The 71,393-nt window shown below is 32.9% G+C and overlaps 5 protein-coding genes and 3 long non-coding RNA genes across 10 annotated transcripts in view; 6 read left to right on the top strand and 2 right to left on the bottom strand.

Annotated features, from left to right (window-relative positions):
• Positions 1-8,619, bottom strand: part of LOC140174913 (uncharacterized) — a 14,259-nt gene extending 5,640 nt beyond the window's left edge. Inside the window, exons 1-2 of the long non-coding RNA XR_011865058.1 lie at positions 8,116-8,619; positions 5,961-6,349 (exon numbers count right to left, since the gene is read on the bottom strand). This is a non-coding gene — a long non-coding RNA (uncharacterized lncRNA). The remainder of the gene's footprint in view (positions 1-5,960; positions 6,350-8,115) is intronic.
• A 4,651-nt stretch (positions 8,620-13,270) lies between these two features.
• On the top strand, positions 13,271-20,674 carry LOC112708117 (coiled-coil domain-containing protein SCD2). The gene is made up of 17 exons (XM_025760256.3): positions 13,271-13,979; positions 14,271-14,449; positions 15,522-15,603; positions 15,729-15,770; positions 15,854-15,916; positions 16,126-16,175; positions 16,275-16,302; positions 16,453-16,527; positions 16,625-16,735; positions 16,812-16,872; positions 17,074-17,190; positions 17,276-17,394; positions 17,628-17,697; positions 18,614-18,655; positions 19,003-19,043; positions 19,474-19,600; positions 20,158-20,674. Exons 1-17 carry the CDS (start codon positions 13,581-13,583, stop codon positions 20,295-20,297), a joined length of 1,746 nt encoding a protein of 581 aa, XP_025616041.1. The 5' UTR covers positions 13,271-13,580; the 3' UTR covers positions 20,298-20,674.
• A 2,207-nt stretch (positions 20,675-22,881) lies between these two features.
• LOC140174912 (uncharacterized) lies at positions 22,882-25,375 on the top strand. Its single transcript, XR_011865057.1, has 4 exons — positions 22,882-24,105; positions 24,228-24,339; positions 24,462-24,565; positions 24,859-25,375. It is a non-coding gene; the product is annotated as an uncharacterized lncRNA (long non-coding RNA).
• Positions 25,376-26,243: 868 nt separating this feature from the next.
• LOC112708114 (putative pentatricopeptide repeat-containing protein At3g47840) lies at positions 26,244-30,049 on the top strand. Of its 2 annotated transcripts, XM_072201779.1 has the most exons (3): positions 26,244-29,077; positions 29,219-29,293; positions 29,629-30,049. In XM_072201779.1, exon 1 carries the CDS (start codon positions 26,391-26,393, stop codon positions 28,578-28,580), a length of 2,190 nt encoding a protein of 729 aa, XP_072057880.1. In that variant the 5' UTR covers positions 26,244-26,390; the 3' UTR covers positions 28,581-29,077; positions 29,219-29,293; positions 29,629-30,049. The 2 variants fall into 2 exon arrangements, with proteins under 2 accessions (XP_072057880.1, XP_072057879.1); XM_072201778.1 differs by having other exon boundaries at positions 26,244-29,293.
• Positions 30,050-35,105: 5,056 nt separating this feature from the next.
• On the top strand, positions 35,106-41,215 carry LOC112708113 (serine carboxypeptidase-like 45). The gene is made up of 10 exons (XM_025760253.3): positions 35,106-35,936; positions 36,051-36,152; positions 36,240-36,335; positions 37,294-37,386; positions 37,522-37,601; positions 38,279-38,566; positions 38,651-38,775; positions 39,695-39,787; positions 39,887-40,004; positions 40,510-41,215. Exons 1-10 carry the CDS (start codon positions 35,669-35,671, stop codon positions 40,660-40,662), a joined length of 1,416 nt encoding a protein of 471 aa, XP_025616038.1. The 5' UTR covers positions 35,106-35,668; the 3' UTR covers positions 40,663-41,215.
• A 1,455-nt stretch (positions 41,216-42,670) lies between these two features.
• LOC112708112 (dual specificity protein phosphatase PHS1) lies at positions 42,671-47,860 on the top strand. Its single transcript, XM_025760252.3, has 11 exons — positions 42,671-42,988; positions 43,185-43,286; positions 43,414-43,550; positions 44,247-44,448; positions 44,547-44,723; positions 44,831-44,991; positions 45,211-46,222; positions 46,314-46,460; positions 46,552-46,779; positions 46,911-47,068; positions 47,233-47,860. The coding sequence occupies exons 1-11, from the start codon at positions 42,926-42,928 to the stop codon at positions 47,591-47,593; spliced, it is 2,748 nt and encodes a 915-aa protein (XP_025616037.1). The 5' UTR covers positions 42,671-42,925; the 3' UTR covers positions 47,594-47,860.
• A 312-nt stretch (positions 47,861-48,172) lies between these two features.
• On the bottom strand, positions 48,173-55,142 carry LOC112708111 (chaperone protein ClpC, chloroplastic). 2 transcript variants are annotated; one of them, XM_025760250.3, is made up of 10 exons: positions 54,841-55,142; positions 53,174-53,755; positions 52,509-52,624; positions 52,256-52,378; positions 51,976-52,161; positions 51,170-51,385; positions 50,408-50,625; positions 50,129-50,204; positions 49,949-50,038; positions 48,173-49,753 (listed from the first exon to the last, which is right to left on the bottom strand). In XM_025760250.3, the coding sequence occupies exons 2-10, from the start codon at positions 53,736-53,738 to the stop codon at positions 48,572-48,574; spliced, it is 2,772 nt and encodes a 923-aa protein (XP_025616035.1). In that variant the 5' UTR covers positions 53,739-53,755; positions 54,841-55,142; the 3' UTR covers positions 48,173-48,571. The 2 variants fall into 2 exon arrangements, with proteins under 2 accessions (XP_025616035.1, XP_025616036.1); XM_025760251.3 differs by having other exon boundaries at positions 54,743-55,129.
• Positions 55,143-60,702: 5,560 nt separating this feature from the next.
• On the top strand, positions 60,703-63,712 carry LOC112708110 (uncharacterized). Its single transcript, XR_011865056.1, has 2 exons — positions 60,703-61,041; positions 62,601-63,712. It is a non-coding gene; the product is annotated as an uncharacterized lncRNA (long non-coding RNA).
• Positions 63,713-71,393: the final 7,681 nt, after the last annotated feature.

Raw genomic sequence — 71,393 nt, 5'->3', positions numbered from 1 at the left:
CTCTTTCATCATGTGACCTTCAGATGCGTTGTCTTCTTCCTTTATCATGTGGGTTGATTCCGTTTTATTATTGCTTTCTTCAGATAACTCTGAGACACATAGCTGGCACTTGTGGTCTTCTCTGTCTTTTATCAAATAGCAGAGATTCCTCTTTATCCCTTCGGGGAGCTTTTCTAAGAGTCCAGATAAGTTGTAGAATGCTGATTCAAATTCCACTAAGAGTCTCATCTCTCTTTCTTCAATTTCATTCCTTTTACTGGACACAAGCAAAGTATTTCTGCTTTTATAATTGATTCTTGTGTGAGATTCCCTTGTTATCTTTTGAGTTCTTTCGAAGACCCTTGCTAGTGTGCTGGCTAGTCTTCCTTCATGACTGTAGATTGTTAAATCTTGAACTTGATCAATTGGTTGAAAATTTCCTGGGAAGACGGACATGAAGATCACTTGATGTGCTGGAACCAAGCATTCTTCTTCTTCATTAAAAATAGGTTGACTATTCGTAAATTTTAGGGATATATCCCTTGGATTTACGTTGTCAATCATATTTTTAAATCTTTTTACTGCATCAATAAATCCCGTAGGAAACTCACTAATAATTTCCAAATCATTAAAAATTAAGATTGTATCAATTAATCCATACTGGAAAAACTGATAGGTATCAGATGGGGAAGCTTCTGGAAATATAACCAGCTTTGTTAGCTGTTCTTTGGCAATAGGATAATATCTCAAGATCGCCCTCTTTTCTGCAGTCCAATTCAAGACTATGTTAAGGGTTTCTCTGAGATTTGATCTACAAACCCTTTTCTTTTCTTTGATTTCAGCCCTTGTAGGAATGTTTCTTATTATCCCTGTTCTCTGGGTTTGAATTGGAGCTTTATCTGCTCTTTTTAGGGTTTGCTCTGGATGAAGAGCTTCATATTCTCTAAACGATTCCTTTGCCTCTTCCAGTGTTAAAAACCCTCCTTTATGAATTATCCTTGATTGCTGTGTAAATGGTGCTGCTTTTTCCCAGGCATCATATACTCCTTTCATGGGGCCATTATAAATTACATAATATTTTTATCTTGGGTGGATTTTTTGATAATTTCAGCAATTGTTGTATTTTCTAGAATTTTTTCCTCACCTGATTTGTCCACCACGCTTAGCTGGCTGAACTCTGATGGTTTTGGTTGTTGTGTTGATTTCATTGCTTCGATGGCCTTCTTGAGAGATTGGATTTGTGTCCTTATTTGCTGACAATGCTTGCATTTTTCGAGTTCTTTTTCGTATTTTTGAATTTCTTGATTTAATGTGTTGTAGACGAACTCCATTCTCTTGTTAATGTATCTGCAATAACATTTTTGTCACCCTTAATATATTCAATTTTTATTGGATATTGTAACAAAAATAATTGCCATCTTACCAATCGTCCATGATTATAATCAACTTTCAAATTATATCGTATGAAACCTGTTAAATAACTTGAATCTGTCCTTAATGTAAATTCTTTGGGTAGTAAATCAATTTTCCATTTCTTAAGAGATTTAATTGCTGCTAGAGTTTTTCTTTCATGAGTAGTATATCTCTGTTCTGTTGGAGTAAAAGTCCCTGAAATATACTTGCAAAGTAATTCCTTTGGGGGATATTTAGAATCTAGTGATTCTTTTTCTTGTTCCAAACTTTTTATAGCTTTCTTAGCTTTTAGACATCCTGACCAAGTTATGTCTGAAGCATCTGTTTCTACTATTAAGTAGTCATTTTCTTCTGGAATATAAAGTTCTGGAAGTTTTTCACATAATTCTTTAATTCTTTGAATTTGTATGCTATCTTTTTCATCCCATTTCCATACTTTTTTAGTACTTATTTTTGGAAATAAGCTTTTAGTGTATTCTGTTATATTCTTTAAAAATCCCTGATCAGAAATATAATTTATACACCCTAAAAATCTTTGTAATTGTTTTCTATCTTCTATTTTATTAGGAAATAAATTTACCTTTTCTAGAACATTTGGTTGAAGTTTTAGCTTTCCTTGAGTAGATAGAATTAATTCAAGGAACTCTATTTCTTGTTTTGCTATTCTTGCTTTCTTTTTACTAAGAACTAATCCTTTTTCCTTGCATCTTTCTAAAACTATTAATAATTTTTGAAGATGATCTTCTTTATCCTGTTTTGTAAAAATTAGTATATCATCAATGTATACTAAAACAAATTCATTTAACTCTTTTAGATTTTCTTCCATAAATCTTTGATAAATACCTGGGGCTTGCTTTAATCCGAATGGTAATACATTCCATTCATAAAGCAACACACTTGTTGATTCCTTTGTTGGGCAAGTAAAAGCAGTTAATTTCTTTGTTTCTTCGTCTAAACGAAGTTGCCAATATCCTGATTTTGCATCAAGAGATGAAAACCAAGTTGCTCCTTTGATTTTTTCTAAAATAGAATCTTTTTTCGGAAGTTTATGAGCATCACCAATAGTTGCTTCATTTATTTTCTTATAGTTTATTACCATTCTTCGTTTTCCCCTTTTAATTTCATTATTGTTTTCAACGTAAAAAGCTGGAGCCGCATGAGGACTTTTACTTAATCTTATAATTCTTTTTTCCAAAAGGTCTTTACACTCTAATGAGAACTCTTCTCTATCTTTCGCGGAATAAGGAATTTTATTTGGGACATTTATCTCTTTTGTGGGATCTTTTAATTTAATGCTTACTAATTCGTTATTTGTATTTTTAATATCTAAAGGATTTTCAGCACAAATTTCATCCAAGAGTTCTTCTATCTTTATTTCAAGATTATTTTTTGGAATATTTATCTGAAAGTATAGATTTAAATAACATGTTTCTAATATAGAAAATATTTTAAACTTTAAGATCTTATCTATAGTAGTAGTTGGTATTTTTATACGTTTTGATTTTTGATTTATTAAAGAATCGTGTGGAGCTTTTAAAACTATATATGTTAACTCTTGAATGAATGGATGATATAGCTTTAAAAAGTTATTTCCTATGATAAAATCCATTCCAGAATCTTACATATATATAGATGGAACAATGAACCTATAATTTTGAATAAAAATTTCAACCATCTCTGCTTTTTGGTCAATTTTATGTATTGATTTGTCAGCTATTCTAACTTTTAATGGTTTCTTTAATTTTTTCCAATCAAGTTTTATACTTGAACTAGCAAAGCATTGTGTTGCCCCAGAATCTATGAAAGCATTTATAAACTTTTCTGTTATTTTTATAGTAATAAATGTAGCATTATTACTCAGTCTCTGAGTCTGTTTCCGAGACATATTCAAAAATATAGTCTAAGTTATCATCAGATTCTTCTAATGGTTCCATGAAACAAGACTTAGCAATTTCTATTTGTTTAGTAAGATCCTTTTTATCCTTCTTTTTCGGGCATTCATTTGCGTAGTGTCCTTCTTCTTGGCAATACCAACATTTACAATTTTCTTTTTTATTCGGGCAATAGTTATTTCTTTGTCTTTTGTTTTTATTGTTATTTTCTTTTCTAAAATATCTCTTTTTTCTCCAGTTTGGATAGTATTTTCTTCTTCTAAATTGATATTTTCTTTTTCTTTGAAGATTTTTATTAAGACCATATTTTTGAGGTATCTCCTCGTTATCCTGACAGCAAATTCTGATTATATTTGCAAATCTTTTTTGAGTTGCTTCTTGCATACAACGTTCTTTTATTTCCTCTCTTATAGCAGAGGTTGCTCCACCAAAATTATTTTCAATTGTTCCTCTATTTATTTCTCTTATAAATCTTCCCATTATAAATTCATTAGCAGGATATGGAAGTTTTGTTATGTACATACTAAGATAATGATTTTTATCTTTTTCTTTTAATTTGTAATAATGTATTCTATATTCACATATATAGGACTCCACATTACATAAATCATATATCTGAATATTAGCTAAATGGTTTTTTTGCTTCTTGATATTCTTTATTATAGACTTCTTGTCTATGATCTATAATATTTTTTCCAAAAAATTCTTTATATAGAATCATCATTATATATAATATCTTATCATAAGCTGTTGTTTTTGTTTCTAATTCTTCTATTATTTGGTTTTCTATTGATGTCATATAATCTCTTATAGTTCCTTTAGTATGAAACCCTATGTAATTTCAAATGTCCCTTCCAGACAATTCACCAAGTTTTGGATTAGTAAAGGCTTCTAATAAGAAGGAATTCAACCAGTTTTCGAAAATCTCTTTTTCGTTCTTTTTGCAGTCTAAATCGAGCATTCTTTCTCCTTCCATTTCCTGGATTTTAGGAACGTATTTTGATGGTATTTTTGCATATTTTGAATCTTTATTTATAAACCCTTTTTTAAAGGCATAATTATCAAAACCTGTTTCCCATTTAAATTGAGATTGATTATCCTTAGATGTTCCAGCTTCATTCTTTACTTGTATTGGAATAGCTGGTTCTTCGTCACTTGAATAATCTAGAATGTGTTCTTCATTTTCTATATTTTCAGAATTTACTAATTCTTCATCTATTTGAAAACCATGTTCCATAATATTATTTTCTTGAGCCATTTTTAATTGTTTAAAAAGCATTGTAACTTCTTCTAATTTTTCTTCAATATTCATAATTTTAGTGGTGGTTTTACTTTTAAATCTGTTATGTTAATTATGTTTTGAAATTTTTCTTCCTTGGGATTTTCTTTTTCCTTATTTCTTTGAAATTTTATGGATGTTAATATTTCTTCAAGCATATCTACTATAGAATTTAATTGTGGGTTAAAAGTATGATATAGATGTGGGGAATCATTTCCATGGTAACATTTTTTAGAAATTCCGTGTGAAAAATAAGTTTTTTCAGGTTTTTGAAGTCCTTCAATAAAACTTATAGTAAAATAAAGATTTTGAGAAAAATCATTTTGTATTGATTTTAAAAATTCGGTGTCATTACAGTTGACATTAGTTAAAATCATTAATTTTTGATCTATTAATTTTGATAACTTAATTATTTCTTCTCTTAAATCTTCTAATTTACTTTTTTCCATTAGGTAACGCTTTTCTTTGTGAAAGGTTACACTTTTAAGTTAAAAGTGTAACCTTAACCACCACTAATTACTATAGATATAGCCACCAGAGACTTGGCTTAATATTTTTGTTATAAATATAACTGCATCTAGCGATTCTTCTTTCATAAATGGAAACATGTAGATGACCTGACAAGTAATATATATAATGTTGATATTCTATTACTTATGTCTTCCAGAATTAAGTGAAGAGGAGGCAGAAGATGTTATTTTCAAAGAAGTTATTTACTGTCTTCGAATAATGTTTTAGTATTTTTGTTTGTACTAGGCTCTCATCAAATAAACATGTCTAAGTTGAATTCAGAAATTTCGTATGATATGCCTAAAGTACCATCATTGGAGAATTAGTTATCATGTGTTTTATTTTCTCTGTAGTTTCCTTTTATTCAAGACACATTATTTTATTTGAAAAACCATTCAATCACAGTCTAGAATAGAAAGAATAAACTAATTTGAGTTGATTTAGTAGCACTATAAAAAAATCATTCATTTAAGTATATTTGAAAAGTGTAGATAAAAATTAAAAAAATGATGTCTTAAACTAAAGCTAAGTTTTTTAAACTACAGAGACGTTTTAGTGGGAATGTCTATTCTGCCGTTGTCTATTCTCAAAAATTATGCTTTTCTGCACCAAAGACCGGCATTTAGGAATAGGGTACGCTTTTCAAGTGATGCTATCTAGAACTAAAGACTATGCTTTTCAACTTTCATTTTTATCAAAATAGACTACGCTTTGCAGTGCTACTGCATCACCTGTAAAGCGTAGCCACGTTGTGTACCATGGCTACCGCTTATAAGTGTAACCTTAGGCCCTTCAATTTTTTTTTTGTATACCATAACTACTATATATAACTACTAATAATGTAAATGAGTGCAAAAAAATATGGAATAAGGAACAGAAGAACATACCACATCTATGTTCGGAAAATGAGTTGCTCCATGAGTGCTATTCGCATCAATTGGAGAGTGTTGAGCGTCTTGTAATAAAGCTTCAAGTTCTTCTGACCTCATTTCAGGTTCAGATCGCTGCAATATTAATTTGACCATATTCCACAATTCATGAATCTCTTCCTCTTGTTTTTGCTGTTTGGCCTCCATGTCTCTAAGTTTATCCTTCAAAGTTGTCACTTCCTCCTTGTGCTGATTTTTTATTTCAGAAATTTCAGCATGTTTTTTAAATCACTTTTTGTAACAGATCTTCCATACCACCTTACCCGACCTGGTTGTTCTTTCCTTAATAAGGCCTCAAATACTTCCTCTTCTGTTTCATAAGCAGCTTGGTGGTTTTGGAAGTCTTCCTGCTTAGAAGAAACATTTAAAATTGAATTAGTTACCATATCCTAAATTTGAAATGTAATTATTAATGATTCAATGAACTCTTACAATAGCATTCTGTGTTTCCTGATTCAATGTAAAAAATTTCTTGCAACCCGAGTATAACTCTTGACTTGTCCCATCTATTAAATTGTAACTTTTTAGCCTCTTCATTTTGACCTACAGTAACACCCTCACAGTGAGGCACATCTCCAAATGCATCATTAAGTAGCTCTTCGATGTCATCGCGTGCACCTTCTTCATCATCCGTGTCATCATCAACCATCATCGGGATTATCTATTTCCCGTGATTAATCCATGTTCTATATCCCTTAACAAATTCGTCAACTACTAAATGGTCAAATACCACATTTCTTCTATACCACTCAATATTACAACATCTCTTACAATGACATTTAATTTGTTGTCCGTCCAGTTCTCCCTCAGAGTATGCAAAGTCTAAGAAACTAATAACACTATTGATATACTCTTCACTATACCTCGGTAGATCCATCCAATCCTTTGGCATATCACAAAACCTAATCGATAATTATTAAATTTTTTAAGAGGAAAATTTATAAAGGGTCGCAAAGTGAAGATAACAAGAATAGAGGAGGAAGGGTGTTGTGAAATATAAAGGGAATGGATAGCTTTGTAGTTAGGTTGGAAAATAGTTCCTAATCTTAGAAATAATTCTCTAGAAACCCATTGAAGTAAAACAAATAAAGGAAAACAAAAAATTTATAATACAAATATAATAAATTAAATTACATCTTCAAAACTAACAAAACAATTAAGATGGGAGCTACACATGAATTAATAGTATAATCATAAAGCGAAAAGGATAAAAAGTATACATTATACATTGCCATGAAATGATCAACGTTTTGATAAAATCTACTTGAAACACCTTAACCAAAAACTTTGGCCTTCAATTTCGGTCAATGCAAAAAACAAAGTCAACTTTCTAATAATATAAGTCAATTTTCATATAATAATTCTCAATAAAATTCATTGCCAACCATTCATAATAAACTCAAACACAAATTATAATAGTATTTGCGCAATCCTGCCGTTGCTATATAAAATTTTAGGAGTGTTGCACAAATTATATTTTTTATTTTAAAAAACTAATTTTATTATCAGATTTAATTAAGTAAAAGCATTTTGCAAGTGAATAGTAAGTTAAAAATTAAAATTATTACTAGAAACGGGAAAGTAAATGGATGAATGTGTAAAATGAGAATATTGATGAACCTTTTGACTCTCTTGGGATCAGTAATTCGGTCATTGGAAGAAACCTAATTTACAAACCAGATTTTTTAGCACTGCGCATTTTTTATCCAAACCAATTCCCTTGGGTACACATACATGAATGTTTCACTCTAAGCTCAAACAACACTGACACAAAGTGATTGGCCAAGAATCATATAAACAATACTGACACATTTCATCAAACATCTGGTGAACAAAACCATTCTCAACAGTTAGCACAGCACTGCTACCAACTCAAACAACTAAACCAAATAAGCTAATAGAAGCAAAATAGCTGTAAAAATTACAGACAAACAAAAATTGTTATTGCCATATGCAACCATTTAACCACAAATTTAGCACAATCATCATTTAGCAAGAATTAAATTGATATAATCAAACAGAATTGGGACCTAGCAGCAGCAGCAGCAATTAAACCATTCAAGAGATAAGGGAAAAACAACAAAATGGGGCAGAAAAAAAAACAAAAGACAACCTAGAAGATGGTGGAAATTAGGGCAGAACCGGATAGCACAGGGCAGAAGAGCAGCAGGCAGAATCAAAGAAGGCAAAAGGTGGAGTCGTGGTCCTCGTGGTGTAAGTTAAGGGAGTTCAAGGGCCAGGTGAAGATGGAGTTCGCGGCGATGGAGTTCGCGGCTCAGAGGCTGCAAAACAGAGGAGCAGCGGCGAAGATAGCAGACGCTGGTGGTGCTGGATGAGCATCGAGAAGCAGATAGAAGATGATGGTAGAGGCTGGGTGGGTGAGGCGGTGAGCACTGACTTCTTGTGATGTTTCTATAATCAGATGACTGAAAGAAGTAAAAATAAAAATAAACAAATAAGTTCTTCATATATTTCAAGTAATCAATGGAGCAATCTTGCTCTAAAAACAAATAATAAACATCTACAAATAAGGGAAGACAAAGAATGGAGACGATAAAATGCAGTATTGAGGCAAGAGCAATTGTTTTCGCTGCCAGCATAACATAATAAAAGCACCAATACTCATTGAACAGACAAGAAAATATTGAGATAATGGGTCTAAAAAAGGGAAGGAGGAAGAAGGAAATTGAGTATATGTATATATTGACAATTTATTGATATCAATATGATATGATGTGTTCTACGTGTGATATTGTGATATAAAAGAGACAGCACTAATCGCCATGTACAATAACAATAGAGTATTAATCTTAATTAATAAGGAAATAAATCATAGATAGACAGAGATAAGAAAACCAATCCTAAAATACACTTCTTAAAATATTTTCCTCATTCCTACCAGATGCCAGAATAAGAAGATGAAGCATATGCTATAGTCACTTGACAATGCTATCCAAGCCCACATCATGGTACCAAGGAATTCCGAATGAAATAATTACATTACATTTAGCTTGAAAAAACATCTTGAAAGATATCAAAAGAATAACTGAAGAAAAAATAAAAATGGACTGATAAACAACAGTCATGGTAACAACCTGCTCCTATACACTCGAAATTTCTGTAGGTTATGGCAGCCACCAAATTTTGCTCCTGAAAAGGAAACACAATTATATCCATTGGCAGGTCTCCATAGGAACAGTTTGCCAAGTTTTTAAAAATCATAGGGACGCATCAAAGAACTTATTATTGCTTCATCAAAGGACATATGCTCGGGATCTTAGATTTAACAATTTATTCTATCTTATCTTTACTTAATTTGAATTAATAACTTTAAACTTAACTACTTAAGGCATGCACTGCTCAATCATTTTTTCCATGAAATGGAATTTTGTAACTCATCAATATGTTCATATATTTCTCTGTAAATAAGGCCCCATGTTAGGCATTCACTTTGGTTTCATTCAAAATTTTAGTTGAACCTCCACCACTGCATAGTCAATAAAATTATCACGGAATAACAAAACTCCAATAGAAAAGAGAAATAAAGCTGGCAGAAACATACCAAGATAAAGTTTTATTGGATGTTGAAAAGATAATTCACGAGCATACCCAAGTTTCTCTTGAGGATGCCACGAACTACACTTGAAGCCTGAAAGGGGAGGGGAAAAAAATGAAAAATCATCATCGACATGCTTAGGTATTAAGGCTGCATTTGGATTCAGTCTTACAAACAAAAATACAGAGAAAATAGACATATAACTTTGTTTGGTTATGGAAACAAGGACAGGGACAGGAACACAAAATTTATCCTCCAAGACAGAAAATTCTTGTATTTTTTTGTACTTCCTAAAAGTGAGACTAGGAAATATTCTCTTCTTTCTCTGTCTCTCCATCTCTATCGAGAAAAAATCTAAACAGTGTCTAAGCGTGCCATCAAAATCCAATCCTCAGTTTCAAATTATTGAAGTTAGTTCTTACTTTCAAAGTTAGTTCCTATTTTACTATAACCATCATATTTTACTACAAATTAATCTTTAATTTATCAGATTAAAAAATATCATAAAAAAAACATAAAAAAGACGATCTGGTGCACAATTTAGTGTTAACATAGGTTAGAAAAAGAGCTGCACCCAACACTCCTAAATATGCGTAATTTTTTATGACCTCCTGTTTATGTTACAGTTGAATCTGCAGAATTTTGGAAATAGTACATGCACACATGACTGAGAGAAAGGAAATACTAGTGTCAAGTCTTTACATACTAGGTGTTCTCAACTTCTCATAGTTTGGGATATTGCTTTTGCTTGGATACACAACAAGGCTTAACATACATAAACATATTATTGTGAAAAGGATAAATTAAAAAAATACACCATAACTATTTTGACCATAGCTATAAGAATTGAATTGAAAATCGAACCAATTAAGTTATTAATTTATTAGTTTATTAATTTAACCAATAAATTATTAGTTTAGTTGAAAGATTCGATCTTATATAAATAAAAAATAGTTAAACATCTAAAATTTAAATTTAAATTACATATTTTTATTAATATTTAAAAATAATTAAGTTTCAACAAATTATAATCAACAGATTATAATTTAGTTATTATTAAATAAGTATATAAAATTTTAATATTTTTTATGATAAATATTTTTTAATTTTATTTTTATATTAAAGTATTTTTATATTTATTATATTGTTATATATTATATGTATTTATTAAAAAATAATATTAATAAATATTGTATAATCATAAAAAATAATTATATTGTAATTAATAAAAATATTTGATATTTTTTATTTATACATATTTAATAATATTTATATTAATAATTATGAATAATAAAAATATATAATTAATTTAAATATAAGTGAATATAAAATTAAAATAATATCTAAAAAATAGATAAATCACACAAACAAACTAAATAGAGATTAATATTACACCAATATCCTAAAATGAAATAAATTACATTCATATTTTAAAATAACTCTATTTATATGTGTTGCAGAAGTAGTAAATCGAATCATATAATTGAATTTGAATTTGGACATGCATGTAATATTAATCCATTATTCATTTAGGACAATTGTGTAATATTGAACTGCATTTATTTTATCTGTTAGAATATAATTATAATCAATTAGTATTATTTAGTATATCTGAATATTTATTATAGTATATTATGTTTTTATTATTATGATTCTCTTAGCACTTATAAATATTCTTTTATATTGTATCATTTCAGACAATTGGAATACATTCAATAATACACAAAATATTTTTTCTAGTTTAGTGTCTTGTTTCTAACATGGTATCAGAGTCATGGTATCCTCTTTTAAGAGGATAGGTTGTTTTCATTGCGGTAAAATCACTGTAGTTTTTGCACTATTTTTTCTATGCCATTTTTCCTGATCTTTTGTCACTCATTTGATGCTTTTTCACCTCACCAATTAGCTAATTCCCTTTATCTTGTATTTTTTCGAGTCGAATAATCAAACACCATTGTCATCCGTTGTTTACTTATTCTTATGGAGAAATCATATAGTTTTCATTCTCTTTCGGGTCTGGCAGTTCCGTCTGCGCTTCCTTCAGACAACGGGAGTTCGGTCTACGCTTCCTTCAGACAGCAGCAGTTTCTACGCTTCCAGACAAGCGGCAATTCCGTCTGCGCTTCCTTCAGACAAGCGGCAGTTTCATCTGCGCTTCCTTCCAACAATTTCGTCTGTATCAAGTAATGCCGTTTTTTTAATCTTTATTTCGTTGTTTTAGATAAGTTTCAAACTCAAGTTGTCATAATGTCATTTGAGTTTGAGGGGGATGTTAGAATATAATTAGGATCAATTAGTATTATTTAATATATTTGAATATTTATTATAGGATATTACGTCTTTATTATTACGATTCTCTTAACACTTATAAATATCATTTTATATTGTATCATTTCACACAATTTGAATACTCACAAACATTTTTTCTATTACTCTCTCTCCTTTCTAACATTATCTATGTGTTTTACCCTAAAAAAATTATTATGCGATTTTATTATATAATTAATAATTAGCATATGAAATAACAAGGACTAACAGAGATTAGTAGTAAGAGGAGTATGTAGTATAAGGAGAATCCACATTCAAACCGCATCTTCATCGATTAATTCAATTTTAGAATTTTCTCTTGAGCGATTCAGTTGGACTAAATTTCATTGACTTAACCGGTCCTTAATCTTAAATGGTCCTTGGATTAGACTGAACCGATTAAAGTCTGATTCACCAGTTTTCTAATCAAATCGACCGATTTGGTCCCCATCCAATTTTACAATTGTGACTTTGATATTGATAAAAATATTTTAAAATTTTATTATTAACAAAAATATTATTAAATAATTTAAAAATATGTCAAAATTGCCTAATAATTAGAGATCTACTTTATTAACAAAAAGGCATGACATGACTTACTTGTCAATATCTCAGTTTACAAAGTATTTTTTATCACATTTTTTAATAATTTAAAAATATTTTTGACAATCATAATACTTTTAAAAATATTTTTATCTGTAATAAAATAATTCAAAAATATTTTTTATGGTTTAACCCGTGAAAATATGCTATATAAGAATTTTCTTTGTTAAAGGGATGATATAGAATGAGATGTTTGTTGCATGTAACTTAAAATAGTGCCATGGCCAAGGGGAAAAAAATAATAATAATGGATTATCACTTTTGTTAAGAGGAAAATGCTAAAAACTAAAGTCTAAGCAGGAAAAAAAAAAATCACGCTCAAAATATTTATTTATAAAAGATTAAAATATTGACAAATTTTTTCATAAAAAAATTAAACTCATTTTGTGTAAACTCGTAACACTAGTATTTTAATTTCTTTTGTGCTGTCGAATTGTTAGTTTATTTATCTCTCACTTTTTTTTTATGAGTCGATTGTTTTTCATAAACGAATCATATCTTTGATTAAAAAGAACCCTTAAACTTTAGAAATTAATTTTTCTTATTTGTCTTATATTAGAATTAACACTAGTCAATTCTCTAATTATTTCACTAAAAGTGTTTGTCTTCCACATTTAAAAACAAAACTAGAAATTTGGTATTTTGATGCAGTAATTAGTTCTTTTAATCTTCTTTTTATAAGTAAATAGCTTCCTATAAATATATAATGTTGGACTTAGATCACAACTTTATCTATGTCATTAGTGAAGAAGAAAACTTTTTTGTCTCAATGAATTCAAAGTATTTTCTTTACACTATCTTTATTGATTACCTTAGACGACACCGTTTCGCACGCCGCAAAAGTGAAAAACCTCTCTCTGTCGACGCTTGAAGATAAAAACAAAGAAACGAACCTCTCTGACTCTCTTTGAAGAAAGAAGAAAGAGACACGCACTTATTCTCTTTCCTTTCTCTCCCGCGAACTGTTTCAGAAAGAAACGGCGTCGTTTATGCTTACACTACCCGCGCACGACTCAAACCAGAAACAAACAAGACTTTCCCTTCGATTTTCTCGAGAAAATCCTCCGCCGAGAAAATCTAGCTCCCTCCTCTACTATACATAGCTTCAACTGATGGATCGGAGGAGAACCGCTAGTCCGGTATACGGGCGGCAGTGGAGCGGCGGTTCCAGTAGCACCGGCTCATCGTCGCCGGCGATGTCTCCGGCGCATCCTCAGTCGCGGCTAGGTCCGTCTTCCACCGGAATGTCCACCGTCAAGCGCACGCAGAACGTGGCCGCCAAAGCCGCCGCGCAGCGTCTGGCTCGGGTGATGGCGTCTCAGGCAGCCGCTGCCGACGACGACGGCGAAGACGACGATGACCTTGACTTCCAGTTCGCTGCTCCTCGCGCTCCAGCTCCTTCTTCCTACTCAAGCAATGCAAGTAGTCTCAAGAGCTCCGGTGTTGGCACCACCGCCACCACCATCCCTCCGATCTCGCTCGCCAGGCCTAACAGATCTCCTTCTCCTGCGGTAGTTCTCATAATTCTCACTGCGATTCTTCCTGTTCATTCGGTTCCGATTCGTTTTCCTGAATTGTTTACTTGAATTCGTTTGTTGAATTATGGAAAAAAAAAAGGAACAAAGATTTTGCATGCTCAATGCTGGAAATTTGATTGCTCTTGAACTTCTTTCGGTGGATGATTGGTTTGGCGCCATTGATAGTGATTGAGTGTGATCTAAGTGTTAAAATTATGGATCTGATTCAATTGTTATTCACCTTGTTCTTGTTGTGCTAATAAGATTTTGGTGCTTTTTGTTTAGTTAGGTCGGAACTTTGCAGAGCATACTCTTTCAGTACGGTCGACCTCAGCTGGAAGATCGGCAGTTTCGGTTCGCTCTGCGGCGGCAGTAGTACCTCCGCCGAGCAAATCCACAATCCGAACACCTATGGCTGTTCCTCCAATTGATCCTCCTTCCAATCGGAGCAGAGAGAAAAAGTTGTAAGCATTACTTTACTTTCCCCAGCCTTACTATTTATAATTGCAGCTATTGGAATTAAACAAGTAAGGTTCTATATGTCTTGTAGGCTTGTAGCGTTTCCAAGTAGGTAGTTTTTGATGTTTCAGACTGTTCTATGTCCCTAATAAAAATGAATTGAGTGAGCACAACCTTGAACTTGGATCCAACACCCTTTTATACTTGAGACCATGTTTTGATTGGTGGTAAGTGATGGAACAGAACATTATAGAATAAGATGGAATGCAGGAATGGAGAGTGGAGTGAGTAATATAATTATTCCACTTCATTATTTAGGTATTCTAGTAATGTAATGGAGTAATGTCTCATTTCACTATTTAGACATTCAAAGAATGGCGATAATAAGTTTTTTATTCCAATAATATTGTTGCATCAAATACATTAAGATGGAATTACTTATTTAATTATTTCTTAGTTAACGAACTAGATTTAGGCCCCATGTCCTCTGAATAGGAGGGAAACAATCTGAAGGAGAAAAAAAAGATAAAGCCTGGGAGAAGGGGGTGGAGGTTGTAATAGGATAGAACCTATTCTATCATATTCTGCTCTACCTTATTGGGAGTTCTCCATCCAAACAAAGGAAATTCATTTAGTTCCATTGGGTTCCATTCTACTACATTACATACCAACAGGGCAAATATACCTGAACAAGTGACATGTTTGTGGCACTGGCTTGCACTCCCTATAAACGTGGTCTTTTCTTGACATTCACGAGTGTCAAGACATCTATTCCTTCTTCCTATAGTATTATTAATAGTTCATTTATTTAACACAAATATAAGAGGAACAATATATCCAGGTCCATATTTCCTGAGGAAATTTATTTGGGGGTTCAATAGGCTTTTTAGTTTTATATTCAAATATTTACCCCCGACATAGATGTAATAAATTTTCATTTGATGTATGAATGAGCTCAATCCTTATTTATCTATTGAGGTCATACATGCATCTATAGCTGTGTGTAGGCTGCAGTGGCCACTCTAGCCATATCTGGTCTCTATCCTTCAAATTTTAATCACTGCTTAATGATTTCAGGTTTACTCCAGACGTTGCTATCAAACCAGTTAACTCAAGAGATACAGGAGATCAACGTGAAGCTTCTGCACTCCGTGATGAAGTATATATTTGAATGCATCAAATTTTCTGTCTCCAAAAAATTGAATCTTATATTCTTTATACTGGTGCTGATTTGGTAATTCATAAACTAGGTGCTTTGAAGCTGATTCATCTTTTATTTTGCAGCTGGATATGCTACAAGAGGAGAATGAGGTTATATTAGAAAAGGTGGTGCTCTTTCTTGCCTAACAAAGTTGGTTTTAAGCTCAAATTATGTGATATTTAACATATCTGGTTGATTATATTGACAGTTAAGAGTTGCAGAGGAAAAACGCCAAGAAGTGGAGGCCAGAGCTAGGGAGCTTGAGAAACAGGTGAGGGTTCCCCCTCCTCTTCTCCTTTTTCCAAACCAAAAAAGAAGATATTAACCGAGCTTTGAAACCTAACAATATTAATGTATAATACCATTGTTTAGATGCCAGTTTGATTTTTCATTTACTTAATACTTACCAATAGAAACTGCTTTACTCCTTGTACTGCCTTTACTGATTTTTCGTGTCCTTGTTCATTTTAATTTTGGCAGGTTGCTTCTCTTGGAGAAGGTGTATCCCTAGAAGCCAAACTTCTGAGCAGGTAAGCTAGCTTTGAAGGCTCACATTATATGCTGCCTGGAGCTGAATATGTTTATTCGTTTAGGTCTTAATCTAAGGTTCTTGTGTGCTATTTATGCAGGAAGGAAGCTGCTTTGCGACAAAGAGAGGTATGCCAGAAGAATGGATATTAATCATATTATATGTGGCAGAAATATGAACTGAATGATGGTTGGAAGTTTGAGTAACAAGCTCACTAGTGCTGTTCTTTTCAAAGAATTTTGTGGAATACTCAAATTTATATTTATTTATTGTCACAGGCTGCTCTCAAGGCTGCAAAACAAACACAGGATGGGAGAGATGAGGAAATCACAGCCCTTCGCGTGGAAATTCAGGTAATTTTTGAAGAAAGCGTGCATTTCTTTCCATATTTAAATTACTTTGTTATTCATTATGAAGTTATAGCTATCTTCTTTTCTTTGTCTTTGTCAGAATCTAAAAGATGATGCAGCAGCAGCTTTGGAACAACAGCAAGAAGCTGAAGCTGAAGCAAAAGCTCTTCGTACAATGACACAGAGGATGATTTTGACCCAAGAAGAAATGGTTGGTATTTTCCAATAAAATGTCAATTACCAGGTATTTCTGTTTGTCTCAATTATGTTTCTTATTTGTTGTTTAGGAGGAAGTTGTCCTGAAGAGATGTTGGCTTGCACGCTACTGGGGTCTTGCTGTAAAACATGGTAACAAACTTACTAGCGCACTCTGATTCTTAAAGAAACAGTATCTAATCTTTATTCCTGCTACTCTGAAAAAAATATGCTAGTCGTGCTTTTTTTTTAATCTGAAAAACCATGGCTTAAAAATTTGTGATTGTATTTTACAGAACTCCATTATAATATTAGCGCTTTTAATTTTTGTGCCATGTTTCTTCCACACTTTAGGCATATGTGCAGACATAGCACAATCCAAGCATGAACATTGGTCTTCTCTAGCGCCTCTACCTTTCGAACTTGTCATCTCTGCTGGACAAAAGGCTAAGGAGGAATCCTGGAACAAAAGTGAGCATGAGTAAATACTCAGTTAGTTTGAAATTATTTCTGTTAAATTATCTTCAGTGGGATCTAATTAAAGAGCATGTGCCAGGTGCTGATGATCCTGAGAGAAGCAAAGAAGTACGTGATTTGAATGATCTCTCTGGGGAAGGAAATATTGAGAGTATGCTTTCAGTTGAGATGGGTTTGAGAGAACTTGCTTCCTTAAAGGTTCTCCATGAATATTATTAAAGTTAATCCTTTGTTTGCTCAGTAAATCAGTTCTTCATCTCATTTTCCTCTTGAAAATGTTAGACACACAGAAGCATACTTTTAACAGCTTTTACCATTTTTTTAAAGAGTGAATATCAAGAAATCAAACTTCTATACGTGCAGCTTGGTTCAAATCCTTTTCCTTTGTTCTTGACTTTAAAAAAGTATTTTGGTCAAATTTTATTTTGTAGGTTGAGGATGCTGTTGCGCTTGCATTAGCCCAACATAGACGCCCAAATTCGGTTCGGCAGTCTGTTTTAGGTATGTTAGTTCATCATCTTTTGTGGGTGTGTGGTCTTTACCCTTGTCTCCAATCTCGAGTTCCGTGCTTCTATTCGTGTTGATCAGTTTTAGGCTTGGTTTGGTAAAACTTTTACTTTTCAAAAGTAGCTTATAAAAGCTAGTTTTTAAAAGATAGCTTTCTAAAAGTTGTAGCACCTATGTTTGGTAAATCAAATTAAAAATGGCTTTCAATAAACACAAGCAACAATAATTGTATTTGGTAAAATAGTTTTTAAAATTTAAAAACACTATAATAGACATAAGTGTAAGAGTTAAATTTGAAAATGAATTAATGTATCAAGTTATATTAGACTTTTTAATTTTGATAAGCACAAGCTATCTCTGAAAAGCTCCACCTTAGGTGCTTTCAAAAGCACCACCATCTTTTAAAAGCTACAAGCACAAATACATGATCTTTTTTATTTACCAAACACAAAACGAGTAGCCTATACTTTTGAAAAGTACAAGCACCTCTTCAAAAAGTTTTACCAAACCAAGCCTTATTATTTCTTGTTCTTTTGTATGATGTACCCACAGGCTGTGGTTAGTGCAAACTCTTATTGTTTGAGCTGTTTCTTTTCCTCTTTTGATTCAGTTTTTGGTTTATTCATGTCTTGGTTTTATGATTTGTTTTGGATGCCCTTATAGTGATGAGAGTTATGTTTTTTTTCGATTCATGTACACATATTTTGAAATTTTGGTTTTATGAGTTGTTTTGGATGCCCTTATAGTGATGAGAGTTATGTTTTTTCTGATTCATGTACACATTTTTTGAAATTTTTCTTTAAACGATGGTTCATTCTGCTACTAACCTAAAGATATAGTAGTTCAGTAGAAGATTATTCGAATTTTGAATTAAATTGATAATTGATCATTTCTATTAATTTATTCTCAGATTCCAAGTCACGTGGTGATGCCAAATATGTGGAGGCATTTGGTAAGAAAATAAGTTCTTATATATATTTTGGTGCGTACATGTCATAAAGTTATGGTGGTATGCTTTTTAAGATTTCTCTGCTTGTCTTATGTTAATATTTTGTAGTATATGACATCTGTATTTTTTCCAACCATTTCTCATCGTCATTTGGTAACCTTTTCACTATAGAACACAAATCACGATTACCATCTACACACTAAAGGATTAAAATATTCTGGTTGTGTATGTAATATGTATTTGATTGCATATTACACCCATGACTGCATCTAGCCATTCTTCGATACATGGAAATGTGTCTGGCAGATGACCTGGTGAATAATGATATTCTCTTCTTTTATGTCTTCCAGAATTAAGTGAAGAGGAAGCAGAAGATGTTATTTTCAAAGAGGTTAGTAACTGTCCTTGAATTGTACTTCAGCATTTCCATTTCTACTAGGTTCTCATCATTAGATGATGGATAAAATCATGTCTAAGTTGGATTCAGGGATTTAGACGGATATGTCTGAATTTCCTGACTTGAGTCTTGACGTAATCAGGGAATCAGTTGTTGTGATTTTAAGATTTTGGTTCTTTGTTTAATTTCTTTCCATTCAAGATATATTCGTTTTTAAAAAAATCCAACTAATTACTTTATTGCATTTTTACTCATTAATCAGTCTTAAGAATGGAATCTCAAAAGAAAGAAAGAAAGAAAGAAAAGCTCCTTAATATACATGTTTTTTTATGACCTGTTCTTGTTACAATTGAACCTGAAGAATAGCTATTTCGCATATAGTATATGCACACATAACGTATTTATAAACTCTAAATATATACAGGCATGGCTGACTTATTTCTGGCGAAGAGCTTTGTTTCACGGTGTAGAAGATGATATTGCAGATGAGCGACTTCAATTTTGGATTGCACGCAGTGGGCAGTCACCAACTTCACATGATGCTGTCGATGGTAAGCTGTTGTCTTTCTCATCCTCTTTTGTGGTTCTGGAGAGAGTAAATAACCATGAAATTACAAGCGGATACCTGGTCTTTCCCAGAAAAATTTGGGTGGTTATTTTGTTTCTTCTTATCTGAATCTGCAACCCTACCAATTGGCTGCAATAACTAAAATACCATCTATGATTTTTAAGTTTGTTGTCCCTTAAATGTTATATTACGAAAAGAATCGAAGGGAGAATGACCTTAAATGTGTTCCTTAATCAGGGACTAAGTAGTTCACGAGATTTTGAAGGTAATAGATTTGTCCTTCACAATGTTCTTACTAGACAAATTTGTTATTCAAAAAACTGAACATATTAGTCTATGTTCATATACTAAAGGACTAATATATTACCATTTTGAATAGTGAAGTATAAGTTTATCATTTTCAAATCATAAGGGACGACTTTATCTTCCATGTTTGGTCAAGGGACAAAATTGGGGTTTATCCTTAGTTTTTTTCCCCCTTCTGATGTGTTCTTGAAGGTTTAGTATATGAACTTCTAAGCTCATTGTGCTTCCTTTTAGTTGAGCGAGGTTTGGTGGAGTTGAGGAAACTGGGTATAGAACAACAACTTTGGGAAGCTTCTCGGAAGGGAATTGATCAAACTCAAGGGTTGGCAGATGCTAATAATAAGACAACCACAGACTCTGATGCCTCGTCTTGATTTCGCAATCCTTCATTTGTTGATTGATTCTTTCTTCCTACGTGTATATTTGTTTTGTTTTATTCTATTTTCTACGTATGTTTTTTCTCTCTTTTTTTTTTTCCTGTACAACCATGTTTTTCAACATTATATCTGGGTCTCATAAAAGAAGCAAGAATCTTAATAGTCGAAGTAAATGTATCCGGTAAAAAGTAAAAGAAAAGCTATAGTCCTTTGCATTGGAAGAGAGTGTTGAGCTGTAACAATACAAGTGGGTGAGCTACGTGAGACTGAATTTTACCACAATTCTTTTGATTAAATTTTGTAGATCGGAATCTCAGCTAGTGAGTCTGTTTGTTATGGAATGAAAATGGCCAAGAATAGAAGCCTTTGCTTTCTTTCTTTTCCTTTTTTGTTAATTCTTATTTCTTTTCATCTAGCTGCCTCGGTCATTATGATTCCTTCAGACACGATGAATGTTCGAATTTATTTGGTTGATTTGAGGTTTTGATTTATGGAAGTTCGGTTGTTATTTGATCGGCAACAATAGGCTGTATGCAATGTAAATTTCAGTAAAGTATGGTAGAATTTAACGGTATTATGAAGATGTTAAATTATGCTTTTAATTTAATACTAATAATTATCACGAAGAATTTATAAAATATATATTAAAGCCTAATAAGTTAGTTAGGACAAGTCTAAGGGCCCGTTTGGAAACTTTAGAAGTAATTTTTTTTAACTTTTGATTTATGAAAAGTAGTAGTATTAATGTCTGGTACAATTTTCAAAATAAAATTGTAATTTTTTAAGAAGCTATTTAGGAGCTTATAGAGAAGTTAAAAAAATTGACTTCTCTCATAATATTTATACTTTTTGTCATATTTCTATAAAATAAGCACCTTTAGAGTTAAAAATTCAAACACAAAATAACTTATTTATAAGTTATCTTTAACAGAGTTATTTATTGTTTAAGTTATTTTATCAAAAGGAGTTTAATTAAGTTGGTTATCCAAATTGGACTTTAACATGAAGTGAAGTTTGGCTCTTTATTTGGCTAAAGTGTGATGGAGATTTGCCAGAGAATTAATTATTTGAATCAAATTAAGTGAATGATTTGAGGTGAAACTCATTATTTGACATCTAATTAACTGTCAACTTGTATTTTGGGTCAAATTTTGAGCATAATTTCATGTGAAGTTCACAATCACAACCAAAATTAAGCGCCAACAAATTTGAGTGTTAATTTATTGTTGAGATCTAGTTGAGTGCCAATTATTGGTTTGGATCAAATCTAAAGTTTACTTCACGTGAGGTTTACTTTGTACCTGAAATTAAGTGCCAATTAGTTGTAGTTATTAGGATCTAAGTATAGCGCATCATTTCATATTATTTTCACTCTTGCACCTCTAGTCCTCTACTTGAATGTCAATTAGTGATGTGCATCACTTTATGTGAAGTTCACTTTGGCACACAAAATGAGTATCAAATTAGTGATTAGGGTCAAGTTTAAAACATTACTTAATGTTATTTTGACACTTGCATCTTAAATTAAGGGTCAATCAGTGTTTTGCATCAAATGTAGAACGTTAATGATATGAAGTTGATATATGCAGGAAAGAGCAAGTTCAAGTGGTGGAATAATTAATTGTACAAATTAATTTATAACAAAAGAATTTAATAAATTGGTTCATAATTTTTTAAAATGTTGGAGAAGTTAGTTTTTAATAAAATAAATAGAAATATTAGTTATTTTAATTTAGCGATTTCAGACAATTTAATCATTTTATCATATTATTTTTTTAAAAGAATTAATCATAGTTATCAAATCTAGTTTTGATCCAATCGGTTCGATGAAAAATCTAATTACTTGATTACTTAATTGGACCGAGCCACTTTGCGAATTGCTTAAACATTAGACCTGCAAAGAACCGATTCAATCCATTCGAGTTTAAGCAAATCCAGTGATCCGGCCAATTTTCATGATCTAGACTGGGTCATGCTTAGTTTTTTTTTTTAAATAGTTAAGTACGATTTTGGTCTCTAAAGTGGGTTGAAATTTTTTTTCGTCTCTAACTTTTTTTTTTTTTGCATTTGAATCCGTCCCTAAAATTTAACTTGATTTTAAAATCGTCGTTCCGACCAAAATATCATTTCCATTCTTCACCAAAATACTCATTTTCTATTCTTCTTTTTCTTCTTCTCCATCACAGCATCATATTTTTATCTTTTTTCTTCTTTTTCATCAACGCATCATCAACAACAACAAAGAAACAATGTAATAAACATTAAAAAAAAAAGCAAAAACAAAAATGAAAAAACAAATCTGTATAATCTCCATCACTATCTCTCTCAACTCTAAAGAACAACAACAATAAAAGAAACAGAAGCAGAAGAAACCAGAAGTATCAACAACAACAATGAATAATGGAATCAGAATCAGAAGAGAAAAAATAGAAGCAGAAGAACCATAGAAACAAAATGGAATTAGAATCAAAATAATAATAGAATCAGAATAAAAAATAATGTAATTAACAAAATCAACAAATTCACAAATAAAAAAATTCAACAATATAATTAACAGAAGAAACAGAGAATCAACAATGTAATTAACAAAATCAACAAATCAGAAGTAGAATTGAAACCCTAGGGAGGACCAGTGGCGAGGACGCGAAGCACACCAGCGAAGAGACGAAGCACAATGGCGAGTGACGAGGAGCAGCGGCGACCGGCGAGGAGCGGCAACGATCGGCGAGCGAGCGAGGAAGAGGAGCAGAAATGGCGAGCGACGTGCGACGTCCACCCTCACGGATTTGCTGGCGTCGATGTCGAACACTAGCGTCGACGTCCGTCCGTCCCTCGCCCTTCCCCCTTCTTCTTCCTCTTGTTCGTCCCTCGCCTTCCCCTTCCCCCTTCTTCGTCTTTCCCTCTTCTTTTCCCTTCTGCCCTTCCCCTTTCCCGTGTTCTCTTTTTTTTTTTATTTTATAAATTTTTTTTGTTAGGAGTAATTCAGTAAAAAATTTTAAGATTTAGGTCAAAACACGATTTTAAAACTAAGTTAAATCTTAAGGACGATTTTGTATGCAAAAATAGATTAGGAACAAAAAATTTTTTCGGTTTATACCTTAAAGACTAAAATCGTACTTAACCCTTTTTTAAATTTTGAAGACGACGTCGTTTTCTAGTAAAGGAGAGAAAATCCGGTCGAACTGCAAACCGATAGAAATAACGATTCGGTCATACGTAAAAACCGAAGAATTAGAAAACCGGCACTAAACCGTCAAGTCAGTCGAGAATCGGTTGGCTGAACCGAACCGGAACCTGGCCGGTTTTTTTAATTTTATCAAAAACACCACCGTTTTGATTGCTGATGCCCCAAGCCCCTAACCATTACCCAAGCAACCGTAACTCCATTACTCCACAGTCCACACAACGGCGCAGCACACAGTCCCTCCCATCACCCTCGAGCTCGTGCTTCCTCTCACCGCCAGCGAGCTCAGTCCCTCACTTCCGTCCAGCCGCCGGACTGATCCCGCCGCCGTCGCAAGTTGTATTCGAAGCCACCGTCGCCATCGTGCAGCTCTGTTCCACGTTCGTGCAGCTACCGTTTCAGCTTTGGAAGCACCGTCGCCGGGCTCGCCTCCTGCCTCCGTCGCGCAGCTCTGTTCCACCGGTTAGCGCTGTTCCCCCTCTTGCTCAGGATCTGCTCTGCTCTGTTCTTGTCGAAGACTGTTTCCATAAGTGACCAGGCCACTGCTCTTGTCGAAGCCGAAGTGCCGGTTATTCGCTTGGCCGCCGGAGAACCTGATTTCGATCTGCCGTCATAGATGAGGTGAATTCTCGTTTTATTTGTGTGAATTGTACTTTTACTGCTGCATCTTTCTGCTTTTAATTTAGGTGTATGATAATGAAATTATGATCATGAAGTAATGATCACGTGAATGTTTGATTAAGGTGTGGTGAGTATGGTAGGCTGGGATTAATGGTATTGGCGAAGGATACACACGGTACACCCCTAATGCCGGAAAATTTGAATTGCGCAGAGCGATTTGTCATAAGTTGACGGGTTAGCTAATTTATGCACTTCCAAGTGTTTGTGTTTTGGTTACTTTGGCTAATTTTTTTTACTGATTTTTTGAGATGGGGGCTTATGTGGCTTTTGACAATTTTCCTGAATTTTTATTGCAGAGGAGAATGGAATTACATATATTCCTGATTAGATTGTGGTAAGCAATGGAGCAAAGCAGAGTATTGCTCAGGCAGTGCTTGTAGTTTGTTCACCCGGCGATGAGGTATGTAATGGCTCTTTTACCTTACTTGCGAAGACATTATGCTAGTTAAGGAAAAAATGGTGAGTGTGCTTTAAATTTGTGCTGAAATACATGGTTAGGGGGAAAATTGACTTCAAAATTGATTATGAAAACATCGATTTGGTTGTATTTTAATAAGATCACGTGCCTTTGGTTGATGGCATTTCAGGTTTCAAATTTGGAAGATATTTTAAGATTTATAATAGACTATAATTATATTTTAGGATGTTTATATATAATTTATTAATTATTTTATTTTAAAACGATTTTTTCAGTTGAACCACGATTAGATCGGTTGGATCAGTAAATTAGTGACTAGAATGATTTGATGACCGGTCCGGTTCTCAGAACCTTGCTCCTTCCTCTTCCTCAGTGTCTCGTCAGTCGCACTCTCGCACTCAAGCTCTCGTCTCCGGTCTCTCTCACTGCCTCCGGTCTCGCATTCAAGCTCGTCATCGCTCTCAGTCTCCTCACCGTCTCTCAGTCAGCACGTGCCTGCACTCGTCATCGCCGGCGGCAGAAGTAGCACGTCCCGGGACTGCATGTCGTTGTTGTATTCTTGCTTCGAGCCTCGCATCAGCTTCCTCCTCGCCGTCAGCAGCTGGTCCCGATTTGTTGAGTTCCAACAAATTCTCCTATTCTTTCTTGCGCAACTTTGTTGCTGTAATTCATCTCTGCACTTTGATTTTGTTGCTGAAAGTTGAATTTGTTGCTGACTCAGCTGATTTTTTTTATGCTGAAAATCATCACTAAGTTGCATTGTTTATGATTATCATCATTGAACTTTGAATATGTTGCTGTCTTGTTGAAAAAATCACCTAGCTAAATTTTTTGTTGCTGTAATTCATCACTGCACCTTGATTTTGTTGCTAAAAGTTGAATTTGTTGCTGAAATTGTTGCTGAAAATCATCACTGAGTTGAATTTGTTACTGATTATCATCACTGAAGCTTGAATCTGTAGTTGTCTTGCTGAGATAATCACTTAGCTAAATTTTTTGTTGCTGTAAATCTGTAAATCATCTTTTGCTGCTGAAAATTATCAAAGTTGCATTTGTTGTTGAAAATGAGGTTCATGCTCTCTGCAACTCAGAATAAAATTGTTCAGTTAAATTGTTGTTCCCATGCTCTCTGTTTGTTTGTTTGTTTGTTTTTTTGCTAGAATTTTAAAAATGTCTTCATCAGAATTCAGTTGCTATTATGAATTATTCTTGGTATTGATTTGTGAAAAAAATACACAAATGTATATATAGATACAAATCAAAATGAAGGAAATGTTGGTCTAGCTTTAAATTTGTCCTATGAGGATATAGATGCCGAGATCTCCCCGTTGTGTTATTTTTTGCTCTCTCTTATTCATTTAAATTGAGAAAATATTTTGTACCAATGGCTAGTTTATTATCTCTTTATACATCATTAGTTATGTCTAAAAATTAATACTTGATTGTTATTAATATGTTTGTGAACACATGTATTTTAAGTTTTAACTTTTGATTTTAATTTTATTTTTATAATCTTACATTTTTATTTAATTATGACCTGGTCAACCAGGCAAATCAGTGACCCACTGATTGAACCAGTGAGCCAATGACCTGGTTGTAATTATCGGTTTGGTTATGATAACTATGAAATTAATGACTAAAATATTATTTTTATAAAAATGTAGGAATAAGTTTGGCTTATATTTTAAAATATCATAATTAATTTACAAATGAAGTCTAACTAGTCTCTTATTCTCTTTCGCTGTTCTTCTTCTTCACCTCTTAAGCCTCACATGGTGGTTAGAGCACTGAACTTCATCTTCCATTCATGCCCTCCTCCTCTCCGCTTTTCCTCCTCCTTCTGTTGCTCCCCCGCATTCCTCCCTCCGCAGCCTCTCTCCTCCGATTATGGCGGCCGCAGGATGCCGTTTTGCATGGCACAAAAGGCTTCTGGGAACGTGTTTGGGAGCATAATCGATGTGCCTCTTCATTTTCCGTCCATCCAAACACGCCCCATTTTGTTCATAATATGCTTGACCTTAACTCCGAACTGAAGCAACTTGTGAAATGTTGTCAACTGCATAAAGCAAGGCAAATGTTTGATAAAATGCCTCACAGAGATGAGGTTTCATGGACCACGATAATAGCTGGTTATGTCAATTCTTCAGACCCTTTTGAAGCGTTGATCTTGTTCTTAAATTTGTGGATCCAGCCTGGTCTTCAAAAAGACCAGTTTATGATTAGTGTTGCACTCAAGGCTTGTGCTCTTGGCATGAACATATATTTCGGGAAATCATTGCATGGATTTTCTGTGAAGTCAAGTTTGGTAGACTCGGTATTTGTCAGCAGTTCACTAGTGGACATGTATATGAAAGTAGGCAAAGTAGAGCATGGTTGCAAAGTCTTCGAAGAAATGGAAACCCGAAACGTGGTATCGTGGACGTCCATTATTGCGGGGCTTGTTCATGGCGGTTATAGTATAGAGGGATTATTGTACTTCTCTGAAATGTGGAGATCAAAAGTGGGTTGTGATTCATATGCATTTGCCATCGCTTTGAAAGCATCTGCTGATTCGAATTCTTTAGATTGTGGGAAAGCTATTCACACACAAACAATAAAACAAGGGTTTGATGAGAGCTTGTTTGTGATTAACACCCTTGCTTCCATGTATAATAAATGTGGAAAACCAAGTTATGTCATGAGATTGTTCCAAAAAATGAGGATGCCAGATGTAGTTTCATGGACAACCCTTATTACAACATATGTGCAGATGGGAGAAGAAGAGAATGCAGTGGATGCATTTAGAAGGATGAGAAAATCAGGGGTTAGTGCCAATCAATACACTTTTGCAGCAGTAATTTCTGCATGTGCGAATCTTGTTGTTAAAGAATGGGGCCAGCAGATACATGGCCATGTATTGCATCTAGGTCTGGTGGATGCCTTGTCAGTGTCGAATTCCCTCATTACGCTTTATTCGAAATGTGGGATGTTAACTTCGGCTTCAATGGTGTTTTGTAGTATGGCTATAAAAGATATTATTTCTTGGAGCACTATAATTGCAGTTTATTCTCAAGCAGGTTATGCAAAAGAAGCTTTTGACTATCTATCATGGATGAGAAGGGAAGGGCCAAAACCGAATGAATTTGCTCTTGCTAGCTTGCTTAGTGTGAGTGGAAGCATGGCGCTTCTTGAGCCTGGGAAGCAGGTGCATGCTCATGTCCTATGCATTGGCCTGGATCATGAAGCAATGGTTCATAGTGCACTAATTAGTATGTATTCAAAATGTGGGAGTCTAAAAGAAGCTTCTAAAATATTTGATGGGACTAAAACTAATGACATTATATCATGGACAGCCATGATCAATGGGTATGCTGAACATGGATGCAGCCAAAAGGCAATTCATTTATTCGAGAAGATTCCCAGTATTGGTTTAAAACCGGACTATGTGACTTTCATTGGGGTTTTGACAGCTTGTAGCCATGCTGGATTGGTTGATCAAGGTTTCCACTACTTTATGTCAATGATTGACGAGTATCGGATCAGTCCTTCAAAAGAGCACTATGGTTGCATGATTGATCTTCTATGCAGAGCAGGAAGATTGAGTGAAGCTGAGCTTATGATACGAAGCATGCCTTTCTGTAGTGATGATGTTGTGTGGTCTACCTTACTTAGAGCATGTAGGGTTCATGGGGACGTTGACAGAGGAAGACGAGCAGCAGAAAAAATACTTTCTTTGGATCCGAATTCTGCAGGAACTCACATCACCCTGGCTAACATATATGCTGCCAAGGGGAGATGGGAGGAAGTTGCGTACATAAGGAAGCTAATGAAGTCAAAGGGGGTAATAAAAGAGCCAGGTTGGTCTTGGATAAATGTCAATGATCACTTACATTCATTTGTTTCTGCGGATCAGTCTCATCTGCAGAGCGAAGATATCATAGCCATTCTAAAACTACTAAGTTCAAGAAGAGGAGACTCTTTGCTGGAAACATGTTCAAGTGAAGATGTTGAAGATTAGCAACAGGCTAAATTTTCAATCATTGTGCTTGTGCTACAATCACAATTTTTCCATTAGCATTCATTACATTACATAGATTTCACATGATTGTTGGGAATTGGTTGCCTAACTGCAATCACATGAACACTCAAAATCCAGCTTATACCAGGTTTCTATGGAATTTGAAACTGAGACGTCATTTAAATGACTTAAAAGATATTTGAGGGATGAAAGAAATTAATCAAGAGGTAATTTTTCATTGATGAAAACAGCATATGCTTTCCGTCTTCCTGTAAATATTAGTTTTGCTTCTTGTGAATTTATGCATTCTTTTTATTTGTACAGTACCCTTAGATCACTCGCTGTGAAATGTATTGTTGAATAACTTGGCTGGTGATCCATAATAAAAAAGAAAAAAATGTTCTATTCATGTGTCACCATTTGCAGGAATACGATCAATACTAGAATCAAGCTTTACTAGTTAACTTCGCCTCAAAACCCTTCTTTCTTCGGCACAGGTATGCATTCCCTCATGCATTATTGATAAATTAGCTTTCTATTGTTGGCATGGAATAAGTATATGCATATAACGTCGGAAACTAATTTTTCTATTGATGCAATGAGTCTAGAAATTAACTAACGTGATTCGAGATATGCAGGGGACTGAAGAGAATAGCAAAGTTGGCTTTTACACAAAACTACATTCACAATTTTGAACTAATATTCCAATTAAGGTGAATTCTATGGTGTCTATAACTTAGTACCTAAATTTTAACTAGTTCTTTTATAGTAAATTTTAAATATTTAAAAATTATTTACTTCTATACTTATAAAATTAAATGTTAATTTTTAACTATTTTTTTGGCAAATTAAGCATCACTTTTTAGGCATCATAACAATCACCTCCAATTTAATAAGAATTCTTTACGGAGATAGTGGGTTGCCTCCTTGTATATATGAAGTTTGTGTGTTGTGGGTAAAAAACATAGTTCATCTAGGTTTATTTTGATGTGTACTATTTTTTTTATTGTTTTTTGTTTTTTGTTTTTTTTTTTTTTTGCGAAAGCAGCTTTGGAGCAACGGTTGTAACTATCAAGTGTAACTTCAAGGTCATGGTTCAAGCCGTGAAAACAGCCACGAATGTGATTATCAAGTTAGGTTGTGTACATTATACCATTTGGTGCGGTCCTTCCGTAGACCCGGAATGCATGTACACCAAACTGTTTTTTTTTCCTCCTTTTTTTTACCATGAATATACCCTGTAGAGCATCATAAACTACAACATGCTTATTTTACTGTTTTATAAACTAGGGATGGCAATTTTCTTTGGCAGGGGTATTGGCGGGGATTTACCCGTCAGGGACGGATATCGGGAGATTTTGCTATCTGTGGGAACAGGAAATGAGTACCCGTTAAATAAATTCCTGCCTCTTGGATATCCGTATATTATCCGTTTATATAAAATGACTAAATTATCCCTTATATATACACGGAGACGTGCAATCATCTTAGTGAAAATTTTCTCTGCCTCATTTACTATCCCCTCTTTGCATAACCCATCAATAGTCGTATTGCACATCATTACATCAAAGCTTAATTGGTTTTTTCTCCAATATATGCATCAATTCAATTGCAATTCTTGTTTGTATGCACTTAAATAATCATGGCTTGAGTATCGAACTAAATTGGTCAATTCAATCAGATTAACTAAAAGTTGAGCATTTAGTCAGTCTGACTTAGTAAAAAAATGAATTGATATTCCGTCGGTCAAAAAATAGTAAAATTGGCCAAAAACTAATGAACCAAATCAACGGATCCAAGATTTTACTAGATAATCAATTAAAATTTATTTTTCTTAAAAGTATATATTTTTTATAAAAAAATGTATTATTTTATTATACTTAATTCAACTTTAATTAAAGTTTCAAATTTTTAAACTTCTAACCATTTAAATTTAATAACCATTTTGAGAACCTTGTCAATAATCATAGACAGGGACATTATAGACTCTTAAGCGATCCAATCCAATACAGAATCCATATGCCACCCGTTCATATTTCAACATCTTTATAAATAACCTTATGCATTATATCATCCATTAAATAATATCACATACTCCACAAATCCAAAATATGCCTTATAAATTCTTATCTCCGGAGCCCCATACTAATTTGAGCATAAGAATCATTACATATATTTTTTCTACTTAACCTAACAAGTCTCATGATATATATAGTCACATTATATGGTGCTCTATACTCACGCGGAGTTTAATTTATTATATACCTTTGTGTTTTGTTTGGACACCAATAGTGGCTATGTATGTTACCCATATCATAAAAAGAATCAAAGCCTTTGCATAGTTTAATAGTAAAAGTGGATAAGCTTTGCCTCCACTTGTGTATTTTAATAAGTATGATGAAAAGGACCCAAAATTTCAAGTGTAAAAAAAAAGTTAAACTAAATAAAACACAAATATTATTACTCATAAAAAAGAAGGCATGCCTTTGCCATATTTGCAAGAATCCAAAAGTATAGGCTTCACTTGCACTCTTCTTCCCACACATTTTCCAAGTATGATGCTCAAAAGTCACATTATTAACCACTTCTATATACACATTGTTATAATTATAATATACACATTCATATTCAATTATTCCTAGTTGTTACATAAATTTTCCCAAGCATTATTATAAGCACCTACTACTTTTTGTTTTGGAGTTGGTTGAGGATTAGGACTAGAATTTGGTTTTGAGGGTCAAATAGAATACCAAAGAAATCAGTGACACACTAGAGTAGTGCTAGTAATGATGAAATTTCAGAAACCTTTTGTAAAAGCTTACTAGGTAGGGACCATTATTTATTTATTTATTTAATTTCTCTTTTCCTTTACCAGCTCCTTGAGCTGCACGTATAATAGAAGCATCATTCTCAAACAAATTTGTCATTTTATAGTTTGGTTTTATTTTTTCATACTCATTCAAAATGTTGTGTTTCCTTTTTCTTCCTTATCTTACGGAGATAAAATAAAAGCCTATAAAATTAAATTAAATTAAATAGAGTGGTCTATGGAGACAAGGTTTTGTAGCAATCACACACACTATGACTAAAGCCAAACCATTTTTTTCTTCTCACCTTCATCTATTGTTGAATTCTGTGATTTTGTCCATTTCAAATTTCAAACACCTATAAATAATAAATACGTAATTTTTTTTTAGATATTGACCAAATTTTGATATAATATTCAGTTATTAAATTTATGGTGTTTTTAAAATTTTAAAAATAAGAGAATACATTTTCTGTGTATTGTATATTTAATATTAAAATATATAATATGTTTTTTGTGTATTGTATATTTAAATATTAAAAGTAGAATATATCTCTTGCGAATTATATTATTTTTAAAATTTAAAAAAATATTATAAAATCTAATAATTAAGTGTTACACGAGAATTTACTCAATATCTAAAAAAATTAACCCTATAAATATCGTGATTGCATATCTATCATAATATAATATTTTGGAAAAAAAATTATAGAGGTTTGACATTAATGTTTCTAGTAGGAATTTATAATTTGAGATTCTTTGAATGTTATAGAAGTAATTATAGATTATTCATAAAAGAATGCTTTTATATTGATAATAAAAATTAAAAGAATCATGGAGGTTTGATATTAGTCCTTAGGAAGATATAATTTGAGATTCTTTTGAATGTTATAAAAATAATTATAGATTATTCATAAAAAATGCTTTTTTATAATAAAAATTAAACTCACATTTTCCATGATTCAATTGTATTGACTTTTTCTCTATGCAATAAACATAAAATTGCTAAAAGACTTAATACTTCCCTAAAAGTAATGCAAATTAGGTCAAATTAAATTAACTAAAATTCTTTGGTAATAAAACTAATAAACCAATGAACTTAAAAATAATTAAAAAAAACTAAGAAAAATGAAATTGTGAATTGTGAATTGAGGAAGGACCCACATGGAAGCTGGTGTGGAAAGGTTTGAGGCCACCATGGGAGACATGTGGCTCCATAGAGGCTAGCATGTGAGTTTGTATGAAAAATAAAAAATTAAAAATTAAAAAAGAAATATACAAGTTATGAATGGTGGTGGGGGGTATTCTTGCTTTTGCACCACAAGGACAAAAAGGTGTATTTGAAGAATAAATAAATAAATAAGAATCAATGTGTTACAAATATCATGATTATAAGAAATGGCTTTACACAACTGGTCAAATAGAACAAGTTCATTCCCACATAAGTACATAAAGATAAGTCTTAACTCTTAACCACCACAAAGGGGAATAAAAAAATATTAGGCTTTTTAATAGGGCTTAGCTCATTTCATTTCCAATTCCACTTGTGTTATAATAATAATAATCTATATCAAATTTCAACAGTACACTTATTATGGGCATCAAGCCTCATTCCCATATCTTGTTTCTTTAAATAGCATAGATTCTGTGTGAAAGGGTTATATACTACTAAATAATAATATAATTGTTATCACTAATATTAAAATAGTTTAATTATTTTGTTAATATTTATAGTTTCATCAAATTTATAATTAAGTTTTTATATTTTTTAATTAAATATCTACAATATTTTTAATTTTATAATTAAGTGTTTTTCATGTCAAAATATTAAAATTAATAAAATATTTTTCTCAAAAAATATATAGTCAAAGATCTAATTCAGTTCTTAATTATTAATAATTTTAATTTGTGGATAAATATTTAGTTAATTTTAATTTTTTTACTAAAAAATATCTAATTACAAACTTAAAAATAATATAAAAAATTAATAAAAAAATATAAAAATTTAATTATAAATTTAATAAAACTATAAAAATTTAGTAAAATAATTAAACTTACCATTAAAATTCAACTAAAAAGAATATAAAAGCATGCTAGTATATATATACATTAGAAAAGTAGTTATCACATGTACTAAGAATATTAATATTTTATTAATTTTTATTATAAAATATATACATAATTAATATTAATGTTCTTAAAACTCATAAAAATTTTCCTATATATTAATCATTTAAATTCATTAGTGAGTATTTTTCTTTTTCCATGTTCTTTTTATAGTCAGTGAAGCATTTGATTACACTTTAGAACATGTAGGTTCTCTGACAAAGGCACAAATGCATTTAAAATGCAATGGTTTATTGGAAAAATAGGATGGCTCTATTTTCATTGGAATCTCCATTCTGTAACCAATTATCTTGTCTATGTTCCAAATCTTGCTCGTACTTGTTGATCAATAAAAGCTAATCAATCAAACAATTTTCTTTTGGGAAATCCAAAAAGGAACTGTGTATCTCAGATTTATGTTATCTCTCAAGTCTTAATCTTATGAAGAAATGTGGCATTTTATTTATTCATGTATTTCATTCCACAAAATAAATAAATAAAATAGCACAAACTATATTTACTTCTTTTTAAGGATAGGTGAAATTCAAATTGAAAACTTTTTTCTTTTCTGACTTAATTATTTTACTAATAATAATGTATTTGATGCACTTATATTTATTTATAAACATAATTCTGATTAATCTCTTTAAAATGAGTTGAATGTCACATGGACAAATAAAAAGAAAATAACACAAATTAAATCACATTAAATTTATCAAATATTTAAAAAGCTCATTATAATAATTTGCTCAAAAAGTTATTAAAAAGGAAATTTTGCTTCTTCTTTTTTTTCAAGTCTTGAAAAGTAAACCCATAAAGCATTTTCATTTTTCCTTGGAAGCGACAAACTCAAGAAAGATACCTAAGGATATATATAATAACTTATTTTTTGTTTTTTTCCCAAGGTGCAAAAAGGATATAAGATCTTTGATGCTAATGCATCAATTAAGAAAAAAACAAAATGTAAATATTATTTTTGAGAAGGAATTAAACTAGTCCTTCAATCAAGGCATATACATATATAGAGGTAATTTCATTTTCATATGATGAAAACTTAGACTATGTCTAATAATTATTATTTTAATTTAAGTTTATGAGACAAAGGAGGCACCACCTTGGTGATTAGTACCTGTGTCACATCTCTTTCAACACCATTTTCAGGCCTGCAATCATAAAGCTAAGACTGCAATCATATTTAGAATAGAATACATAAATTCCATCCCACATTCTGCCCCACATTTCAAACCCCTTTTTTCTATGCTCTCTACTCACCGGCTACCATTTCCTTTTTTTTTAATTAATATTATATGTATATATAATATCTGTAATTTTGTTTTGACTTATGCAATATTTATCATTAAATGAGATATAGATGTTATTTGAATTGATTTTACAGTAATAATAGTAGTATCTAGTATGTGAATTAAAAATATTTATATTATACCCGTTTAAGGAAAGAGAAATAAAATATGTTTTATAAGGATGTAATTTTTTTTTGTTTGTAGATATATTTTGATGAGTTAAGTATTTTTTATTTCTCCGATCTTTATCAATAACAAAATTATAAAGCTCGAAGTATTAAAGCAGACAATATCTACAAATAATTGATTAAGATGTTAATGTAAAGTCTTATATCGATTGGAGAACAAAACAAAACACACATTTTATGAAAATATTTTGATGAGTTGAGTAGTTTTTGTTCTTCAATTAATACCAAAATATACAATATCCACAAACACATAGACTGGATTATTACATGTTTATTAGATTATTGCTCACTGAAAATTTACCATTATTTCTCAAATTAACTCTGTCCTAACATATGTTTTATTCAATATTAAATAAAATATGAATTGACATGGAATTAATTAAATATATTTCATCCAATAATTATTAATTTAGAAAAAGATATATTTCATCAACAACTATTAACTTAATTAAAGGATATTATCGCGACCGAACTATAACTCAAATGATATAGTCTTCTTATACTAAGTTCGAATTTCATTCCTAACTCTACCAAAAAATAAAAAAATTTAAAGGATATTATCTAATATAGGTATACAAAACTTGTCCTTTTAAATAGAAGACAAATCACACAAAAACTCTTGACTATAGTGTTCTTTGCCTCACTCCTCTGATCTCTCTCTCTCTCTCTCTCTCTAAATCCAAAAGCATGGGAAATGGCATGGCAGTGATGTTGTTGTTTCATGTGAGTTTATTATTGGAGGTGTTGAGTTTTCCATCGTCTTCCACTTCTTCTTCTTTTGATGGAAATGAAGATAGAATTGGAATGCTTCCAGGACAAGCAGAAAACATAGAATTTGAACAGTTCTCAGGATATGTAAGTGTTGATGAAAAGAAGCACAAGAATCTCTTCTATTATTTTGTTGAATCACAAACTCATCCTTCTTCAAAACCTCTTGTTCTCTGGCTCAATGGAGGTACTACATACTACTTCATCATTATTCTCATTTTTTTTTCTTTTTTTACATTCATAAATACAAATGAATTTGGATATATTAATTAATCTTTTTATTGATGCTTTATTTATTCAGGACCTGGTTGTTCATCACTTGGAGTTGGTGCATTCTCTGAAAATGGACCATTTAGGCCAAATGGAGAGTTTCTTATTAACAATGAATATAGTTGGAATAAAGGTACCATAATATTAATGCAATTTCTAATAATTAAGTAGTAGCATAAAATGTTGTGAATTTCATTCATTGGTTCATTGAGATTTTCAGAAGCAAATATGTTGTATTTGGAGACACCAGTTGGAGTGGGGTTCTCTTATGCCAACGGTAGCTCCTCCTATTTACAAATCAATGACGACGCAACAGGTATCTATCAACTTTTTTTTTTTATTATTATTATCCAAATTCAATCTCAAATCATTTAAGGTTTAATTAGTCTGTTAGTGTCTATAGTTTTATCAAATTTGTAATTAAATTCTTATACTTTTTTTTCTTTTAATTAGATCCTTATACTATTTTTAATTTTATAATTAGATTCTTTATAACGTAAAAAATATTAGAATTAACTAAATATTCTTTGCAACTTAAGAGTATTTATAATTAAAAACTTAATTAGATCTTAACAACCGCGGGTATGTTGGGAAAAATATTATGTTAATAGTAACGGTTTTTATATGAAAATAATTTAATTACAAAATTAAAAATAATGTATGAACTCAATTAAAAAAAATATAAAAATCTAATTAAAAATTTAATAAAATTATATAAACCAACTGAATAATTAAATCTTAATTTAATTAAAAATTTAGACTATTTTCTCTATTTTTAAGACTCCAACCTAAAATTAAAAAAAAAATAGTCTTAGTCCAATTCCATGTTAATAATACCCTTAATAGAACATAACCTTACTTCGGACCCTTTATTTTATTTTTACTTCAATTTTTTGGAAAAAGGAAAATAAATTACAAAAGGAAAAGTAAGTTTTTTCCTCTTCAGAAAGACCATTTTAAATTATACCTTGTATTGGGAAAGACACATACCATAATCCATATCCATGCTTCTTATGCTTTTTTTTAAAAAAGTTGGCATAAAAACAGTGATTAATGGTAAGAAAAAAAAAGGAAAAAAATATCAGTTATGCTCACACATATTTGGTATAGTAACTTTACGTTATTATCATTATTACTCATCTCTTGTTCCTTAAGGAATATATGAATAGAATCATCGGAATACTATACCTTTTTATTGTCCCTGAATCATTATTTACACACTTTGTCTTCTGAAAAAGTGTTTTTTTTTTTTTTTAAATTTTAAATTTCTTAAGCTAGGGACAATGTTGTATTTCTTCAACGCTGGTTCAACAAGTTCCCTCAATACAAGAACCGAGATCTGTTTCTAACTGGCGAAAGTTATGCAGGTAATTAAAAATTAAATAATTAAATTAAAAGTCTAGAAAATTAAATTTCATTACAAAAGCAGGTTACATTAATTATTAGCCATTATGTGTTCTAACAACCATATTGATGTATATTATTAATTAAACATTTTTTAGGGCATTATGTTCCTCAACTTGCAAAGCTCATGATTGAAATGAATTCAAAGAAAAGGATGTTCAATCTCAAAGGAATAGCTGTAAGTTATTAGAAATTTACTTATCATCATCATCATTTTTTATTTCTAATATACTAGAAAATATCATTGAAAAAATATAGAAATCAACTTTTGAGTAGTTAATATTAGTTAACTTTTTCTATTGTATAATTATTTTTTAACCCTTATTTTTTAGAGAATTTAAGATCTAATTAGAGTTAGAATTAAGAATTTAGAATTTAAAATTTTAGATCTAGAATCCAAAATTTTAAAAAATTGGCTGATACTGGTTGAAAAAGTTAGTTCTTTACTCGAACTCATTATCATGATAAAAAATAATGTGTGCGCATATATGTGCATGTGCATATATGTTAGTAATATGAAAGTTATGTGTTACTTACGAAATAGTTATTTAAAGATAGTTATATTATATTCGATGTATGACATATCAAATCCTAATAGGTATGTCGGCTATCGAGAATATAATTTATACAGTGATGATTAAAATGAAAGATTTATATTTTATAATTAAGATATAAAGAAATTAATTAAGCTAAAGATAGTTATATTATACTCGATGTATGACGTATCAAACCCTAATAGGTATGTCGACTATCGAGAATAATATAACTTAGTGATGATTAAAAAGAAAGATTATTTGTGTTTTGTAATTAAGATATTAAGAAAGTAATTAAGGTAGTATGATGATGGAAATGCAGTTGGGTAATCCAGTTCTAGAATACGCCACAGATTTCAATTCAAGGGCAGAGTTCTTTTGGTCTCATGGACTAATATCAGATTCAACGTACAAGATGTTCAGCAATGTGTGTAACTATTCAAGATATGTGAGTGAGTACTATAGAGATTCACTTTCCATGGTTTGTTCAGAGGTAATGGGACAAGTTAGCAAAGAAACAAGCAAATTTGTTGACAAATATGATGTCACTCTTGATGTTTGCATTTCCTCTGTGCTTTCACAATCAAAGGTTATTTGTCCTCAATCCCAAGTGAGTCTTGTGAATCTTTAATTTAATCTCATTTATTTATTTACTATTTACTGTTCACTTTTTTACTATTTACTTTTGTGGCAGGAAAAGAATGAGAGGGTAGATGTGTGTGTAGATGACAAGGTTACAAACTACTTGAATAGAAGAGATGTACAACAAGCACTTCATGCCAAGCTTGTTGGTGTAAGAAAATGGGATGTTTGCAGCAAGTAAGATAAATTAAATCCTTTCTTAGTAATCAATTTTGTGTGCTTTTTGTATAGATTTTTTGGTCATTAAAAATTAAGATTTATAGTCGATTTACAAAAAAACAAGATAGCAAATACTAAAGTGAAAATAGAAATAAAAAGAATTATTTTATATCACGAGACGAGTTTATTTATAAGACAAAAATAAATTTTATTAAAAGCGACGGAATTACAAGATAGTAAATACTAAAGTAAAAATAGGAATAAAAAAATTATTTTATATAACGAGACGAGCTTATTTATAAGTTAAAAATAAATTTTATCAAAAGCGATAGAATCATAAGATAGTAAGTACTAAAGTGAAAATAGGAGTAAAAAGAATTGTTTTATATAATGAAACGAGTTTATTTTGTGGGTCAAAAATAAATTTTATCAAAAACAATGGAATCACAAGATAATAAGTACTAAAGTAAAAATAGGAATAAAAAGAATTGTTTTATATAATGAAATGAGCTTATTTATAGGTCAAAAATAAATTTGATCAACAGTGAGTAATAGAATCACAAGATAATAAGTACAAAGTAAAAATAGGAATAAAAAGAATTATTGTATATAATGAGACGAGCTTATTTATAGGTCAAAAATAAAGTCTATCCAAAGCAACGAAATCACAAGATAGTAAGTACTAAAGTGAAAATAAAAATAAAAAGAATTATTTTATATAATGAAATGAGCTTATTTATAGATAAAAAATAAAATTTATCAAAAGTGGCAGAATCATTCTGTTATTAAATCAATGAAAGACCTAATAACAAGATATTATCTATGTTTAATTAAAATTATGATATTATATATGTTAAAAGGGTAATCTAATAATAACTTACAAAATTGATCTATGAAAATTGAATGACCTTGTTCATAATGTGTTTTGTGGTGACAGCATATTGGACTATGATATGCTTAATGTGGAAATACCTACACTTCCTCTTGTTGGATCACTAGTAAAAGCTGGAGTTAGGGTCCTAATTTACAGGTAAAATATTCTCCTTTTCAGATGCTTCATTTTTTTCACTGCTAATTAATTAATTAATTAACATAATTAACCATGTGTTGATTATTTTTCTCAATACAGTGGAGATCAAGATTCAGTGATTCCACTGACTGGAAGCCGCACTTTGGTTCAAAAGTTGGCAAAACAATTACAACTTAATACAACAATCCCTTATAGTGTATGGTTTGAAGGTCAACAGGTATATATATAACTATACATATTAATATTCTTTTATATCTATATATATATATAAGTTCAAATTTTTTTAATAAAAAATAATTTATATATCAACATTTTTCAAATGATGAGAGATAAATTTGTTCATTTTTAAATTTTAGATGATTTTAGCTTTCTTGTGATGAATATGGAGGTTTACTCTAATTCAAATTGAATTTAATTTTTATGTATTATCAGTTAAAATTTTTTTACATAATAACTAATAGGATAAAAATTCAGATACAGTTGTCTTTATATAAAATTAATAGTTGAGAATTATTAAATAATTTGATATGTTTAGCTAAATTATTATTTAATAATTTTTTAACTATTAATTTTATATAAAAATAACTTTACATTAGTAAAAATAATTAATTTTAAAATTTTTTATACTGACAATACATCAAAATTAAACTCAATCGAATTCCATATAGGTATTAGAAATTTATTAATCTAAAATTAATAATGAAATTATGTTATTATTTTAGGTTGGTGGATGGACTCAAGTTTATGGGAACAATATGCTTTCATTTGCCACAGTAAGAGGGGCAGCACATGAAGCACCTTTCTCACAGCCTGAAAGATCATTTGTGCTTTTCAATTCATTCCTACAAGGCAGGCCTTTACCACAAATTTTTTGAACCCCACAAAAGAGAAATTGCCCTTTTAGTTTAGATTTTTTTTTTTTTTGCCTACGATATCTTCCAGTTCAATAGGTCAAAGATTATTCCATCGAAATTACTGCATGCATAAGGTGGGATTTGAATCCCTATACTTATTCAAGCGAACAAATGAATTGACCACTCGAAGAACCAAAGTCGATTCTTTTAGTTTAGATTTTGTAAGTATAACGGTTGTCACTTCATACCCCATATATTATTTATTTACATTTGTAAATCAATCTATTTGTGTCTATGCATAATGTCAAAAGAAAAATTTGAAGAAAAAAAAAAAGAAGAAAATGTGAAGGTTCTTTTTTTCTTGGGGTTGGATTTGCCGTACATTTTTGTGTCCTTTTCTTGTTACTTGGGCTTTGTCACAAATGTAAGTTGTTGTTGTTATGTAAGAAATTATTGTAAAAAAAAGGAATTGCAAGTTTGTAACAGAATATGAGAGTTGTCTTCTTTGTCTGAATTTCTGTACAAACAATGTGAATCAACCATGTAATATAAATTTTTCTGCTTTTGCATCTAACTTTTTTTTTTTTAAGTTTTCTCATAATAATGCAATGGTTTCTAGTTATTAATTATTATTACGCCATAAAATTGAGATAATAGTAATACTCATTATTAGTTTGTAACTATACCATAAAAATTAATTATTAATATATAATATATATTAAAATAAATTAATTTATATTTATATTTAAATACAAATATATAATGTTTGAATTAAAAAACACTAAGCATACAGAACATGGGTTCAGGCTTAAGACAGGGAAAATGAGAAAAGGCACATGTGCTGATGTGCTTCACAAACAACACCAAAAACAAAGAACTTTTTTTTATGCTCCAATATGAAGAGAAAAATGGGGCTCATAATAAATTGTGCCCCCTTCAAGTGATAGAAATTTAATAAAAGATTTAAGAATATGTTTAAAGAATTCATTTTAACACTTGATCTAATATTTACCAATTAATTTTAACATTTTCTTTCTTTAAAAAAATTGTATGTACTATAGTAACAATAACTAAGCCAAGTACTAGTGTGCAAAGAGAATTATATTATCGATTCTAACTTCTCTGATTTGAAAAAAAAATGTATTTGTAAGTATTCACACCACTCACCACTCACCAATGTTGGAAATCTACTTTAGGATTCGGTATTATTTGGAAGAGAGACAGAAGACGAGATTGAGAAATAAAGATTAAGAGAGAGAGTATTTGATATAAAATGGAAGATAGAGAGACTGAAACAGAAATGAAATTTTAATTTAATTTACATAAAGAATAAAGTTGAAATTAATTAATTGAAATAAGAGTATTTTAGGTATAAAATGTTATTAAAATTTTAGTTTTTATTCCAAAAAAATTTAATTTTCTGTGTTTTCACTTTTTGGAGATATTAAAATACTGAAATTTTAAAAATAGAAACTAAAATTTCAGTACCCATCTCTAGACTAACAAACATTATAAATCCTAATTTTCTAATTTTTATCCTAATACCTCAAAACAAACGCTATTTAAATTTTTTTTTTCTATTATCACCTTTATTATTAGACACTTACTGTACATCATCCAATTAAATATTTTACAAATACATGATTTTTTAGATAATAAATAATTAAATTAAATAATTTTTATTGATATACTAATACATAATTAAATATCTACTAGTGGTACATATAAAGTAAATTGTTAATCTAATTATAATTTTTCCCTCCAATCAAATAAGTCAAAGAATTACCCGTAAAAAAAAAAGAAAGAGAGAGAGAGAAATAATTTTTATTGTTCCTTCTCTTAGTACCCAATTAATAATCAGAAAATAATGTTTTTAGACGAAAAATGCAAATCCAAACTCAAATGAGATAAAAGAGATTTCAAAACCGCTAAACCTGCATCCCAGAATCTCTATTGTATAAAAAGGGCAACAATTTCAATAATAATAATAATAATAATAATAACTAGTAGAGCTTAATTTTGATACACTAGAGTCTAAATGATCTTTTAAACTATTTATGCTTAGATGATAAAAGTAGTTATTTTTGCTAGTGCCATGTTGTCGTAATTAAAAGCATTTGTGCATTAAAATTAATAATTAATGCAAAATTAGTGATCTTGAATGAGTTGAATCTGAAGTAATAGAGAGTATTAGTAGGTTCTTCCCTCCTCCAATCCTCCCTTTGAAAAAAGCAAACTACTTTCCCTCACAACAATTTGTTGCAGCTTTTCCCTCCCTACAAAAATGAGAAAAGACCAACAAAACCAGCATCCTCTACTCATTACTAATCCTTCTCAACAAAATCAGGTTTTTATATATACTTACTCCCTCTTCTTCTTTTGCAATTTTCTCTTTTCGCACTAATTTCTACAATTCGAGTGGGAAAAATTGAAAAAGAAGAAAACTTGCATCAACCCCATTAATCTATATCACATATAATCATCAAGTTCCAACTGTGATCTTGTAAAGTTTTAGAATTTACATGTGGGTGTGTGAATTGCAGGGAAAAGAAGAAGAGAATCATCATCATCATCATCAATTGGAAGTTGAAGCAGAGGAATCTCAACTTCCAGAGTCACCATTGCCTCTCACTGTTACTTCCAGGGTCTGATTTCTTCTTCATTATCTGTGTTGTGTATTTTTGTCTTTGTTTCTAACTTTGGGTTCCTATGTAACTGTCCAAAACTGAATAAAAATTGAAACTTGATTTTTGGGAATGAATGAAAATGCAGGTATTGTATATGTTGGGAGATATAGCAGCAGGGCCTGCGTACAAGTTCACGCAATGGCTTCAATTGGTTCGTAAACGCACTTCCAAGTTTGGACCTTCTGGATTCCCTAACCGCCTTTCTACCATGCCTTCTTCTAGGTTCTTATTTACTACTACTACTTTCTACTTTCTACTTTCAATCCTCAGAAAATCAATTTCTATATATCACAGGAGTAAGTGATGTTATGTGTTTGAGTTGAAAATTGCCCCATCAAAGATTGAAAAATGAGGAATATGGGTAGAAGAGAGTGTATAATTACATGTGTTTTTTAACTTATTTTTAACATGTATTTTGTATTTCAATTTGCATTCTATACCAGTGTCTGATTTTTGGTGTTCAGGTAACATGGTTTGGAATTATGGTGGTTGAAGAAGTTGTTATGGGAGGTTGTATAGTGTGGCACTCTTAGGAAGAGGAAATTAGTAAATTTCACTGATTAGGCAATATCATGTAGGATAATACCATTCGATTCGTAGAATTATACATTTAAGTCGATTTTACACCTGATATCACTTAATTTTGTGAAATGTGATACTGACATAGTGACATTCCATGTAATCGTAAGTCGAGGTAAATGCAAGCATGACAAATTAAATAGTAGCGTATTACTCAAGTAGGTTATGGCAATTTAAGTTTTCGTTTTCATATTGTTTCATTGAATGCTAAAGATTAATCTTTTGGAAGTGGGGTTGTAAAGGTGCATAATGAAAGCTTTTCTTTTTCCTTTTCTCTGTGATGTGTATGTTGTGAAATTGTCCATGTTGCTAATGGTGATCATAACTTTTATGTGTTAGCCCTGGTGAGGCTATTGAAGATGCAACGAGCGATCAGCCTCCAAAACAAACTGAGGTTAACTTGTGGGAGAGGCTCGGTAAAGCCGAAATGTTGGACATTGAATCAAGCATGTTTTCTTGGGACAGGCTCACTTCGCTTCACCACACTGAACACAGCAGCATCAATGAGAATTCCGAGGATGAAATGAATAAAGCTCTTGAGGTCTGTTTTTTCTTACAATCATACAAATTAGATATCTTGTAGTACTGAATTAGAATAGAGTGTTTGAAGTGCACACGAATGATTTGTATGTGTAATAGGTAACTGTAAATTCTGGAGGGGTTGTCTTCTTTGCTTTTTTCAATGGCCTTGGGGGCGATGGTGCTTTTCCGAAAGAAGCAGCGGCCGTTATAAAAATATCATCATCAAGATTGGCAACACAATCAGAACGCCTTGGTTATGAATTTGCTAGGTGGTTGGGAGTTCGAACTCCGCAGGTTGTTTCTATGCTTTATTCTTTCAGGAACACAACCATCACATTGCAAGCTTCAGATATGAAGATTTACTTCTAGCGTATTCATTCTTTTCTATCTGGAAAATGCAGGCTAGAGTGATTCACAATACTAGTTCTGAGTGGCTCCAAATAAAGGAAGCTACAGAAAAAGCTAGAGATGCAGCAAGTTCTAAGGGTGATGAGAGTGGCGAAATGACTTGCTCAGAACTTTTGGAAGCACTTGAACTCGGCCGATGTCTCTATTTTATGAGGTACGATTGAAATCCGGTATTCCAATGATATGGTTTATAATATTTTTGTGAATTATGTTCTATTGTTGTCATGTTATCACTACCATCTAATGATATTATTTTGTTACAAACAATGATTCTAATTTCAATGCCTGGTCTTGATTTAGTCATTTCAGTTTTCGAATGTGGCGTGCGACCACCATAATTGTATTTTCATAAGGATTTGTAATCTTTTTGCAGTTATGTACATGGTTCACCTTTGCTTGAAAGTCCCTATGCATTCGAATATCGGGAAACTGCAGAAAGAACATCAGCAGCCCTTGGCAGGGTACTGATGTTGGACCTTGTCATTAGAAATGAAGATAGGCTCCCTTGCCGGCAACTTAGGTGGCGAGGGAACTCCGCAAATTTGTTGTTTGCTGAAAAGTTAATCTCAGCAAATACAGACACACTAGGAGAAGCTTTAGATTCTGCAATGAACCATTACGGACCAAGGGTGGTTCGAGCACTTCAAAATGAGAGGAGGTCAGTTTCAATGGATTCCAAATCAAGTTCTCGGAATCCTACATTGTTATCACAACGCTCAGATGTTTCGGATATAGTGGAATCAGCAATATCTACTAGGATGAGTCTTAATGGTCAAACATCAGGAGAATCACCTTGTACTAACTTTAATGTTGTGGCTATTGATTCTGGTGTTCCTCGCCGGCCCCCTACTGGAAAACGTGCAGATGATCAGACTAATTATCCCAAGTTGGTTGAGTTGCTACTTAACAGTTCCGAGTTTTCCTCAAACCTGCTATATGATATAACCGGAGGCAAATTAGGATGTCCTGCACCAGAAGACATAAATCCGGTAACTGATGTACCTGCAACTGCTAGTGACATAACAGTAGTTCATGAGTTTCGTTGTAGTTTTCGCGCTGCTCTTAGGGATCTGCAGGGGTTCTATATATTCCTACTGACACTTCACCAGAAACTTGATAACATGTTAAGATCCCTTATGAATATTATAAGCAAAATTTCGTCTTTGGAATCTGAAAAAGATGAATTTTCTTCACCCATTGCTGCTGGTAGCAGTTCCTCTCCAACAGGTAGAGAGAGGTCTCCTCATGATAACCATCATGATTGTTGTGACTCCGGGTCTGCATCAAGAGAAGGTTGTCATGGAAAGCACTCAAAAGGAAGCGCAGAATCACATAGTGGTCTTCGCTTAACAGCTAAGCTTCGAGACTTCAATAAATTTGCAAAGGTTGGTTTCTAACATAATTTTGCTATGTAAAATCCCATCTTTTTTTTACTTTCCTTGTGTCTTATACTTCATCCTAATTTCAATCTTCAAGGTTGATGCTGAATCTAGTAAAGAACTGGAACAGTGGAATGAAATGCTTAAAAATGATGTCATCAAGTTATGCCAAGACAACAATTTCAATACAGGTTTTTTCGAAGGTAGTGACGACAACTTTGTCATTGATGCATATGAACTGAAGGTAAATTCATTTTAATACACCAAAAAATAACATCTTAAACTTGGTTCATTTATGTATTTCCATATGAAGCATTTACTCCTTGAACTTTCAGATAAGACTTGAGCATATCCTTGAGAGGATTGTGTTGATATCTGAGGCTGCGAATACAGAGAAACCTTCCGCCATTACAAATACTCTCTATGTTGGTGGAGCACTGGCTGCAAGATCTATATACACGTTGCAACGCTTGGGAATCACACATATATTGTGTTTGTGTACTAACGAAATTGGACAGGCCGATTCTCAGTTTCCTGATCTATTTACATATAAAAATTTCTCTGTAAGTCGTATTATCATGTCTCACCCAATGGTATTTGTTTGCACCATGTTAATGCTGACGCTTAATCATTTTATTTATTATGTCAGTGATTTAACTCTTACATTGGTCCTGTTCTTTCTCATTGAAAATAGGTGAGTGACAATGAAGATTGTAACATCAGCAGGATATTTGAAGAAGCTTGTGATTTTATAGATTATGTTGAGCAGATTGGTCAGAGAGTTTTAGTTCATTGTTTTGAGGGGAGAAGCAGAAGTGTTACTCTGGTTCTTGCTTACTTAATGCTCAGAAAGTAAGTAAAAGAGATTTGAAATTATGCAATCTTCTTAAATAGTTAAAATAGTTAAATGTTTTTGAATCTTAATAGCTATTTATATATTATACTCCTTTTCAAAATATATGTCATTTTGAAACTTGGCACACTAACAAATCAATGTAATTTATATCAATATATAGGAAGTTCACTCTTTTAGAAGCATGGAACACACTGAAGCGAGTACACCGCCGAGCACAGCCAAACGACGGTTTTGCAAAGATCTTACAGGAACTGGATAAAAAGCTGCATGGAAAGGTATCTATGGAGTGGCAACAACGAAAACCAACAATGAAAGTTTGCCCCATCTGCGGCAAGAATGCCGGATTAAGCAGCAGCTCACTTAAGCTCCATCTCCAGAAGTTGCATAAAAAGCTGTCGTCCGGGAGTGTAGATAGTGCCATGACAATGGAAATACAGAAGGCACTGACGGCTTTGAAGGTTAGCCGCGGCGGTAGTGTTAGCCCGACACAGAGGCAGTCTCAGTCAATGATAGATGAATAGATTACTCTAGCAAGACATGAAGAAAGGTTACTTAACTCTGTTGGCTTTTCATTGTATTTTCTCTATTTTTCTTTATGCAAAGTGTAAAGTAGAAGAAGGGGCTTGTTAATTATGTGGTTATAGTTCAATTCTTTTGTTACTTTATTAAATATAAAAGAAAAGTTGGTTCCTGAAGACATAAACTTGTCATATGGTATCATGCCATCAGGAATGAGTATTGACTATTATTTTATTTCAAAAATGTTCCAAATATCGGATTAAGTAACATTAACACTGCTTTATCATTTAATACATAGCAGTAGCATTAGCAAACCTCCCTAATGGTTAAACAAAAATATGCCGTACATCTTAGTACCTTAATCTAGCTCCTATTGTATATCAAACGAGTTTTGGAGCATTGAACTGCCAGAGTGAAGCTTTTTCACATGGAATAGCTAGGTTTTTATAACAATTTAAGTAATTTAAACTGTTTAGTATATTGGATTAAGTTGTAAACATTAATCCTCTGTAGAATTGGAAATCTTGCAATGTTGTGACAGCAAATCCGCCATCATATAGCAACATTTTTCTATAGAGGCATTTGGGACTAAAGCAATTGTACTAATTACTTGGAACCTATCATTACATGTACTTCCTTTCAAGCATTTGAATACACCATAACAAATTAACAATTTACAACAAATGCAGGGAGATTACATAGATTGAACCATTGGAAACTTTTGAAAAAACACCCAGCTTTTGAAGTAATTGATCAACGTACCTCACCATTCACACATACCATTTGTCTTCTTCCATGGTCACCCCTTTCTTCTCTACTAGTTTTGATTGGCTATGGGCGAAACCTGACTGGGAATCTGTGATCCATTAAAAGCTGAACGTCCATTGACAAGTAAAACAGAAACTATGACTATGGTTTAGATCAAATGTGTATATATATTATTAGTACAGGTATTACTATTATCAAAGGTAATAACCCCATTATACAGGAAGAGCCTCCTCTGGCAAGGACTCTGGAGTACCACTGCTACCATTGAGAACAATCACATTGCCATCAGCATCAACATCAACTATCACAGAGTCACCTTCTTTGATCTCTCTAGCAAGCATCTTCTCAGCCATGCTGTCCTCCAAAAGTCTCATTATGGCTCTCCTTAGAGGCCTAGCTCCATAGCTAGGGTTGTAACCTTCCTCAACTACTCTGTCTCTAAATCTTTCCGTCACTTGAAGTTCGATATCTTTGGTCTTTAGTCTGTCAAACACCTCCTTTAGCATTATGTCAGCAATCTCCTTCACCTCGAGTTTTGTGAGTTGCCTGAAGACAATCATTTCATCCAGCCTGTTCAAGAACTCTGGCCTGAAGTATTGTTTTAGCTCCTCGGTCACCAAGCTCTTGATTCGGTTGTAGCTGCTGTCCTTCTCATCGTAATCCAGATCAAATCCTATTTTCCGGCCTCCTTTCTCAATTACACTGCTTCCAACATTCGACGTCATTATGAGAAGCGTGTTCTTGAAATCCACGGTTCTTCCCTTGCTATCTGTAAGTCTACCATCTTCCAGGATCTGAAGCATCATGTTGAATACATCAGGATGGGCTTTCTCAATCTCATCAAAGAGCACAACAGTGTAAGGACGACGCCGAACTGCTTCAGTCAGTTGGCCACCTTCGGTGTAACCAACATATCCAGGAGGCGAACCTATGAGTTTAGAGACGGTGTGCCTCTCCATGAATTCACTCATGTCTAGCCGAATCATGGCTTCTTCAGAGCCAAAGTAATATGCAGCCAATGCTTTCGCCAATTCAGACTTCCCGACACCAGTTGGACCAGAAAAGATGAAGCTGGCAATTGGACGATTAGGGTTTTTCAATCCAACCCGGGCTCGACGAATAGCTCGGCTAATTGCTTTCACTGCTTCATCCTGACCAATGACACGCTTGTGCAATGTCTCCTCCATCTTAAGGAGGCGATCGGATTCATCGGTTGAGACTTTCTCAACAGGGATACCAGTCCAAGAGGAGACAATATGTTGTATGTCAACTTCCGTCACAATGGGACCTGAGTCTCCTGCTTCACTCTCTGCCTTGCTCATCTCCTTGCCTTTCTCTACAAGTGTTGATATTTGTGCCTTAAGATCCATTTCTCTATCTCGTAGTTCTCCAGCCTATTAAAATTTCCATCTATTGTCAATCTTCGGGCAAGAAACTGTACACTTGAATAATGAATATTAAAACAACCCTAAACCCTTAAGCAAAAAACATCAGTGAATCATTGTTTTCAGACAAACAATATTATCCCACTTGATCATCGTAGCTGAAAGAAAACATTTGCACATTTTACATTTAGAGAAAAACATTACCTTCTCAAAGTCTTGGTTGCGAACAGCTTCTTCTTTCTCCTTAACAATCTGCCTGAGTTCCTTGTCAAGTTCTCTTGCTTCTTCAGGCAACTGGAAGTACATAAATATAACCAAATTAGGTCAAAAACGGATGCTAGTTGCTACACGAACAGCTAGTTTTAAGGTAGGCAAACAACATACCTGTGCGTGTTGCAGCCGGACACGTGAACCAGCTTCATCAATAAGATCTATAGCTTTGTCTGGCAAAAATCGATCACTGCAATACACAATTATTTTTGAGAGGGGAAATATGGCAAAACATAGAGCAATTGTATTATACAATTGCAATTGCTGATGCTAAATTCAATAAATCTAACATGAACAGCATCCTGAGTTCAAGGACAAGGCAGCATTCTCTACCCTAGATTGAATTTCACAGCAAATAAACAAGATGAGCAAAACATATGAATAATAACCAACCTGATATATTGGTAAGACAGCTGTGCAGCAGCTACAAGAGCCTCATCAGTATACCGAAGCTTGTGGTGAATTTCATAGCGTTCTCTAAGTCCTTTCAGTATTTGTATGGTTTCATCTACAGTTGGCTCCGGCACCTTAACTGGCTGGAATCGTCTCTCCAAAGCTGGATCTTTTTCAATGTGTTTCCGGTATTCATCAAGTGTTGTGGCTCCAATACACTGGAGAAAACAAAACACTTCTTTAGCACACATTCACCAGGGAAAGTAGCATCTGAATTTAGCAATATCAATCAAGTTCCAGATGCTCATTATTTTTGGTGTAGCTTGGCCATAGACAATTAACCCATCAAAATAGGCATAATTTGATCATCCTGCATCCTATTATTAACAGACAATGAAACAACTCAATGCCAATATTTCTATATTTGTATGGAAGTTTCCAATGCTAATTTGGAAAGTTGAGCCCATTATTTGTTTGCGTACAAGCTAGCACCAATTTCTGACCGTGTATCTTAATTGAGATGTGATAGCTGACCTATAGCAGACCTCCAATGTTTTAACTTTTTGGACTTTGAAGTGGCTATGGATATTTTATTATCAGAAAGGTGTTTTGTCCCCTTTTTTCCACATTTTGATTAAAAGGCTCCCAAATGATGTACCAGTAAAATCCAAAAGCCAAATATCCTTAATATATTGACTTTGAAATAAATGTTCATCACACAGTTTATCCATAAGCCAGTTTTAACATGTAAAGGGAAATTACCTGCAGTTCACCCCTTGCAAGAGCAGGTTTTAGTATGTTAGCAGCATCAATAGCCCCTTCAGCTGCTCCAGCTCCAATTAGGGTGTGCACTTCATCGATAAAAAGTATTATCTCATCACTTTGTTTAATTTCCTCCATCAGTTTCTTCAACCTCTCCTCAAACTCACCACGATATTTAGTTCCAGCAACAAGCAAACCCATATCAAGGGTTATAACCTAAAGCATACATAGTAGGATACATAATTAGAATATAATGAAACATTATCAAAGGGTAACTACTAACTCCAAATAAAGATACATCTATGACCCCTTCAAACAGTATTTGTCTCTACCAATACTTTATTTCCCAAAATTTGACAAGGTAAGAAAAGAAGAGATCTAAAAATGCATGATTTTCTCCTGAAGTGCCATTATTGTAATAGATTAGTAGTGTGTCAAACAGACATTTGCATGCCAAATGTAATTGAGAAAAAATCATTATTTAGAATCCCAAAAATCATACCAAACACCCCCCGAAATTCAAAAAAAAAATTTGTATCCCAAACTTAGTGAGATGAAATTACTATCACACAATCAGAAGAACAAAAATGAGACAGCATGATGTAAACGATGGCCGAACAATGTTAGGAAACAAATATTTTTTGTGACATGTAAAAATCAGTGAAGAAACAGGATATTATTTTATAATTAGTTTGAATGAATACAATAACTTGAAGATGTTAATAGTATTGAAGACGATAATGACAAATCACAATTTTAACTACAAAATATTTAAGATCTGTGAAGATAAAATTATTTCAACAAACCTTTTTTCCCTCTATGGTTTCAGGTACATCACCATTTGCAATCCTCTGAGCAAGACCTTCAGCAATTGCTGTCTTACCAACACCGGGTTCTCCAATAAGACAAGGGTTATTTTTGGTGCGACGACCCAAAATTTGAGTGACACGTTCTATTTGTGGCTGCCTTCCCACAACTGGATCCAATTTTCCCTGATTGCAGAGGAAAATAAGTGAACTTTCATGAAGAATTCAGAATCATCCACACTCAAGCATCTGTACCAGTTAACTAGGAATTCTCAATTACCTCCTCTGCTAACTTGGTTAAATTGGTGCCATACTCCTCCAATGTTGGCATCTTATTGCCACTACTTCCTGACCCAACAGTTGCAGTAACACTGTCAGCACTCTCACCAACCATGCGAATAACCTGTGCCCATTCAGCATAAACATATTAGACAAGACTAAAGAAGGTATATATGTATTATAAAGCACCAAGGAAGCAGAGTGTGCATGCAGAAGTAAGTGGGAAAAGAAGTAAATAAGGGAATAAAACTAGCCTGTGTTCGAATATTAGTTGGGTCAGCACCCAAGTTTTCAAGAACACGTGCTGCTACACCTTCACCCTCACGAAGAAGACCCAGAAGCAAGTGCTCAGATCCAATATAATTGTGACCTGTAAATATCAAGGTTTAAGACTTCAACATCACACGCTAAGACCAAATAATTACAACTGAATCACTGAACATAAAATATCTATCATGTATTACAGACAAGAGAATCATTTGATTGTGGCACACCATGAATAGGTTAAGCCTCAATGGGCATGCAATAATTAGAAGCAAGATTTTATCACAAGATACAAGTGTCAATTTGCATCAACATTGGAGCCAACTTATAGATTACTCTTGGCACAATTGCACTTTACACAATATGGCAGCTTATCGAAAATGCTTTTTCACTTTGCTCATCATCCTCTATAAGAAATCAAACTTAGATGAACCACTTGAGAAAAATAGATAATTGTATTGTGTCCCATATCACCAATCACTTCTACCTTATTTCAAGTAAAAATTAATTAAAAAGGGGAAAACCTCATAGAAATAGGAAGATAAGCATACGGGGAATCAACCACTGTTAATGTACGAATGCTTTTTTGCAACCAAAACAAACAAATAACTATATAAAGATCGGTGAAAAAAAAAAAAAGAAAAATTGTTTTTACCAAGTTGGCGAGCTTCCTCTAATGAGAGTTCCAAAACACGTTTTGCACGAGGAGTAAATGGAATCTCAACAGCTACAAACCCACTACCCCTTCCTATTATCTTCTCCACTTCAACACGTGCATCTTTAAGGTTGATTCCCATAGACTTCAGAACCTTAGCGGCAATACCAGTGCCCTCACCAATAAGACCCAAAAGAATCTGCTCTGTTCCAACAAAATTGTGACCAAGACGTCTTGCTTCCTCCTGGGCAAGCATAATCACCTTGATTGCTTTTTCTGTGAAACGCTCAAACATGGCTTTAGGAACACCTCTGATAGGCTTTGCTCGCCGTGAAGAAGTTGCAATTGACACCTTCGAGTGAAAATCCAGTCCAGGTCTCAACATAGTATCCAAAGGATTAACTGTACGTAGTCCTGAAAAACCTGCCATTCTTAGTCCATTTGTTCGTAAAGCACACATCATTTTGACAGATCTTCTGGATTTTCCTGATCCCTTATGTTGGCCACGCCGATGCCCGGCCACTAGACCAGGGACATTAACTGACTGAGCCAAAACCCTAGCCATGATTCCTGAATAGCTGGCTGCAATTTTTATGAAGAATATTAAGCAACAAGTAACACACTTGAAAAACAGAATATCTATTAACAAACAAAAAGATTCACCATGGCAAGCATCAATCGAAAAATTTTTTACTACATGACAGCCATGAGAATAAGCACTTGTACATACATCTAATAGATCAAAATATTTAACTTCCTCCTCAAAGTTGAAAAAAAAAAAAGAATATATAAAACTATTATGGGAAGAACAACATTCAGAAGAAGTTTAGTGCAAAGGAATTTAAAATTAATTAGAGCGATGATATTAACCAAACTTCAAAGCAAGTTATCAGATAGAGCAACACATCCGCTGATCATACCTTTCAAACATACAATGAACATCAAAGATATTTCAAATCATTTGGGAAATAATAAAGATGACCAAAACCAAGGATGCCAAAGCTCACAGCACATTATCTTGCCTAAAAAGTATTACATCTTATTGGAAAAACTAATAGAAATCATGGAAATAAAGTTCAAGGAAGGAATCAAGTGTTAATTCGTGTGGTCCTTTCAAGACATCATTTTAAGCTCATGACAATTCAAGGGAAAGTAATATCCTTCATTTTGCTTATTCTGAATTATCCATTTCTTCTTCCAACTAAAACCCATTTACAAATTACAACATACTTGGAGCTTGAAAAAGCTAATGATGATAACAAATAAACCAAGAGATAAAAAACTAACACAAGATTACAAAAGAACACAATAATCAAGTACATACGTATAGCTAAAGTAGCAAGTAAAACACTAATTAACGGAATAAACCATAACAGTAATATAATCCACAATTGGGAAACGCTTCAATTAATGAATCAGTAACCTTAATAAGATGATGAAACTACAGAACCGAATAATAATAATAATAATAATAATAATAATAATTCAACAATAATTGAAACCAAAATCGAGAAACGAAAACTCCGAAACAAGATAAACAAATGAATAAATAAATAAAGAAAACCTAACTGAAGCAGCTTTTGAGCTAACAAAGGCAAAGAAGAAAAGAAAGGGAAAGTGTAACAGAGCAACACCAAATCCAAAATGGAAAAGAAAATTGAACTCACCAGAAACTCTGCACAAAAATCCGATATACGATAGGGTTATTAAAATTGAGAAAAAGAAAAAGAAAAAGAAAAAGAATAGGGAGAGAGAGAGAGAGAGAAAGGAAGGTCCTTTTTTTATGAAGTGAAAAGAGGAAATGAAGCAGAGAAAGTGTTTATATAATAATAATAATAATAATAATAATATGAGAAAATAATCAAATATATATAAATATGGGAGAGAAAGGGAAAAAAGGAAAAAGAGAGATAAAAATAAAAAGAAAAATGTGGTCGTAACCCACTCCTTCAAGATATCTTTTTCTTTTGTCTCTCTAAAATATATATATCTAATTTTTAGTGTCACCTCGCCGACTCTCATTTTCTGATACTTCACATGTAAAATATAACTAATTTTAATAATTTATATAAACATTTAATTTGGTCATTTCAACAAAATAGTCATTTTTTACTATACTATTTGAATAATTTGTAAAGAGAAAAATTGAATAATTATTTATAATATTTATATTATTAATTTATCAAAATCAAATGAAAATTGAAATAAAAAAATTCTAAAAAATTATTAGTTTATATGAAATTATAAATTAAATTTTTTTAGTAATTTTAATATATTAATAAACTTGATTTTTTTAAAATATGTTTATCTACTCATTAATAGCATTTGCGTTTAGTGATAAGTAATTTTTTTATTTTGATATTTTTGAGTTCATATATTTAAAAAATCATATTTTTTTAAAAACACAATTAATCATGATTTTTAAAATCAAATTTAGATATTTTTATATAATAAAGTTCAAATAAATGTCAAAAACCTTTTAAAAAAATCGCCTTAAACTTATGAAAATTCTAATAAAAATGTTTATTTATTCATAGTCTCGTATCTTGAACGAATCGGATCTGACAGAAATCAAAAGTAAGTGAGTCGTTGACAATTGGTCCTGGACAGACTTTTTCAGAAAACTCCTCAAGGCTATCGAGGTGAGGAACGAATGGTGAGCGGCCACCGTAAAAACTCCAACACTCAAGTCAGTGTCCGTACGTGGCTATTAGGGTTAAGATAGGTGAAGTACTTTGGAAGAGGGGTAGGTCCCTCCCCATTTATAAACCATATCCGGATGAGTCCTTTGCGGTCAAGCCCACCTATTTAAAAACTTCTGCAAGCTGTTCGGATCCCACGTGAAAAGGAAGATAGCATGCGGGTCGTCTCCCTTGTCGGGTCGGCCTGACGTTTGGGTTCCCTTGTCGGATCGCTGTCTAACGAACCGATAAATTGGACTGATTTTAACATTTGGATCTCCTTGTCGGGTTTTGACCCGATTAATTTTTTTATCTAAAATTAATAATAAAAATTGTTAAATAATAATTTAATTATATTCATTAAATTATTTAATAATTTTTAATATTAACTTCCTATAAAAATAAATACACGCGAATATTTACCTTTCTTCAGCCATGATCATGAATGAAAAATTGCAAAGTCTGAATGCCGAAGCCGTCGATTGATTCGAGGTATGTGTTTGGAAACGTGACACGTAGCCCACTTCATTTCACTATCTCTCACATGCACTGCACGTGACATCTACCATTCAACAATCATTTGTGATTTGTCATTTGAGACTCTCAATTTTACTTCCTTCTTAAAATTATTATAAGCAATTTAGTTATTCATTTCATTAACAATTTGAGTATACCACAAAAAATATAAATTTATTTATATCTAATAAATTTTAGGTTCAATCAAGTAATTTTGTTAAGTAATTATATCAAATGTGATTCAATTTTCTTAAACATTCTTCCTGTTTACATTAAATAATCTATTAACTTAGTTTATTATATCTAATAAAGGTTAGGTTCAATCAAGTAAATTTGTAAGTATTTTTATTAAAAAATAATAGTTTATTTTATAAAATACTTAATTTAGTCTTGATTTTATCATTTATAATTTAATTTAGTCCCTATGATTATATTTATAATTCAATTTAATATTTTTATTAATAACAAAATATATAGCAATTATTAACTTGAATTATACTTATTTTTAAAAATTTATTCATTTGTTTCTGTTAAATCCTTCAATATTTCTCTTGACCTTTTAGGAATTATTCTATCCAGAGTTGTTAAAATTAGATTGGATTAGCCAATTCAATTAAAAAATTGGTTAATCAGACTCTAAACCAATTCAATTCAACATTTTGATTGTTTAAAAAAAAATCGATTAAAATTGAACAAAATCAATAAAAATTATAAGTCAACAATTAATAAAAAAAAACTTTTTCATTGGCTTTGAACTGAGAACAAGTTATTTTTATTATATTTGTCTCTTTTTTAATATATAATATTTACAAATTAAATTATATTTTTTAATTATATTTATTAATTATAATTTAAATAGTTCAACTAATAATTTATCGATTAGAATAATAAATTAATAAATTAATAATTTGACCAATTTAATTATCAGTTCGATTCTAACAATTATGATTTTGTTGTCTATTGTTGGATGCTTAAATAACATCAATGAATCCGACCAAAAAATTCTAAATATAAAATCTAAAATGAAATGGAAATTTCAATTTTTCCTTTTAGAGAAAAAAACCCCTAAAAATATATGATTGATTCTTATTCTGTAGTCTTAAATATCAACGTCGTTGTAGCAAAGCCGTATAGGAGACCAATTTTTTTATGATTTTTTTCTTCTAACTTGTTTATTCCTTGTTTACTATCTCCTAGCCTAATAACATTCCCATTTGTTTTTATTAGCAAAACAAAACAAAAAGCTGCATGTGTTCAATTTTGAGTTTTTTTCCTCTCATGTAAGAAAAAGAAAATTCAGATTTCATAACTCTATATTGTAAATTAATTCAAGCAATTCTTTTTCGTTTTAGTTGAGAAAATAGTGTAACATGCAAAACACAAAAAGTGAGAATGCAATGGATAATGTTGCTTCTGACGATAAAGTCAAAAATTCAAAATATTAAAGTTAGACTTCGGATAAGTAAAAACAACAAAAAAAATTCAATAATTTTTAAGTTGTAGACCGTGTAAAAATAAAATTTAAAAAGTGTAAAAATTTAAAGATTGTCTAAAAGGTTGTGTAAACACATACTAAAAATAAATTTGAACTTTTGGTACTATTCATCTTATGTTAGTTGATATAAATATTTATGATTAGTTTGTTTGCCGTTAGAGATTATTAGTTACTAATGCATAATGCATATATAGCTTACACATTATAACTATTATTTTTTGTGATTATTCATTCTATTTCAATAATAATTTTTCTCTCATTTAGTTACTTTTTTCACAGCTCCTCTTCTCTCACTCTCTCTCTTTCTCACTACAATTTTCACCACTCAAATCTTTATCATAGTGTGGTGAGCGTAGACCGTTGTATCAGTGACGATAATCGAGTAGGACATAGTAGGAAGAAGAGATAGCTACTAGAGGCTCTCGATTCGGCCTATTTATGGCGAATGAGAAGCCAATGGAAGGTCCAACTTCAACGATAGATGATGAATTTTTTTCGAACAACATTCAGACACTCACAAAACTCCTGAATCAACTTTCAAGATTTGGGAGTTTTCAAGGAAGAATGAATCAGAACTAGAATACGAATCAAAATCGCAACGTGAATCAAAACGCAAATCAGAATCCCCCTTCCAGCACCCACATTGATCTGAATAGCCCCTATTATCTGCAACTAGTTGAGAATCTTGGAATTTTCATTGTGAACGTGGCATTGAACCCATAAAACTATCATTTTTTGTCCCGAAATATGCGTCTTGCTCTCAAAGGTAATAACAAATTAGGTTTTATTGATGACATTCTCCCCAAACCCGATGTGAATGATCCTCTGTTTATAGTTTGGGAAAAATGTAATACCTATGTGATTGCTTGGTTGAATTTGTCTCTTAACCCTGAAATCTCTCAAAGTGTGATATGGAATAAAATGACATGTGATATGTGGAGTGATTTGAGACATAAATATATACCACCAGCATGATGTATTTAGAGTGGCTAAATTGGAAGAGGAGATGTATGTGGCTAAGCAAGGAGAGCTCACTATTACTGCTTAATTCACCAAATTGAGGGCAATTTGGGAAGAGCTAAATTGCTCTAGAACCAATTACTAGCTATTCTTGTGGAATTGAGTGTGTTTGTGGATTGGGAGTATTGAGAAATTACAGGAAGAACAAGCAGGTTGTTAGATTGCTTGGAGGTCTCATGATGGATATGGACATGTGCGGTCACAAATGATGTTATTGAAACCAATACCAGATGTGAATCAAGCATTTTCTATGTTGACGCAACAAGAACGCCAACTACATTTTCTAGAAATCAACAAAACTCGTGGACTGATAAGCTCTTTTGAAATTGAAAGTGGAAAGAAAATCAATTTCTCTGATTTCGGAAACAACTACCAAGGGAGGGGTGATGCGTGAGCATCTTTCCTATCTTTTCTTAGTAAATTTGTATTTAATTTGTTAAGTTTAATCAAGAATTAATTATCTTTTAGCCACTATGGATGCTACTTTGAGTCTTGTGCAATTCTATTTATTTTAGGTAGCATTCGGCTAAATTTGATGGAGTTTTTGCAGCACAAGAATTAAATGAGAGGACAGCGAGGAGCGACGCGCGCGTACCTGACGTTTGCACGTGATTTGGAGCTTTCCATGGCGACGCGTGTGCATACCTGACGCATGCGCGTGATTTGGAGATTTGTGCAACGACGCGTGCGCGTACCTGACGCGTACGCGTGACACGCAAAATAGACCATCAAAGCGTACGCGTGACATGCGCCACGTGCAGAAAACGCTGGGGCGATTTTTGGGTCCCATTTTGGCACTCAAGTAAGGCGCAGCTCTCTGCCAAGTTAGGTGCGGATCTAGTGAAGCCAAGTGGTCCCCACGTTACAAGGCGCATATTATTTAATTGATTCTGATTTAAATTTAAATTTTAAAATAGGAAAATATATTATTTTAATTTTAGAAATTAGATTTTAAATTTTTAGAATTAGATATAAAATAAAAAAAGGAATTCTATTCAAAGGGACATTTGGTATTCTACAGTTTACCTGAATCCTTATTTTCTTCTCTGAACCATGAGCAACTAAACATCCACTGTTAAGGTTAGGAGCTCTGTCTATTGTATGGATTGATATTATTATTTTTCTATTTTAATCCATGTTTTGGTTTATATTTCAAGAATTGTTTTCGTTTTTTATTTTATGAATTTGGGTGGAATGGAAGTATGACCCTCTTTCTAATTGAGTTTTTCTATAACTTGGAAAAGCTCTTTACTTGAACAACAACTTGAAAACAATTTCTTCTAAATTCTAATTATCTGGATTTAACGGGATACGTGACATATAATCCTCTTTTATTTGGGTAATTAGGATTTTTGTGGCATATAAACTGGAATTTGATCTTTACCCTCTAATTGAAATTAATTGACCAAGGAATTGGCAGTTGATGAATTTTAGAGGAGACTATGAAGGTCTAAGGAATTAGGGTCTAGTCACATATAGTTTGCCATGAATTAAATCTTGCATGATTAAAATAGTTAGTAAGAAAATTCAATCCAAAAAATAGATATCTCTAAAGCTTTAACTGTCTTCTCCCATATTATTTACATCAATTTATTGCTTGCTGTCTTCAAACTCTGAATTTACTATTTAATGCAATTGAACACTAAAACACCATTTTCTGTTTGTCTGACTAAGCTAATCACTCAATTATTGTTGCTTGATCCATCAATCCTCGTGAGATCGACCCTCACTCACCTGAGGTATTACTTGGTACGACCCAGTGCACTTGCCGGTTAGTTTGTAGGTTATAAATTCCGCACCAAGGGGTCGCTTTGGAAGAGACAGAGGTGGAAGAGAAGGTAGAGGAGCCCCTAAAATATGTACATATTGTCATAAGTTAGGCCACTTAGTCGACACATGTTATAGAAAGCATGGACTACCTCCTCATATGAATCAAGCTCAAAAGATAATAAACTGTGCAAATTCATTTGGTGGCAGGAAAATTAAAGAAGCCAACAGTGAATTGCAACATTCAACCCAAAGGGACGATGGCAATAACTCATGGATTTCATTGTCTCAAGAACAAAGAGACACATTGATTGCATTACTTTAACACAGCAACCCCGCATAGCAACATCTGGCTAATCATGTACTCACTACTTCCCAAACCGATTCAGGTATACTCCATTACACCCTCACAATGAGTTCACACATCTTCCATATTTTGTTCACAAAATCATTTTGCTCCAACTCTTGGGTCATAGACAGTGGAGCGACTGACCATGTTTCATCATCATTGAAAATTTTTTATCACTATTACCATATAAAACCAATTATTGTTAAACTCCCTTATGGCAGCCATACTTTAACCTAGATTGATGGAACTGTGATTTTTTCAAACAAATTTTATCTCACAGAAGTTCTTTATATTCCAACCTTAACTTTTAATTTATTTTTAGTATCAAAAGCTACTAGGATTTTAAAATGTCACTTTTCAATTACTAACACAAAATGTGAGATTTAAGACCGGACTACCTGAAAAATGATTGAGTGTGCTGATGAGAAGGATGATTTGTACTCATTGACAGCACCTCCAATAAACACACACACACCAAACAGCACTCCATTAACATTAGCATTCAAGAATAAGTGCATCCATCACACCACACAACAACCTGCATTACAACACCTTGCACCACAAATCACTTCATCACAATCTACATAAAATACTCATGGAGCTACCGTCACAAGCTCTTCTGAATCCAATTCGGACCAAAGACACTTAGGCACAAATAATAATGCCAAATTGTGGCATCTACGACTAGGACATGTACATATTAATAGAATGATTGTAATAAAAAGAGAGTCTCCTCTCATTGAATATTCTGATCATAAAGACAACCCATGTGATATTTGCCATTTTGCCAAACAAAAAAAATTATCCTTTGCAAAAAGTCACAGCTCTTCACATGATAAATTCGATTTTGTACATTTAGACATTTTGGGACCTTTGGGCACATCATCTACTACTTGTCATAGATACTTTCTAACTGCCATTGATGATAAAACTCATTTTATTTGGCTTTTTTTTTTCATGAAACTGAAATTTGAAGTTCCAAATCTAATAAAGATGTTTGTTACATACATTGAAAACCAGTTTGAAAAAACCATCAAATATTTTAGGTCTGATAATGGAGCTGAATTCAATCTTGCATCTTTCTTCAACTCAAGAGGTATTGATTATCAGACCTCTTGTTTTGAAACACCACAGCAAAATGGTGTTGTTGAAAGAAAACACCAACATTTGTTGGGTATGGGTAAAGTACTCCTTTTTCACTCACCAATACCAAATTGCTTTTGGACTTATGCTATAGCTCATGTTGTACACCTTATAAACAGAATTCCAAACCCTGTTTTACAAAACAAATCCCCATATGAAATGTTTTTTCTCGAACAAACCAGATTTAATGGTTCTAAAGGCTTTCGAATGTTTGTCTTATGCATCCACTTTGAATTCACATAGGAAAAAACTTGACAAGAGAGCTAGAAAATGTGTTTCTATGGGTTACAAACATAACACAAAAGGGTATGTGATTTACGACATAACAAGCCAACAGACAGTGGCTAAACTTGTTTTCGTTCTTCCAAAAATCTGGTTACACACAATCAAAATCATATTACTCTTTATTTACAAGAAGAACAACTACAAATTTTACTGCTATTCTTGTTTACGTAGATGATGTTGTTTTAGCTGAAAATGATGCTAGTGAGATAGATTGAATAAAAAAGCTTTTAGATGATCGTTTTAGCATCAAGGATCTGGAAAAAGCTCAAGTATTTCTTAGGCATGGAAGTAGCATATAGCACGAAAGGGCTGGCTTTGTATCAGAAGAAGTATACCACAGTTTTAATTGAAGAATTTGGCTTATTTGATGCCAAACCTGTGTTGACACCAATGGACTACACAGTTCATCTATCCAAGACATCTGGGGAACCCATGGCAGATCCAACAACATATATACGATTGATTGGTAAGCTCCAATACCTCACCAATACCAAACCCCACATTGCTTTTGCAGTAGGTAAGCTAAGTCAGTACTTAGAATCTCCAACTAATTATCACCATAAAGCTGCCATGAAGATTGTACGCTACTTAAAGAGAGCTCCTGGCACAGGACTGTTCTTCCATTTGAATAGTGACTTCACACTTACTGGGTTTGTTGATGTCAATTGGACAACCTGTCCGGACACCAGACGATCTGTGTCTGAGTACTGTTTCTTTCTCGGAACTGCCCTGATTTCCTGGAAAAGTAGCAAGCAACAAACAGTCTCCCGCTCTTCATCCGATGCTGAGTACCGGGCATTAGCAAATGTGACTTGTGAAGGGTTATGGCTTGTCCGCTTGTTAAGGGTTTTTTGTGTGAATCATGAGAAGTCGTTCACGCTGTATAGCGATAGCTAATCTGCACTTCATATGGTTACCAACCCTATTTTTCATGAGCGCACCAAGCACATTGAGGTCGACTGCCATATCGTGAGGGACAAGGCTAATGATGTCACCCTGAAATTGTTACCTGTGACCTTTACCAACCAGACAGCAAACTTTTTCACCAAAACATTGGCTCCAGGACTATTTTCTTCTTGCTGTGGTAAACTAGGACTATTAGATATTCACACTCCTAATTTGAAAAGGGATGTTAGTTGATATGGATATTTATAATTAGCTTGTTTGCTATTAGAGATTATTAGTTACTAAGTTATTAATGTATATATAGCTTACACATTGTAACTGTTACTTTTTATTATCATTCATTCTACTATAATAACAATTCCTCTCTCATTCAGTTACCTTCTTCACAGTCCCTCTTTTCTCACTCTCTCTCTTTCTCACTATAACCTTCACCGTTCAAATCTTTATCATCTTATGAGACAAAATATGAAAATTTATTTATACGTGAGGTTATAAAACTTAATTTTAAAATGGATTTTAAAACTTAATTTTTATAAAACTTAGTATATGAGATTATATTAAACTTTTTAAAATGCAAGCTAATTTAAAAAACACATTCTTATATCTTTTTAAAGTACCTATAATTTTTAAAATGTATAATTATGAATATCTAATTTTTTTTATTTATCAAACACAAAATAAGATAAATATTTCTAAATTTTTTTTACCAAATTAACTCTTAAATGCCAAATAACTTCGATAATTGCTAGGTCATGCACGAGTTAAGCTTATCTTATGAGACATATTATATATACGAAAAATTTCTTATTATTAAAGTATTTAAGAATTTCTCCTCTCTCTCTCTATATATATTTACCAATTTTAAACAATATAATCTCTAAGACCAATCTCTTTTGATTATGAAAAATAATAAGGAAATTTGATGAATAATGAAGGTTGAAAATCTTACATTATCTGCGTCAAACATCTATGGCTTAGCTTGTGCACACTACAAGGGAGGCGCAGAATACCGGCGGTTTTCTTTTTGATTAGCGGCGGTTTAAGGCCGCCGGCTAACTGGCCGCCATCGATATGAGCGCTGGAATTGGGTTTCGCGGCGGTTTCCCCCAACCATTGGTATAACCGCCGCTAAATCAAAATTTCGTGGCACACATTAGAAAATCGCCGCCAAATAAGACTGACACGATTTACTTCATGTTTATTGGCGGTTTTCAAACTGCCACTAAATGGTACTATAGTTTCGGTCATAATTACCAGCGGTTGCAAACCGCCGCCAGATGTAACAGATTTTTTAATCTTTGAACAACGTTTTGGTGGTTTAAAACCACCGCTAATTTAAGGAAAAAAAATTGGGTTTTTCAAAAATACACATATAATTTTTTTAAAATATTATAGAATTGTTTTTTTATTCTTTTTAGATTTTTTATTATTTTAAGAGTGAATATTTTCAACCTTAGAATCTAAACTTGTAGCAAAAACAAAAAATTATTTACAAAACAAAATAATATATTCATGAAAATACGAAGAAAATAAATATCTTGCAAAGAGTTGCTCAATCTAATTCAGCAAAATGTTTGCTTCAATCCAAAATATCTCCAATCCTAATATACTACTTTTCACTCTATCATTCCACGAAACTCATCTCTGTAGCGATGTCTGGTGGTAGCTCCTCACTTTACTGTTGAAATAGATAAATTAGAGCACTCTCCATCGCCTTCATCTTTTTCTTCTCTGCTGCTGCCTCATCCCCCCTCGCCTTCCTCTTCAACTTCTCACCTTCCAGCTCTGCCTGCAGTTCAAGCAGCGTCCTGTGGATCTCCTCTAGTTGGACTCCGTTGCCAGGCACATGTAAATTCGGACTGAAGAGTTGACTAGGAGTCGGTTCGAAACCCACATCACGTACTCTACCCGGTTTCTCTTTTCCGAAAACCTGAGCAATGGAATCATTTTGAGACAATACTCTAGAAGACTCATCCTATTACTCAATCTCCTCAATTTTTTTCTACAGACACAAATTAGCAAATACAATCATTTTGTTGATGGGTCCATCTCATGTTAAGAACACACCAAACATGATGATTAACTGTATGACAGTCATCACAGTAAAAAACACACAAATATTGAGTATAATATTGGTCTCAAAAGATAACAACATAGGATGTCAACCACTATAAAAAGAAATAAAGGATAAATGAAACTCAATCATTTAAATTCTACCCCAACTACTTTCAAATTATATCGAAGTTCAAAATGTCTAGAAACATAACAGGTAAATTTGCAATGATAATTAAAAGTAAGCTGAATTAGAAATTATAAAGATCTTTTGGTCCATTTTGATATAGGGGAGTAAACTATTTCGTAAAGAAATAAAAAAACAAAATAACATAGAAAAGTAGACTATTACCCTATTTGAGGTCATAACTTTATGATCAATTATAAGTAGTAGTACTTACACTAATTGCTCTTGCTTCATCATTGATATAGGAGCCATCTTTTTTTTTTGTGCAATGTGATCTATAACTTTCCTCTACCAACTCTTCTCCCTTGTTGTTCCGACTATATCAACAAAGCTTATGCCATTACCGTATTCCACACAATCAAAAAAACTTATTAAGTCACAAAAATAGTCCAATGAGTGAATAAAAAAGTAAAGTACCTCTTCTTTCATCCGCCGTGCGAAGCTTTTCGAACCGCCAATGTGGGTATATAGTTGTTTTGATCGATTCTTCGCATTTTTTTTGCACTTCTCCTATTGGTCCATAAAAAACAAAGGGCAATTAGAAACTGATTTAAAAAGACTCAATGTAACGTAAATTGTATTGTTGTGTACCAATGATATACTAGATTACCTTCATCTCAGTTTTAGTGCAATAGTCAAAGAACCATCTCCAATGCTCTCGATCGATTTTCAGCAGACGATGTTCAATATTTTGTTCAGTCGTAAATGTTGGCTCGTAAAAAGCATTGTACAACCTCAACTTTGTTTCCTTCCAAGATTTTTCCATACTTTTTAAAATATTTTTTTGATAATTTTTTCGCTATTTTCATCAAAGTGAAAAATTTGCTATACACATAATATAATTTGTCAATAATTATAAAAATAAGCAAGTTTAATTCAAAGAAGATATAAACTTTTATCTCAACATATTTATTATAAACCTTGTCTTTAGTAGTTGAAAAAGTTATTAAATAAAGAGATTTAATTATATTATTATTAATAGGTGCATGATAATATATAATAAGATTTGTGTGAAGAACTTAATCTAGAAACATATATATAATTGAGAATCGGCGACTCGTATCGAATCGTAAAATTCACAAAACATAATATATATATATATATATATATATATATATATATATATATATATATATATATATATATATCATACTATTAATAATATAATATTTTAGACTAAAAATTTAAAAAATCATCGATAGAATGGTAATGACAGAAAAGATTCCAATGGATATAGTGTTAAGATACATGAATTTAATTTTGATGCATAAAATAATTTGATATGTACATCTAATTATTACATAATATTACATTAATAAAAATAATTATTTTTTATATCAATCACATAAATAATCATTTAAAAAAATAAATATGATTGTAAGATTATGTAAAATATTTTATATTATTAGTATATTAAAATTAAATTTTATACTATATATTAAAATAAAAAATATATATTAAAAATTAAAAATAAATTAAACTACACATATATTTATACACAAATATATAATAATTAAATTAATAACTGATTTTTTATGTGCACAGAATATTTTTATTTATAAAATTTAATTTTCATATACCATCAAACAATCAATTGTATATTATTGCATCGATAAAAATTTAAATTTATTATTTAAAAAATAACTGTTCATACCCTGACCCAATAACAAAGGCCTAGGATCAAGCAAAAGACCTAATCCCAAGGGTTGGGCTTCACCAGTACCAATCTCCATCCTATGAAGTCGGTACTCATCACGACCTGCTCTAAAGAAGTCGGGAACGAGATTAGCTGGCGGATAAACACTCATTCAAATGAGTAACTGCCCCTAGAATCTCTCTAACCACTTCCACGAGCCATATCTTAACCTCCCTAAGATAATGGGACGGTTAACACCCTAAAAATATGGCACTACTCCAACGGTGGTTATTGGTTCACCACTATAAATACACTGACACCCCTCAGGTATCTCTAAGTCCAATACTCTCTAGACCTGCTCACACCCTTGCTAACTTAGGCATCGGAGTGTCTTTGCAGGTACCACCCCCATCCCTTCGTACAAACAAGTCGGACGGAGTCTCCTGAGTTGCATACCCATTTGGAATCCTCCTCCTTCACACATTTGGGCCAGCCGACGCCATCCAGCCCATCAATCTCCGGTTACCCACTGTAACATTGGCGCCGTTGCCGGGGACCCGAGAGATCAACCAGTAATGGCCGGACAGATCCCTTGAAGAGGGTCGTGTGGAGTCAGATTCTGAACAAGAGAATCTAGACACAGGCAATAATGATGCAGACTTGACCCTCCACCAGGGAATTAATGATCAACACAGGGAAGGTACCTCCGGAGTAAAAAACCCGAAGGTAAACTCTTCAGAGGGGTGCGAATCAGAGAAAGAGGGACCATCCCATGTAACTGAACTCATGGGATTAGTCCACAGTCGCTTGGAACAATTAGAACAAGAACGGGAGCGACAAAAGGAAACCGAAAAGAACCTAAAAGAGGAGATGGAACGACGAAAAGAGTTAGAGAGAAAACTCTTAAAGTTAGAATCCTCCCTCGAAGGTCACAACTCCCACGACGAACGAGAAGAGCCACCCTTAGGAGGGGAGGATCCTTTCAGCGAGGATATAATGAGGGCAAAAGTTCCGAGGAACTTCAAAAGCCCCGATATGGACCTCTATGACGGAACCACGGATCCAAAGCATCACTTGAGCAATTTTAAAAGTCGGATGTACCTAGCTGATGCTTCCGACGCTACGCGATGCAAAGCTTTCCCGACCACTCTATCGAAAGCAGCGATGAAGTGGTTCGACAGCCTCCCCCCGAGGTCGGTTACTAGTTTTGAAGACCTCTCAAGGAAGTTTTTGATGAGGTTCTCAATCCAAAAGGACAAAGTGAAACATGCACCGAGCCTCCTGGGAATAAAACAGGAGGTCGGAGAATCCTTACGAGCCTATATGGAAAGGTTCAACAAAGCATGTTTAGAGATTCAAGACCTGCCCACAGAGGCAGTCATAATGGGGTTAGTCAATGGACTCAGAGAAGGCCCCTTCTCACAATCCATATCTAAAAGACACCCCGTTTCTCTAAGTGATGTACAGGAAAGAGCTGAAAAGTACATCAATATGGAGGAAAACGCTAAGTCGAGAGACCTGAGTTGGCGCCCTGGGCTCCCTCCCTCAACAAAAGAGAGGGAAAGGGAAACCAAGAAAAAGGAAGAACTCGGTCTCGAGAGACCAAGAAAATACCACTCTTATACTCCTCTGAAAGTTTCTATAGTGGACGTATACAGAGAGATTTGTAACACTGAAGACTGCCACCCCTTAGACCCATTAAAAATAAAAAAGGGGGGAGCCGCAGCGACTACTGTGAGTACCATAAAATATATGGTCACTCCACAAACGACTGTTACGACCTTAAAAATGTGATAGAAAAGCTGGCTAAGAAGGTCGGCTTGATAGATATCTCATAGAAAGGTCGGACGGTCACGGGAAGAGGAACCCAGATAGAAATTTCCCTAAAATTTGAATTTTCAGCTTCAAATAATCAGGCAGAATATGAAGCCTTGATTGCTGGATTGAAGTTGGCAGAAGAAGTCGGTACTACAAAAGTGATGATATACAGCGACTCACAAGTGGTGACCTCCCAGATAAGTGGAGAGTATCAGGCAAAGGACCCAAATATGAAGAGGTACTTGGAGAAAACTCTGGAGCACCTTGGGCGCTTTGCAGAAACCGAGGTCAAACACATAACTCGGGATCTAAACAGCAGAGCGGACGCCCTATCCATGTTAGCAAGTACCAAACCGGGATGGAACAACAGAAGCCTGATCCAAGAAACCCTCCAGGAACCCTCAGTAGTAAAAACAGAAGACAAACAAGAAGTACTTGAGGTAGTCGGTTTAAACCTCGGATGGATGAATCCCTTGGTCGAATACATGAAATTCGACATCCTCCCTAAAGAGGAGAAAGAGGCAAAAAAGATCTAAAGGGAAGCACAACACTACACCTTGGTGAGAAATATTCTCTACAGAAGGGGGATATCAACACCATTATTAAAATGTGTACCGACCTCAAGAACTGCCGAGGTATTAGAGGAAGTACATAGTGGGATCTGCGGAAACCATATCGGAGCAAGGTCACTAGCCAGGAAAGTAATCCGAGCTGGATTCTACTGGCCGACCTTGCAGAAAGATGCCACAGAATTTGTGAAAAAGTGTCAACCATGTCTGATGCATGCAAATTTCCACGTGGCTCCACCAGAAGAGCTCATCAGTATCACTTTTCCATGGCCCTTTGCAAAATAGGGAATGGATTTGTTAGGTCCTTTTCCCCAAGCGCCAGGACAAGTCAGATACCTGATCGTAGGAATAGATTACTTCACAAAGTGGATAGAAGCAGAACCATTGGCCACCATCACCGCACAAAGAAGTCGGAGGTTCCTCTACAAAAATATCATCACAAGGTTTGGGATACCTCATTCCATTACTACAGATAATGGAACACAGTTCACCGACTCTACCTTTAGAAGCTTAGTAGCCAGTATGAAAATCAAGCATCAGTTCACCTCGGTGGAGCACCCGCAAGCCAATGGGCAAGCCGAAGCAGCCAACAAAGTCATACTGGCAGGGCTAAAGAAAAGGCTACAAGAAGCAAAAGGAGCCTGGGCTGAAGAGCTCCCACAAGTGCTATGGGCTTACAGGACAACACCCCAATCTGCCACTGGAGAAACACCCTTCCGGCTAGTTTATGGCATGGAAGCCATGATACCAATAGAAATCAATGAACAAAGCCCAAGGGTAATTCTCCACGATGAGATCAGAAATATATAGGGGCACAAAGAGGAGCTCGACTTACTCCCAGAAGTCCGAGAAAAAGCCCAGATAAGAGAAGCGGCGTTGAAGCAAAGGATGACTGCAAGATACAACAAAAAAGTCATTCGAAGAGCATTCACCCCAAGTGACTTGGTCTTAATCAGAAATGACATTGGAGTCAACAAATCAGGGGAAGGAAAGCTCACCGCAAACTGGAAGGGACCATACAAAGTCAATGAAGTCTTAGGAAAAGGGTATTATAGAGTGACCGACCTGAACGGCACTGAGTTCCCAAGGTCGTGGCATGCTTGTAATATGAAAAGGTACTACAGCTAAAAGCGAACTCTACTCCCTGATGTACTATTTTCCCAACTTCATGATTTTTTCCCAATATCAAAGGGTTTTTTCTGGAGGAGGGTTTTTAACGAGGTATCATAGTAGAGGCTAAGGGAAAATAGGCTATTAAAAACCCTTAGTAGCAAGAAGGTACCCCCCAATCAATAAAGATCTTTTTCATTCACAATATCTCTTATAAACTCCTTTCTATTTTCTAAATCTTTCTACGAAACGCGCCGACTTAAGCTCGACAAAACGTGTAAATCCCATGAACCGATCTAGATGGTCGTCAGGATAAAACGACGAGGAACAAGTCGGTGTAAAGAGGTTATATAAGCTGATCGTAAACAACTCGGAAACAACCCGACTCATAAGTCAAAACGAAACTCCGAGTAGAGAAGCTCGAAAACACTTCGACCTGAAAGTCGGAGTAAAGAACCGAGCAGAAGAAAAATGCATCGTAAAAATAACCTAAGTCATAAGAACTCAATAAAGCAAACTTGAGTATAAGGAATAACAAAAAAGAGATTGAAAAACCTAGGAAAAAGTTTAAAGGCTGTCCTAAAGTCCTTAAACAGAAAGGCTCAGAAAAACAGACAAGCCAAAGGGAAAGGTTTTCAGAAAAAGATCAAGGGGACTTCGAAAAATCAAAATCAGAAAAGCATACA

This window comes from Arachis hypogaea, chromosome 8 (assembly GCF_003086295.3).
Source record: "Arachis hypogaea cultivar Tifrunner chromosome 8, arahy.Tifrunner.gnm2.J5K5, whole genome shotgun sequence".
Taxonomy (NCBI): domain Eukaryota; kingdom Viridiplantae; phylum Streptophyta; class Magnoliopsida; order Fabales; family Fabaceae; genus Arachis; species Arachis hypogaea.
This window is presented reverse-complemented; position numbering and strand designations above follow the sequence as displayed.

What these genes read in the sequence shown, in the direction of transcription:
- LOC112708112 (XM_025760252.3), top strand. Translation starts at nt 42,926, where the DNA reads ATGAGAAAAGACCAACAAAACCAGCATCCTCTACTCATTACTAATCCT. An exon ending in TGGGAGTTCGAACTCCGCAG is followed by an intron (nt 44,724 to 44,830) that starts GTTGTTTCTATG and finishes TGGAAAATGCAG; the next exon opens with GCTAGAGTGATTCACAATAC. An exon ending in ACTTCAATAAATTTGCAAAG is followed by an intron (nt 46,223 to 46,313) that starts GTTGGTTTCTAA and finishes TCAATCTTCAAG; the next exon opens with GTTGATGCTGAATCTAGTAA.
- LOC112708113 (XM_025760253.3), top strand. Translation starts at nt 35,669, where the DNA reads ATGGGAAATGGCATGGCAGTGATGTTGTTGTTTCATGTGAGTTTATTA. An exon ending in TCAATCTCAAAGGAATAGCT is followed by an intron (nt 37,602 to 38,278) that starts GTAAGTTATTAG and finishes ATGGAAATGCAG; the next exon opens with TTGGGTAATCCAGTTCTAGA. An exon ending in GTTAGGGTCCTAATTTACAG is followed by an intron (nt 39,788 to 39,886) that starts GTAAAATATTCT and finishes TTCTCAATACAG; the next exon opens with TGGAGATCAAGATTCAGTGA.
- LOC112708114 (XM_072201779.1), top strand. Translation starts at nt 26,391, where the DNA reads ATGCCCTCCTCCTCTCCGCTTTTCCTCCTCCTTCTGTTGCTCCCCCGC.
- LOC112708111 (XM_025760250.3), bottom strand. Translation starts at nt 53,738, where the DNA reads ATGGCTAGGGTTTTGGCTCAGTCAGTTAATGTCCCTGGTCTAGTGGCC. An exon ending in AGAGGAAGCTCGCCAACTTG is followed by an intron (nt 52,625 to 53,173) that starts GTAAAAACAATT and finishes TGATATTTACAG; the next exon opens with GTCACAATTATATTGGATCT. An exon ending in TTGCAAGGGGTGAACTGCAG is followed by an intron (nt 50,626 to 51,169) that starts GTAATTTCCCTT and finishes TGTTTTCTCCAG; the next exon opens with TGTATTGGAGCCACAACACT.
- LOC112708117 (XM_025760256.3), top strand. Translation starts at nt 13,581, where the DNA reads ATGGATCGGAGGAGAACCGCTAGTCCGGTATACGGGCGGCAGTGGAGC. An exon ending in CTTCTGCACTCCGTGATGAA is followed by an intron (nt 15,604 to 15,728) that starts GTATATATTTGA and finishes TTTATTTTGCAG; the next exon opens with CTGGATATGCTACAAGAGGA. An exon ending in CCCTTCGCGTGGAAATTCAG is followed by an intron (nt 16,528 to 16,624) that starts GTAATTTTTGAA and finishes TGTCTTTGTCAG; the next exon opens with AATCTAAAAGATGATGCAGC.